Raw genomic sequence first — 72089 nt, 5'->3', positions numbered from 1 at the left:
GTATATAATAAAAATCCCACTTGTTTACACTACTTAATCATTTTTTGCCCTGTTTTTTTAATATAGAATATTAACTTTACTTTCATGCTAGCATTTTTCTAAAAGTTAAATTAATGCAATAGTGTTGCCACAATTGTTTAAATAAAATATACAAAGCCTTTCCAAAATTACTTACAGAACTTACAATTATGACAGCATCAGTATTCTGTCTTACAAATAAATTAGCCTGTGACTTTAAAAATCACGTTTGTCGCAATTACAAAGTTAACATAGGATAGAATTTGCACTAAAATTCAGTCCCATGTGATAAAATCATTCTGAAGACATAAGTTTGCAACCGGGGGTATTAACAACATAGACGTCCACTTGACAACTCACTTGTGACAGAGGTGTTAGTGAGACTAAAGAAAAATCTCACTGAGCACCACTCTTATCCTACTGATAGAAAACGAAGAGAATAAGCCTCTCTAATGCATGGGCCCCTGGATGGTTATCCAGTGCAAAGTGGACAGCCCTGAAACAAACAGCAAAAACGAACTGAGCAGGTTTATCCATACATAAGTATGTATAGCCATGTCTCTCTCTCTCTCTCTCTCTCTCTCTCTCTCTCTCTCTCTCTCTCTCTCTCTCTCTCTCTCTCTGTTTCTCTGTCTCTCTCTCTCTCTCTCTCTCTGTCTTTCTCTCTGTCTCTCTGTCTCTGTCTATCTCTATCTGTCTGTCTGTCTGTCTCTCTCTCTCTCTCTCTCTCTCTGTGTGTGTGTGTGTGTGTTTGTGTGTGTGTGTGTGTGACCAATAATCAAGGCAAAAGAGATGAACAGTTTGAGGCAGGGACATGGGAAGAGTTGGAGGGCATTAAAAGAAACCGGAAGGAGGAAAGGGTAGGGAAAAAGGATGCCGTTACATTTTAATCAAGGTATAAAAAATAAAAGAAAGTCCAGCCTACAAAATCATAATTATTTTCTATAAGTCGTCAGTCAACTGGTGTTCTATTCACTTATCAAACACTGCTGGATTCATTGAGGAAATTTAAAATATTTAAAGCAAAACCAGTTTGTTAGCCAGCTTGAGATACAAACATATAGATACCAATAGCAACAGTCAGGGGCCTGAAAACATTTCCCAGTGCCACTTCCTCGGTGACTGGGGAAGCCATTAGATGGAGACTGAGGTTGGACCACTCTTGCCTGAGGAAGTCCTTTTGCTAGTTGAGTAGCTCAGTTCTGGTGATCTTTTCTATATGACTCATCCTACATCAGTACCAAAACTAATAGTCACAAGGTCCCATCAACATAACTTATAAACATTTTGGAGGGGAGGTAGAATTCCAGAGCTCTGTGTACCCTCAAAGCACAATTTTGTCTTTAATTTTAAAAGAGTTTGTTTTTCTCCAACAATCTAAAGGTCTCTGAGGAACCACTTAGACCTTTGAGAATTACTCCTTTTTACTATCTGGGAAAATATGCAGTTTTATCCTCTGACTAGTAATTCTCCTTCTCTGCCAGGGCTATGGAATGCCTTTAAGTGCCAGTGAGCAGTTCTGTGTCCTCATTATCACAGTCAACTCACTTAGGGAAGTTACCTCCTCCACTTGATGCCAGGAATTGCGGTGAAATTCTTTTGCAATATTATGCTTTTCTGTTTATGCAGTTGTGTCATCCCAAAATATTAGATACCTTCAAATGCCTCATTAAATGCTTCCACCTGGTGAATGAGAGGTGTAAAAAAAAAAAAAAAAATCAGCTAGTCTCTAACTTAAAACATTAGGTTGCTTTCCGTAACATTTTGGATGCATTTTTAGAGAGTGTGAAGATATGGCTTTGTTTTTGTATGATTCCGTTTGGAAAGTTACAAACTTTACTTGACCTTCTATGTACATAAATATGTTTACATTCCCAAGTCGAGCATTATATAAGATAAAAACATAAAACTGACATGAACAGCCAAGTCCTGATTTGAAAGTATGTATTTTATTACTAATGGCATATTTTTCCAACTTGGTAATAACAAAAATAATGAAATTCAACCTGACCAACCCATTAAAAAAGTAAAGTTGATTGCCTGGGTATACAGGGAATGCAGGTTAACAGCTTCCAAAGTGAGAAGATGGCAGAGACAGTTTGCTGCCTGAATAGTCACCCAAACTTTTCTGTAATGTTGGAGCATCATCTCAGCCTTCTAGCCCAGTATATCTGACAGACATATTTGTGAGGCAGGAACTGTTGAGGACTTGCTTACCCTGTCTTGGCAGAGTTTGGCCATCAACTCTGCCTCCATCAAGTCTTGCCCATTTTTAGGCAGAACTATGTCTGTGGTAGAATCAGGTAATTGATTTTATTCCTTCTCAAGACTTGGATGGGGTTGAAGACCAGATAACTTAGTTTTACAATTAAGCTTAGTTGTTTAGGGATCAAGATGTTTTTAGGACTAGATAGAAGTTTTATGTTGATAATGAGATATGATAGATAATGATTTACATTTAGAATTTTAGATGCACCAAGGCAAGAAAAATGTTTTCTTCAAGGCTACCAAATACAACTAGCTTAAACACTATGCATGTAACATTTATATATTTACTGATCGTTTTGTGGCTCTTCTTGCTGTAGGTAGTTTATTGTATATATGTGTAATGATATAAAGGTATATGTAAAAAATTAAAAAGAAATAAAAAAGAAATGCTTATGTGATGAGCTACTTTAAAATATTTGGCCACTGAATATTATGAGAAAGGACCTAAATCTGCCATTTATATTAAATCCACAATGAAAGTGCTATTAATGGATATACAAAATAGTATGAGAATTTAGAAGGTTGATGGACACAGTATGCTCACATCATGTATAAAGTAGTGTGTGTGATCACAACATGTGTAATCATAAGATGAGTTAACAGCCGTTTCCTTGGAAACAAGAATGACTGAAATAATTCATTACTCTGTATTAACCTGAGGCAATAGAGCTAATAAATCATCTCCTGCTTACACTTTTCTTATCTTCAGGGCCTTTCATTGTCTCTCATGAGTTGTCAACCTTTACTATGGATTCTTGCAATTCATGGTTAATAATTTGCTTCTCAGTGGTAGATCTGACATCTCTTTATTCTCTACCTACTTGTTGATTTTTATCATGTTCCTACGAATTTCTTTTTCCTTTCTTGATATTGTACATATTTTGGTTTTGGAGTGTGTGTGTGTGTGTGTGTGTGTGTGTGTGTGTGTGCGCGCGCGCGCGCGCGCGCGCTACTATGGTCTGGGCTAATGCTCTCACATTGAACTCAACTCCCACATTCTTTTAAAATTATGCTAATTAATTAATTAGCCTTCTGACAGATTTCCCTGTTTCCCACCTTAGTCTTTAAGTCATTTCCTCTCCTGGATTCCAAGTAGCTATGATTATAGGTCAGCACTATCCGACCTAGATTTTATAACAAATTTGAAACTATTTTTTCATAGAAACGTTTTAAATGATTGACTCTCAGATTTTCTCTATCTTCATGGGTAAGTTTGACAGTGCAAATAAGAGGAAACTTAAAGGGTAAAAGCTCAGAAGAAAAGAAAAACCACTACTGATTTCACCAGAAAGTTTTAAGTAGGCATCAGAAGACGAAAATTGCAATCTAGGTTCTGTTCTGACTTTAATATTTCTCAGACTCCCTGCCGGTCCACTTCGTGTTAATCAACACTCTTCCAGATCTTTGCCACCGTGGACAGAGTCTCTCCACCACACTGTCTGTGTTATGGTGGGAAGTGTCTCAAAGCACAAACCAAAGTCAACCTTCGGTATTGGGTTATTTTGTCGTGGTGATGAGAAACATCATTAGTATAGAATGTTGATCTTAATGAAGCTATTGCTCTTGAGTGAAGATATCTTTAAAGGTAATTGACTTCCTAACTGGATAGAGGAAATTTGAAGACAGCATTACTTCCAGGCTGTGGCATGATCGTCGCTCACTGTGTTTATTTACAGTGAGAGGGTGCAAGAAACAAAATATAAGGATATGAAAGCTGAGGGTGATTTATTGAGAGGAAGAGCATTAGCTCATTGAGTTTGCAGACTAGACAGCTACTGACAAAAACAACTGTGGTTGTTAAAGAAATGAGCACCTAAAGAGACTCTGAGTATCTCAGAAAATGAGAATGGTGTTTTTGAGGGAAGCCCCTCCTATTTATGGTGCTAGGGTTTAAAAATATAGGCATATTTGAAAATCTTTCTTTTGAAAAAGAGAATGCCTGAGAAGAGGGAGATATAGGGGACTGTGAGACCAGGGTAGCTTGGAACCAGGAAGAGCTGGTCCAGGGTAATAGTGGGGTTGAATTGTATCTAACCCCCCAAATCTGTAGGGGTGGGAACCCCTCTCTCCCCTGCCCCCAAGCCATCATATCCTGTGCTCTCCTCTGGTATGGAGAACCAAGGATGTTGGAAATAGAAGGAATCTTGATCATCTACTCAGGGAAGATATAAACACTGAGTGGAGCCATCCAGGAGAATATCCACATACGCTAAAAATGGAAGGAGTGAAGGACCAAGATATTTCACTCACCGGTTTGGAGCTCAGATGAAACCACCAAATGCCAGGAATGGTGGATATGAAACAACAGAGATTGGTATTTGCCCTAGTGGGTCCCAGTCTTACTTTTCTCTGGTCTTTCTGCTTTGCTTCCATTCTTTCCTTTAGACTGGGAATTCTCACTCTTTGTTGTTATATATTAGAAATATATTACTTGCTTTAATTAATAAATCTTTTTTTTCTTGAGCCTGAACTTGTTTGTTCATGTTCTTTTTTAAAATTTTTTTATTAATTTATTCTTGTTACATCTCAATGGTTATCCCATCCCTTGTATCCTCCCATTCTTTCCTCCCTCCCATTTTCCCATTATTCCCCTCCCCTATGACTGTTCCTGAGGGAGATTACCTCCCCCTGTATATGCTCATAGGGTATCAAGTCTCTTCTTGGTAACCTGCTATCCTTCCTCTGAGTGCCACCAGGTCTCACCCTCCAGGGGACATGGTCAAATGTGAGGCACCAGAGTACGTGAGAAAGTCATATTTTATGAGGGTTCAGAGATAAGAATTTGCCCTGAATCTTACAAGAATCTACGGGCTTTAGACGAGTATTAAGGCTGGTAAGACTGGAATGAGCCTTCAAGTTGGACTGAATGCATTTTTCATTTAAAGATGGACATGTTCTTTGGCAAGAGGCAATGAAAGTATACTTCTGTCTCAGCCTAAAATGTTGCATAACTGAACATGTGGTCCTCATTATGACTAGTCCTCACTATCATAGATGTAGAGTGAGAGTATCTAATGTGCATACCTTTGTACACAGCTGTGAGAACATTTCTGGAGAGATTTTACTGAGAAGGGAAACATGGTCAGCACTATCCCATAGGCCATGGCTACTGATGAAATAAAGAGGAGAAAGCCTGCAGAACACAAACGTCTTCATCTCCCCCTTTTATGTCTGTTTATGCAATGTGGTGAGTTATCTCATACTCAGGCAAGCACAGCTACAACTACACTCACCATCAGTTCTTCCTTGCCATTCAAAATAGGGGTCAAAGTTAATCTTTATTTATTTTATAACCTTCCTTGAGTTTAAAATGTTTCCCAGTTATTTTGTCAAAGTAATGAAACAAGTAACTAACCTATAAAAGGAATACCAGAAGTGGGGGCCATTCCTGTGACTGTTTGGCCATTTAGGTTATATGCCTTTGCAACTATTGTGTAGGGAAAATTTCAGTATATAGACAAGTGAAGTCCATAATACTGTAAGTCAATATTACTGGGGCATTCTTGTGGGTATGTAGATGACGGGTATCGTTATAGACAACCAAGCAGTAAAGACTATACTCATGAGGTTTCTGAGGTGAATAAGGACTTGACTGGGAACTGAGATGGAGTTCACTCATATTATGTTCTGACAAAAATATTGCTTCCATTAGTACCATCAGAACACGAATGAGGCTGAATTCAAAGGCAGTGGTGGTGCACGTCTTTAATGCCAGCACTTGGGAGGCAGAGGCAGGAGTATCTCTGTGAGTTCAAGGCCAGCTTGGGTACAAAGCAAGTCCAGGACAGCCAAGGCTACACAGAGAAACCCTGTCTTAAAAAACAAACAAACAAAAAAAGGCAGTAAACTAAAAAATTTCAAGATAGTGTATTTTCTGAGATATGGTTGTCCTTAGATCTACACTGAGTGGATAGATGTTGTGATGTTTGGTACGGAAAGAACCGTGCATACTTTTAAAGTTACAGAAAAGGCAAGTGCTATAAAGGCAGCTGTAATTGTTAAAGAGTTTAGTACCATTAAAGAAAAACCTCATTCCCTGCACTAGGATAATAGGAAAAGTGCCCTGAGGGCAAGAACCTAGATCTCGAAGTCTCCAACTTCTGAAAATACAAATTCAGTTGAAAAGAGAATTCTAGAACTGAGAATGCCTGTGAAAGAACTCCCTGTAGTATATAATAACACACTTCACAGGGTTTTGTAGGCATAAAAAATTCAAGATATAGAGGGTCATGCAGGCTTGTACCAAGGTTTGAGAAAGCCACTGAGTTGAGGTAATATGTGGCCCAATTCTATGCAATGAGGCATTGGGAAGGTCTACTATGATGTTTTGAAGATGAAGCCTAAGTTGTGTTATGCCCAAATTTTGAGAGACCCCCCCAAACAGACCACCCAAGAGCCAAGTCCAGATGCAATGTCAAGGAAGTCTTTATGGCAGGTTCAAACCTGGGACACCCCCCGCCCCTTTCACTGGCACAGAAGATGCAGGGAAGTGGCCTCGAGTCTCAATTGAGAGGGCTTTTTTTTTTTTTTTTTTTTTTTTTTAGGTTTTAGACAAAGAAATGGGTTTTACAATATATGATTGGAAGACATTTGGGCAGAAAAAGCTGCAAGCAGGGAGTTACAAGCTGTGCCATTTTGTGGCTGGGTAATATGTGTAGGGACAAGTTGGCCTATAGAAAATATTGGTTGTAGCAATCATGAGGGCTTTAGGAACTTTGGCCCGGCTTCTCCTAATTGGTTGTTGCTATGCACCAGACCACCTGCTGGTCAGCTTGACCAGCAGAGAGTATATTTGGACTTTCCCAAGGTGAGCTGATTGTGTTGCTAGGGAATATTTTTCTGTTTAGACTAGTTTGTGGTTTCTTTTTTTTTTTTTTTTTTTTTTTTTTTTTTTTTTTTTTTTCTGGAATCTGGGTTCAGCCGTTGGCTAGGTTTAACACAAAATGGAGCTTTTTTTTCAAAATGGAGTTTGTCTGGTCCTTTCAGTTGGAGGAGAGACTTTAGAATACTGGAGATGCAAGACATCTTGGATAGTCCTTAAGGAAAGCTGTAGGCCATGAGTGGAATTTGCTCAAAATAGAAGCCACATGCTTTCACGGTATCAGGTAAAGCAGTGTGGAAATCCTGAAGCCCATTGGCACCTGGGTAATAGCATCAGAAGCCCAAAGTGCAGGCAAGGAGCTGTGGGGCTTGGCCTGTTCACCACTGGGTTTTGGTTTTGCCTCAGTCTGATTCTTACTTGATATGTTGGAATGGAAATGCTTGCTTTATTCCATTGTTTATTAGAAGAATATAATTTATACTTCAAATTTATAAACGCTAGCTGTTAAGAGATTTCCTTGATTAGAAGAGAATTTGAAATTTAAGCCTTGGGACTGCATAAGAACTGTTAAGGCAGTGGGGACTCCTACAGAAGAATCACAGACATGTTGCATTTTGCATTTTGTCACTGTTACAAAGCTTTTGAGGACCAGGGATGGAACATTAGGCTTTAAAAGTGATACAAATGAATGCCAGCATAGCAAGAGGTAAGCTTGCAATGATCAGTCATGGTCAGATTTGAAATTACTGAGAAAGCACACCCCCCACCCCGAGTTTCTATTTGATGGGGTTTTCAGGGAGAATTAACCGAGGACACCTACCCTGAATGTTTGTGGTGTCGGCCCCATAAGCTGTAGTCCTTTCATGAGTGGAAAGAGAAAGAAAAGACATGATGATGATTACAGTATTTTCTCTCTCTCTATTTCATGACTGCAGGCACAACGTGACTGGGTCCCTCACACTCCCACAGCCATGTCTTCCCAGTCATGGTGGTCTGTATTCCCTTGGGATCAATTGGATGAGAAATGCCCCATAGATTCAGGCATTTGAACACTTGGTTCCTAGGCTATGACACTATTTGGGAGGTTTAGGAGATGTGGTCCTGTTGGAGGAAGTATGGCAGTGGCAGTGGAGGTCGTAAAGATGTACAGCATTTTGAGTTCATTCTCTTGTTCCTGTATGTGGTTCAAGATGTGAACCCTCAGCTTGTGCTCCTGCTGCCACACAATCCCCCGTTAACCCACTGCAGCTGCAACTCTTCTCTAAGATGCCTTGCTCATGTTGTTTTGTCACAGCCATAAAAAAAAAAAAAAAAAAAAAAAAAAAAAAAAAGAGGAACTAATACACTGTCCCCCGCCACCCCCAACCCTTGATCTAAAATAAAATCTTCTTTATTTACATTTCCATTGCTAAGTGTTTGGTCACAGCAAAACCAAAAATAACTAAAGCAGTCTCCATCTGGTGTCACTGTTTAAGGAGGCTGTGATCTCCTTTGCACGTGGGACTTAGTTAGAAGTGGGTTTTTGGAGGTAGATTTCGAACACTGTGCCTTTTCCAACTTTATTCTCTGTGGTTTAATTATATCATGTAAACATGCAGCTGTCCCACACTCTTGCTGCCAGCACCAGAGCCTCTCTGCCATGTCTTTTCCACCATGATGGCATCGAATTATGTTTAAAACTGTGAGCCGAAATGAACCTTTCTTTATTAAGCTGCTTCTGTGTGGCATTTCCATCATAGTGATGCTAAAATCATTAGTGCAGTCTTCTTTCATGACTGTGCTAAAATGCATTCTTATTTTAGTTAGTTCTTATTTCCTCCTGATGTCCAGAATCAGTATGTTCCAATTAGGAAAGAGAAATTCACGGTTGGTATTTTTTTCCTTTGAAAATTAAAAACATATAAATGGATTAAATAGAGACTGGAGGAGTCAAGATGCTAGCACAGAGTAGGGAGACCACCTTGAATTTGGGAGCAATTGAAGCATCAAGAATTCCTAAAAACAGAAGGCAAAAGTAATTTTGTTGCTGGAATCTAAAGACTACACCCAATCAGGCAGAAGTTGAAACCCTGGAAGTCTTCTCTGTTAGAGGCTCCATTCATCACAGATTTGGATATTATAGAAGAAACAGAAGAAATCTATAGAAGAAATCTAGAGAATAGAGAGACATAAACAACTGTCTGGCCACTAGTTCCTGCCCTCCATTTTTCTCTTCAAATTCATCCTTTGGCCAAAACTAGATGTAATACAGCACTCATACGTGTCTGGGAAAGGCAGACTACAGGCATAGGTCACAGCTTCTTCAGACCACGACTTAAATTACATATGAAGAAGAAATACATATTGCAGAACGAGGGCCAGTGCACTTGACTTCTATTTTTTTTTTTTGTTTGCATTTTCTTTGGCAAAGAAGTTCCACTAGAAAGACTTCAACAGAGAGTGACTTATTATGATAGGTTTACACTATGTAAAGACACCGCCTCGTTTTATTGTCTCTTAATAAAATGGGTTAGAAACGTTTGCTGTGAGAAATTTCATTTTCTTCTAGAATCCTTGAGGTTGTAGGGATGAGCATGATTCTGGGTATATAAAAATACATCCAATTTTTTATATTAATTATGAGTAACCCCTTAAAATATGTTTTTATCTGCTAATCATGAACTTGGTGAATAATACCACTGTTTGGTTTGTTCAAATTTTCCATTACTTGTTTTGCTAATTGTGGCAACAGAATCTTTTCTTATGTGTGATATCTGGCTCCATATTTTAAAATTCCTTTCTGACTCCAAGATTTCTCAATAATCTTTGAGTCATATTCTAGATTACAAGGTTAATCTGCTAATTTTTCTCTATCTTGAAAGTTGTCAAGCTTATACAAAGCATAGAGAAGAATGTGACCACTATGTATGCTGTATGGCTCTGTTCGTCAAGACAAAGAGTGACTTCCAGCTTACAATGTCACAGAATATACAACACTAGTCCAAAAGGGGAGAATGGGAACCTAGTGGGGAAGATACTGGAGCAAAGCAAGATCAAAATCCAATTAAGGCAAGTATCAAACCCTGTAGCTTCTTGCCCAGTGTGTGGGGATTTTGTTTTAAGGAATATAGAAGATGCTGATCCTCAACTTTTCTCTCCTCACTCCTGAGCTGGTGTGACTCCCTTATGCAGCTCCCCTTACTCAATTCCTCACAGCTTTGTCACCCCCTCCCCATGCCAAGCTTGGAATTTCTATTGGAAATAAGGTTTAGCATTGCTAGCTTCACGAAATGACCACTCAAGGACTATGCTTTCACAGCAGTTCCAAAGTGTATCGCTGCTACATATTGCCTGGACCCTGTGTCTCAAAGCATTACAGAAATAGCCTCTTGCCGAATTACTCTTATATTCCTTCTTCCCTTCTAAAACATTCTGAGCTAGACCCCTCCCCCTAGGCCATATCATTCTCAGCCCTATTATCCTCCAGGCTTGTACCAGAACAGCCTGTTAAGCTTTTCTCAGAGCAGCCAGATGCTTTTTAGTCCAAAGTTCCAAAATAATCCACATATTTCCCAAAACAAACATATTCTTGTTCTTAAACAGTAATTCCCCACTCTTTGGAACCCCCTTCTAGAAGGCAAGTGTGTTCATCACTTTACCAAATACACTTGTATCACTGTCAATATCTTTCTGTTGCTGTGATAAAACATTAAGATCAAAAGTAATTTATGGGAGTTTATGAGTTTATAAAGTGTGGGAAAGAAAAGAGTTTATTTTGTCTTACAGTTAGAGGCTAGTCACGGTGGTAACTAATTAGCTAGTTGTTGATTTGTTCAAGTTATGCTAAGTTTTTAATTGCCATTAAATGTATACACTACATCTTTCTTCTTAATTTGGTGTCACAGATCACATTCTACCTAACATTATAGTACTTTTATAATTGCATTTTAGGTCATTTCTGCATGAGATAGAGTAAGACTCTATGCAGTCTGTGTTGAAGTAAATATCATTGTAGTAGCACAGAAAGAGTGAAGATAAAAGTTGTTTTTTAATCATGTCAAAATCATATAATATTGACAGAGTGGTCACAAAACAAGTTGACACATGATTCCATTTTCTTGAATGGAACATTGATTCTCCAGCAGCCAGAAGGGAGGAGAGACTGCACATGTTTTGCGGTGTTTCTCTAGCTCACATGTAAGGCTTGTGAACAATCCAGCTCTCCTAGTGCATTAAGACAGGCAAAGAGATGAGCCAGATTTCCTCAGCTGCTTCAGCTATTTAAATGAGTCATTGGAAAATGGTGTCTGCTTGATTCTCTGCAGTGTGGTTCCACATGTAAAGTTGCATTGCACGGCTGGAACGCTCCCATGGAAAGGTTTCTCTTCTCAGTTGAAGCTCCACGAAAGGACATTTGGAAAGACCATGTATCACTGACTTGGTCACACTAAGGCAGAGGCTAATATGCCACAGACAGACAATCTTTCAAATTCTAAGAGGTAAGGCACGTTAGGAATCCATGAGAGAGGCTGAGAAATAAAAGCATTAAGTTTAAACCACTTGAAATATCTTCGTAGTGTTTGTTTTCTTAAATGTCAACATTATTTCATTATTTGAAGCATAAGGGTTTAACATTTTTGTTTTCTAAAATAATTATAATCTATTTTTATTGGTAAGTCCCCTACGGCACTCCAGCCAGCTCAAATAAAACATGTTATTTTAAGATAAACTTTGGTACCTACCAACCTAATTATAGTGACTCAGGGATGGTTGTCATTCTGTTTCTTCTACTAAGTTTGAGCTAGTTTCATCAGTGCACTATCTATTTACCATTTATCTATCTATTCATCTGTTCACCTACCTGTTATCTATCTATCTATCTATCTATCTATCTATCTATCTATCTATCTATCTCTATTATCTATGTATCATCTATCTATGTATCCATGTTTCACCTATATATCTTCTATCTATTTTCATTAATATCTATCTATCTATCTATCTATCTATCTATCTATCTATCTATCATCTATCTACCTATGTATCCTCTCTCTCATCTTCCTACCTATCATCTATCTATCTATCTATCATCATCATCTATCTATCATATATTTATCTACTCTCTATCACTTACCTATCTATTCTCTAGCCATCATTTGTCTATCTTCAGTCTATCATCAATCCTCTATCACATAGAAACATAGGAAAATATTAAGCATACCGCTGAGAAGGCTAGATGAGTTTGAGTGTGAGACCTACAGTAGGCTTCCAGTATCTCTGTGATTGCTACTCCTAAGTCAGCTAGGCAGCTCTGTAGGCAAAGAGTCTGCCTGGAAAGGCTTACCATGAAGCAGAGAGGAGGACTTGGAAGTGCAAGCTACCCAGCAGAGCACCAAACAAGAGAGAGGCAAATCACCTGCCCACATAGGAAGCCATCTCTAGTGCTTTACATCTGAGGATATGGCATGTAATAAACCTTAAGGGGGAAAAAATGGGCCCTTTCTATTGTCACCACCCAGCTCAAAATGGACAAAAGTTAGTTTATTATGCAGCCAAATATAAGTGATCATGGCCCAGGAATGCAGATTTAGGTAAAATCAAATCCCACATTCCAATGTGGAAGTAGTTTTATTTTAAAAGTCAAAAAACAAAACAAAACAAAACAAAAAAAAAAAAAAAAACAACAAAAAAATTAAATAAATAAATAAAAATAAAAAGGCATAAGTTAAGAGATTTAAAAAATCCTTTTGTGGATGCATTGGGTAGGTACTTACAGCAAAGTGAAGAATCTCAGCTATAAGCTTCAGATGCTACCTGATTGATGACTCTTAATCTTTTGGTTTGTGGAAAATTGGGGTCTTCTTAACACATTCCAAAAGGTTTTATGTACAATCAGGGTGTTAGATCAGACACAGATGGGTGAAGAATGGCTGCTAGGCTCTGGACCTGCTGCATTCCAAACTTTCCATCGTTGTTGAGCTTTCAATCAGTCAGCCAGCCTTTGTGGACACAGCTTCTTCCAGGAATTCTCACTCACACTATATTAGTTTTCTCATTGCTGTGATCAAATTCCTGACAGGAATACATTGGTGGAAGAGACATTTGTTTTGGCTCCTGGTTTATAAAGTTCAGCCCATGGTCACCAGACTTCATAATTCTAGGTTTCTTGTCAAGCAGAACATCACGTTTGTGAGAAGGAGGGGCAAAAGAAGGGCACCCTGGTGCCAGTCAGAAACAGTGATCCCTGGTAAATTCCTCCTACATCTAATTAGGTCCCCCTTTCTCCCTTTCCCTCCTTCCAGTTATGGGATCCTATTGTGACTCAATAAAGCATAAATCCATCCAAGTTCAGAGCCTTCCTGATCTTACTGTAAAGCCAGGACAGGCACTGCCAGAGTCACACTTTCCTAAGCTTTGTGGCGTTTCACAGGGTAACTTAGTTGACAATACAAATTTACCAACTAACACACTTTCTTTGCTCTGAGGTTTTCCTGAATGGTTAGCGTACAGACAAAAGTACATACCTCAGCTCACTCCTTGCTCCAAATGTGGAAGTCTAACTGGGTTTCACTATTGGAGTATTAAAGAGGTGTAGGCCAGTCATAGACCATGTGGTAACTTGTTCACCATGCCTTTCTTTCTTTCTTTCTTTTTTTTTTTTTTAAACCTTTTGGATTTGACATCTCCAAGACCTTTACCAAGTGGTGGAGCCCTTCCAAATGGGCTCCTCAACACACTGTTAAAAAAAACTGACTTCCAGCCAGGGTGGTTTGCATTGGGCTGAGAGGTACAAAAGAAACTTCCATTGTGCTTAAGATAAACCCTTAACATAAGAAGGCTTATTAGTTAAAGGTGGCTAGCCTTCCCTTAACCTTGACTATTTACTCACCTTTTTTTTTTTTTTTTTTTTTTTTTTTTTAGCATAGAAGGAGACAGGTGGGTACACAGGACTGAGACTTCTTTCTAAAGTGTGTAAGAGGCTGGAAGTCCTGAATAAAGAAACGGAAGCAGAGATTATGAGAGAGGAAAAATACAGCTTCTCTAGAGGAACTAAGTCGCCTTAACAACTAAAGTTCCATTAGCTGGAAGACAGGTAGCCAAGCCGGCATGCTGCCATAAATCTAAATCATCACAGTAGTTGTCTTTCAGACAGCCTTTAAGAGAATTCTGGACCCCCTGTGACGGTGTAGCTGTTTCTTAGGATAAAGCAATGGAAGAATTGGGAAGTGAGACTCCCCAGGCATTGATGACACTGTCTGGCTTCTGAGCTATTAGCACTTGTTTTTGAGAGGAGGTAGAATTTATATCACATGCACCTCTATAAAGGTTTTGACATAGGAAGCATGAATTCGGAAGAAGGTTGATGGTATCAGATGTTAATAGTGCCTTTAAGCTTTTAGCTTGTCCAATTTTAAGCATGATAGGATGTTTAGAATAATACTATATTGCCGGGGATATGAAAATGTAAATGTTTCAGATATATCAGCAGATGTGTTGACAGATTCAGAAGGACTTGGCTCCTGTGTTGTGAATGTATCAAAACACATGAAACAGAAACCGAGGTTGTTTTGTTTTCTTTAGTGCATTTTGGTCATATAAACTTCATTTACTAGTTAGCACTTACAGAAAATCCCTCCTATGCCAGGCCTTTTTTTTTTTTTTTTTTTTTTTTTTAAATCACAGGGGATTCTGAATAAAGAAAATCATATAATTAAATGAATAAATCGATAAGACACCACCTCAAAAGAGGTCACATCCAGGGCAGAAATGGGTTTAGGGTATTATACCAGAAGTTATTAGTAATTATTAGTAATTAGTGCACACAAATAAGACAGAGCTTTCTGTTTGATTTATAGACTTTCTTGATTTATGTCAAATAGGCAAGTGTGTTGTTTAAAATGCGAACAGTTGGGGATTGCAGAGATGTAAGGCAGTGCACTTTTCATGCCAGAGCTGTCTTTGGTGGCTGTCTAATATAGAGGGGAAATTAAAGCTGCAGCATTTCCTTTCTCTTCTTTCTTTCTTTTTGTTTAGTTCTTTCATTTTTTTCCCCTTTTTCTTCTTTAATGGGCTCTGAATTTCTTGCTGGAAGAAGCACTTATCTAGCAATAGGAAATGATTTCTTTATCCTACAGTTCTTTGAAATGCAAATACGGGAAGTGGAGGTTTCTGTGCTAGAAAGTCCAGGGATGACTCATTCGTTTTCTCTAGAATCACTTCACTACCTAAAGAATTCCCAGCAGGCATCTGGCACCCATCACCAACAGCAAGCAGTGACAATTTTAGGCTCCATCTGTCTCTTGCTAGCTGTGTGACCTTGGGAAAGTTACTGAAATTCTCTGAAATTACTTTCTGAATGGGAAAAATGATGCTTGGTGCATTGGATTATTATATGGGTTAAATTAAATTTTATGAATAAATTTCCTGGTTCAGCATTCCCTTGCGCAAGGGCACTGCTTTCTATTATTTTTATTATTACCTTTTACATTCTGAAAACAAGCTAATGATGAGTGAAATTCTCTTCATTACTGGTTTTTCATATTGTCAGTTAACGTTCGTGTCATTAATTTAAAAATCAGAGCTGAATTAATAATAACAACAAATTTTCATGAAGTGACAAATCAATTAACTGGTTGGCTTCAAATGAATTGTGTGGTGTCTCCCAGAACCTCCACCTCCAGAAGACAAGGCCCACTTCTTTGCATGTGAATATGACTGGAATTTTAAATCATAGTTTCCATATTAAAATGACCATTTTCCTTGGTGTTATTTGCTGTGTATTCAAGTTGAATGGTGGTGAAGAGTTGACATTCTAGTCCTTCAATTTCATTCAGTTGTCCCACAGCATAGGTATCTCTTCATATAGATATTCTCAAAAGATTAATTTATATCTATAAGAGCTTGAAAATAAAGTCATAAGGGACAGTGAGATAGCTTAGCAGGTGATAGCATTTGTTGCTTTTACCAAGACTGGTAAAAGCTGAGCTCCATCTCCAGGACCCACATGGTGGAGAAAACCTATTTCTGCAATTGTCCTTTGACATCCATAAGCATGCAACCACACACACACACACACACACACACACACACACACACACACACACACAATCAAATACATAAATGAATATTTTTATTTGATATTTTTTAAAAGTATAAAAGACTCATTAAAAATAAAACCAGATAAACCATGTCAAAAGTGATCATATGGTCTATAGCTATACTAAGCTTATTGCCTTTGGAGATATTCTGATTTAAGATATCTTTATTAATTAGATTAATCAAATTAAATATTTATTAATTGGAATATGAAAATATTCTGATGAAAATATTATACCATGGCCCATGTCAATAAAATACAATTAGCTACAGTATTGCTTTTTGCTTTTGGTTTTTGGTTTTGTTTTTCATTTTCATTTTCCTTCCTCCATGTGTCACGTGAGGCTGTTTCTTTTTCTCTTTTTCTTTCTGGAGATTCTCAGAACGTTTTACAGAGTGTACAAGCTCCAGCATTGCAGCACATGGAGGCTAGAAACTTTCTCACACTTCTGATATCTTACAGTTCTTTGTTTTTTATTTAGGTGATTATTTTTATTAACCTGTATATTGTACACAATTCGATGTAATACTTCCATATATGCCCAGATGTGACAAATGTTCCTAACTACAGAAGCTAAACTGTATTGATTATTCACTATAGTTGAGGTGTTTTGCCACCTTCATTATAGAGGTTTTCCTTTTCTGCCTTCTTGCATGCTTGCCGGTCTCATTCCACTACAGCCAGAATCCCAGGCATCTGAGGATGTCCTTAGCAGAGTTCATACTCAAAGTTTAGTTGCTAAGAAACAGGAGAAAAGGGGCATATACTCATGCTCAAGTTTTGTTTAGTTATTTTACTTCTTGCTAAAATAATGGCAAGAGTAATTTAAGCAAGAAGTGGTTTATTTAGCTTACAGTGTCACAGGAGCACAGTCCACATTGGAGGCACAGATATGGCACCAGACATAGAAGGCATGGTAATAGAATCAGAGGCTGGCCGGAGTGTGAATAGGAAGCATCACTACGTTACAAAGCCTCAGGACCCAGCTCTAAAAGACTCACTTATTTCAGGGAGGCTCCAAATCCTGAAGGTTCCTCAATCTGCCAAAAACAGTGCCAACACCGAAGACTGAGTGTTCAAAGAGAAGAGCATGTGGGAGATATTTTTATGTTCAAACTGCAACTGACAATAAAATAAAACACCTACCTTATACCTCTTTGCGAATTAGATAGTTTGGAGAGAATGTAGTTTATTATACAAAATTCAACATCCTCGCTGTAGAGCCCGCTAATAACCAGACTCGATAGTGGCTCAGCCAATTTGCAAACTCTGAGTGAATGTCTGCTTACTACCTTATGGACATTAAAAGCTCCTATTAACCTGTCCTGGGGGTTTGCCCCTTTAACAAGGTGTTCTTCATCCTTTATCTCTGTCCTTTCTCATGTTATGCATGGCCTTATTCCATCTCTCCTTTCTTTGGAAAGCCCGCCTTAAATCCATCCATCAAACATCTCTCTCCCTCTTCTGAACATCAGCGCAAATACTAACCACCTTCTATTTAGTCATAGTCTGAGATAGAGTTTTTGGATTCTCCAAGCTGTAACATTTTCTATGGTCATGAGTGCAGAAGTCCTCATGAGTGTACACTGTGCTTTATGCACCAAGTGGCTACAGAGAAAGGCCTTTGTATAGTGAAGACTCAGGTGACATAAATTAAAAAAGATTGGAGGATAAGTAAATATATGTTACTGGGACAAGAAATGAGCTTTTTTGTGCTTGGTTTATTAAAAATATTTAGCATGATAAACTTTAAAATTTGGTTTGCTGTGTGTGTGTGTGTGTGCGCGCACTAAGGTCTTCCCCTTTTTTCTTTTTCTTTTCTTCTTTTTTTTTTTTTTCTGTGTAGCCTTGGCTGTTCAGGACTCACTTTGTAGACTAGGCTGGCCTCGAATTCATAGCGATCTGCCTGCCTCTGCCTCCCAAGTTCTGGGATTAAAGGCGTGTGCCACCACCACCTGGCCTGGTCCTCTCCTTTTTAAAAACCACTGTATAAGATATTTATGTAGTTTAGTGCCTAGCTCATGCTCACTGTGAACCTAACTCATTTAGTTATTTATTTTTGTTTTGGTTCACTTCCAATTTATGTCTCAATTTCTTACTCTATGTCTGTAAACAACAGTAAATACATCCCTGTAAGACATCCATGAAATTTAATTTATAGACTTAGAGTCCTTTGGGGTATTTGTGTGAGTATGTGTAAAATCTGAATTATCACTGTAGACTGAGACCTGCAATTGCAGGTGTTGTTTTCAGTGTACTTCTTGAAGTAGGAAATATTTTCATCACTTTATGCAAAGCCATTCAACCACATTTTTTTTTTTTTTTTTTTTTTTTGTCCTTAGAAGCAGGCTGGTCCACTTGTATCATGATAACCAACTTTCTCATTTTCTGGTTAATTTTTAAAATTAACTGTGGCAGAAACGCTAATTACCAGCATTGGTAAACTGTGAGCAGCTAGAGCTGCTGCTAGTTGCACAAGCAATGAAGTGGGAAATTCGTAGTGCCTTGAACTTCTAACAGCCTGTGTATGGGAATAACCTCTAGGGCTTTGCTTAAGTCCCAGGATTCTTATAAGAAATTGCATGTGAACTTGCTCTTAAGAAGTCTCCAGGCAACTTAGCAGGCTTAGTGAGGTAAAATCTTTTATGTATCAAATTCAGGCCTGTCAATTAGCAGCCGTATGGCTGATGGAGCTGCATGACTGGCAGGGGTATGAGGAAGTGTTAATGTTGAGTCCTGACTACTGTCTTCTTCCAAGCATTAACCCAAGGTGGAGGAATTCTGGGTAATGAGCTCGAGGTTTTTCTTCCTTTCTTAGTATCTTACTGAAAATGAAGAAAGCTCAGGCAACTAGTCCAGAGGATATGTCCCCTTATACCACAAGTCATTCCACAAGAGCCAGAGACAATCACATGACATCTTGTTACAGGAAATATGGAGCCACACATCTTGGTGGGCCCTGGAGAAGGTCATCTGGAATGTATATACTAGGAACTTCATCTTCCCAGTTTCTGGGAATTCAGTGATGTGACACTAAGGCCCTGTTTTAAAACTGGGTCTGCCCAACTCTAAAGCATGAACAACTACTGAGAGTGCTATTGAGTTTCTTATCCCAGAGATGGGAGCAGAAAGATCCCTGAGTCAAATCATCATGGCCAAATTAAGTAAGGAAGCAACTAATCAAAGCAAGCTTTTTTAAAAATTCATTTACATGGGCAAGCCTTCCCAAAGGGTGGGATTTGAGAAGTTCGCATTGGATGTAAAGAAGACAAGGCTTTTATAGCTCAGGGGTACGGTATTTTCAAGTGGGAGATATGGTGGGCAAAATTGGCAAGGTTACAGGAGCAGAACATATCCATAACAAGTTAGTCTTCCTGAAACAAAAACATGACATAACCAGCTGGTAATAGGAAGTCATATAACCCTTTGAAACAATGATAGGGTTGCAGGATGCTTACAAACAACCTTTTGAAACAAAGACATAATCACCATTCCTGAAACAAGCAGTCCAGAATCATTTGTAGTTAAGGTTACAGGTAGGGCCTAGCCAATCCTTGAGAAACAGGTTTCATCACAAAAAGGAACAAACCCAGTTTGTCTTTACTATAAAAGGGCTTTTAAGACTAAGAGGGAGGCAGGCCGGTTTTTCAAACTGTACTATGATCTTTTCATGTGTGCACACATGTAATCTTCAAAACAAAACAGTGAGGAGGAGACTGTCTTTTGGGGCCCAGTGGTAACCTGGGTTCCACTTCAAGTAGGCCGGTCCAGGTGTTGTTTGCTTCCAGACAGGAACAGGGGGACCTAAACCTCAAGATGCCATTTCTCTCTCAGGAGCAGCTTAGCATGCTCCCGGGTGGGGGTGGGGAGGTGGAAATGAGTTTTCCATTGGGTGGTACAGTTAGCTCTTTTATTTTATTTTATCATTATTTATTTATTTATTTATTTATTTATTTTTATTTATTTTTTTTGTTTGTTTGTGTACTTGGTCCCTTTCTTTTTTTTTTTTTTTTTATTATTAATTTATTCTTGTTACATCTCAATGGTTATCCCATCCCTTGTGTCCTCCCATTTTTCCCTCCCTCCCATTTTCCCATTATTCCCCTCCCCTATGACTGTTCCTGAGGGGGATTACCTCCCCTGTATATGCTCATAGGGTATCAAATCTCTTCTCGGTAACCTGCTGTCCTTCCTCTGAGTGCCACCAGGTCTCCCCCTCCAGGGGACATGGTCAAATGTGAGGCACCAGAGTACGTGAGAAAGTCATATCCCACTCTCCACTCAACTGTGGAGACTGTTGTGACCATTGGCTAGATCTGGGTAGGGGTTTAAAGTTTACCGCCTGTATTGTCCTTGGCTGGTTCTTTTAAAATGAGATCGCTGGTATCAATGGGCCAGTGGAGGCTTGTGAGTTCCAAATGCCCTTGATGATCCCCAAAGTGTTACAGCCCTCTCTTATGCTTACATGCTAAGCATGGGAGAGGAAGTGAGCAGAAGACGAAAACAGACCCGAATTCAGGTCTGGTGAGAGACAGGCAAGGCAGATGCTTTGCTGGCATTCAGTACCAATCTCTCGGTGATGGAGTGGGCTCCTGCGGCCGCCAAGGCAGCTCCACTATCGCTGCCTAACTGGCAGTCAAGCCCCAGGTGTCCAGCAGCAATTCTTCCCCAGAATAAGTGAAATCTCAAACGGCTGTGAAGTGGGAGAACAAGCAAGCCTTTACTTTCATGAATCAGGAACATTATAAACCTTGGGCAGTGAGATGGGTTTTGCTGAACGGGTAGGGAAGACTCTCCGGGTACAGCTAAAGGTCACTGGTTGAAAGCCAAGTCACCGAAACATCTTATGAGCATAGGGTGGATATCTCCAAGAATCCCCAGGTGATTGCTGAATAGGTTTCTTATCAGGAAAGGGTCCCGCCTGTAACCTTCCCTGAGAGCTCTGTGATGCTCCTTAGAGGATCTAGGGTTCTTCAGAGCAGAGGAAGAGGGGGCCCCACTGAGAAAGCGAGTCCATCTTCATTTACAGAGCTCTGAGGCTATTTGGAAATACTAGACTTCAACCTCAATAACAGGGCTCCACGGAGACTATTGACCTATCATTACATAGTCATTGAAATGGGCAATGAGCTCACACAGAATAAGCTACCCCTGGATCTGTGAGCTTGAGTCATACTTCAGAGGGTTACCTGGTGTCCCAAAATGGTGCTGGGTATAGATCGCTAATCGACTAACTTTACAGCACAACTATTAATTAATTACCAAAAATGAACCATTGAAAGACAAATTGTGTTCATGATATATCGATGGCCAGATCTTTCTGTAGTAATGCAACATTTGATTTTTCAAGGAAATTCTGTTTCTCTTTTTCTGAGACAGGGTTTCTCTGTGTCGCCTTGGTTGTCCTAGACTTGCTTTGTAGACCAGGCTGGCCTGCCTCTGCCTCCAGGAATGCTGGGATTACAGGCGTGCACCACTGTGCCTGACTTGTAGACTTTCTAATGCATTCTGTAGACAATAGTTAAAGTGAATGCAGTGTGTTGTTTCATGGGTCCTGCTATTTGGTAAGTACTACTGAGAGGAAACACTGCTTTAGAGGAAGGAGAGGAGCTAATTAACCACTGAAATGTATTTCAAACACAGCTCGCTTGCAATGAAAAGGGGTCCCGTGCTGTTTCTAGATGTGGACAGAAGTGGGAAACCAGAGGGAAAAAATGGTAGGTCTGTGTGTGTGTGTGTGTGTGTGTGTGTGTGTGTGTGTGTGTGTGTGTGTGTGTGTTATTTTTGTGTTTGTATTGAGTCCTGTCTGAGCTGCCTACTGACATGAACAGGGCTTAGAACAGAATATTAGACCAGGTATATGTAAGATGAGGGGCAAGTAGGCATCAGAAACACAAACAACAGGAGACAAGGGTTCAGCAGAAATCACTTAGGATCCTTCAAAAAAAAAAAAAGCCAGTAACAGAAAAAAAAAAATAGTAAATCAGCTTTAACCTCTGTTTCCAGATTACAAGGCTTTCATCCACCTTCACTCTCTCCCCTTCTCTATCAGCTTAGACTCTGATGATGTCAGTGTAGCCAGTAGCAAATGAAGTTGGAGAGGAATAGAGGGCACAACTGTCTGGTTCCTCATAGGCTTCTACTTCAACTATAACCCATATGACTGAGGGGAGATAATTTAATTTCAAGACAACTTTGGGCACTATTACAATGGCGGGGTGAGGGGGAGCAGGAGAAGGGGGAAAAGGTGTCCCTTTGGCACTGTGGGTGTGGGTCAGTAACACAATATGTCCAACTGGTGTGGCTCTAACTCCAAGCATAAACAATCCCAATAACTACATGGTTTGAGACACAGCAAAAACATCTGCCCTAAAGAAGCAAGACCAATCCTATGCTAACAGGAGTTTTCAGTGTGGTCCAGGACAGATTGCTCCACAAAAACTATCTAAATAGATGGCCGAAAAGCACTTCCTTGGTGATCATCAGACCACAGGATATATTTTTTTTCACTATGCTTCCTTTTTTCCCTGCCCTTCAAGATTTACCAAAACTTACAGAAGCATAAATATTATACATATAACGGGGTGCTTGTGGTACTGCCGTACGCATGCATGTTGTCCAATGTTTACATCAAGTCAAACGTATCCCAAGATCTATCATTTATTTATGGTGAAAACTTTCTAGATCTTTCCTTGCACCATTTTGAAATGTGCAGTGAATACTTGTCCTCCCCACTGAAGTAACCTACAGAGCTTTCGGCCCCCAGATCCTACAGTGCTCACTGATAATGTTGTTTCATTCTTCACTATCTAATACTTTCCATTGATGCCTTACTAAAACACTTCAGTATTTCCCCCTGGAAATCCTTGGTAATGGTACACATTTTCAAGCCTCACGTGGGAGTAATCCTGAAATATTAGGAGAGCCTGAGACAAAGTAAAACACTTAACCTTATAGACTGGAAACAAATGAAAGGGCCATGTTATGGATGGCCAGGTCATCTTCTTTGAAATCTACTGCATGACTGGATCATTTCTTGCTAGGGCTTAAAACTTGTGAATCTAGGAAATAAATGTGCCTATGAGTGTGTGTGTTTTATCTCCAGTATTTTGTCATAGTGGGAGAACACTGATTACCACAAACTCTATAACTAGTTCCATCCAAAAATTGAGTATTGTGGGAGACCATTTGAACCACTCACTAAAGAAGCAGTTCATTGCTAAAAAAGAATATTTGTTTATTTTTGTCACTTGCCAGTAGACTTCACTCTAAGTTGGACACAGCAAGAAAAGGATACACTGTAACCATTGTGTTCATATAAAATCTATAAGTCACATCTTCTTGCTGTAGGTGAGTTGAACACTAACAGAAACAATAAAGGGATTTTAATATGTGCAAAGATACCCAGCAAGCAAAGAGTGTGATGTTCTGTACTTTTTTTTTTTTTTTTGCCTAATTTTGCATCCTACAATGAGAGGAGTCTCAATCTTGATTCTATACTGTGCTTTTTCTCAGTGTCTGTGTAGTTCTCCTGTTCTTGACTCAATCATGTTTCCTCCAACTCTAACTCCTTACTATTGTGCCCACATCGACTCTTTCAAATTGTTGACATGAATACCTTTATTGAGGATTAGGAAACCACAGAGAGAAATCTCACTATACTGTCACCAGTAAGTCTTGTATGTGAGCCTTGACTCTCTCAATCTTCTGAAAGGTTTTGACAACTTGATTTGCTGGGATTCTTGATGCTTAATAAAGAAAAGGCTGTTGTTTGGAGCCTAGCTATTGTTTGCTTGGTTACCACACTTGACCAAACCTGCACTATTGTGAGTCATGTAACTACTTGGATGTAGAATGGATGACTGCTGTCCGAGTATCTGTGAAGTGAAAAACAATGCAATGTCAGCCAATATCAAACAAGCCTCTGTTCTAACAGGAGCAAACCTTCTCCTCCACTTCTCAGCTTTGGCCCATTCTATATTTCTATTTATGCATCTTTTACATTTTTGTTAAATGTTTCTGTCTTATGTAGCCAAAGGTAAACAGAGTTTGATTTTTTTTGCAATGCTTCTGTTTGCACCAAAGACCTGGCTGACATTCAGGACTGGCGTTCTCTCAGCCAGCCTGACCACACCGCTCTCCCCCTCACAGAAACTTTATTACAGAAGGTCAAAAACTAACAGAACTCAGGGAGAAATGCCCCCAGAAACCAGAAGAGAAAATTGGATTATTAGTGCTTTCTTTCAACCTTGACAGTGCTACTTTAGATGAAGGATTGAAAATTCTTGGCTAAAATCTCTTTTCTGATTCATTTTGATCAAACCAGAACATTTTTTTCAAATGGAGAGATGTTTGTATATCACATAGAGACAGAAAAACGGTTCTTTAAACTGTAAACTCAAATAGAGGAGGACGATAACAAGGGTATTTATTTGCAGTTTTCGGAGATCAAGAAAATATTCAAGGCTGTGATTCTTTTTCTTGCTCTTGGTGTCACTTCAAAATAAACTCCAGTGCTCTTTGTGATGGTGATGAGACCCGGTGTGAAAGGTCTGCCCTGTCAGAGAACAGGAGGAGCCAATGTGCTGCATAACCCGAGCCTCTGCCACCGTTAATTAGGACAGATTGGCTAATTTGAGTCAGAGTTATGACAAGTCCTTTTAATTTAAGTTACTTGGTAGGAACACTGTATCATATTGATGATGTCAAGGGCTTATGTTTCAGCCATAGAAATTGGCTAAGATCTTTAAGTTGCCAAATAATATAGTCTCAAAATGATCATATTCCTCTGACAGATAGCAGTGTAGGGTTTTGAAGTGCTGAGAATGAATGAGAAGTAACTTAAAGAAGATGCTCAGCTGGGTACCTATACATCTTACTGTCATTTTCTCTAGTTAGCAGACAATTTGATTGGCACTGCTAAAGGGCAAATTGCCTTCAATTACGATTTTATAATTAACTCCTGGGTGTGTTTGCAGACTTTTAATAGTGTCAGTGTATGACAAAGGTGATCTCTGAGAGGGTGAGAGCCAAGTTCTGCCACCCACAGGACCCAGCCTAGACTATTACCCTTTGGCTTTCCCATTTATTTTTCAGCACTCAATTCCCTTGTTGATCTTTACTGAGACATACTAGCAATATATTGGGGGGAAAAGAGATGAGAACTGGCCAGCAGATACTAATTCACCCCTTCCACTTACTATCTGGGGTGTCCTGGCTGTTAACATCTCCAGCCTGGATTGTGTTGCTTTCTTCCTCCAAGCACTGTTTCTCTGTATGGAGGCTCTTAGAATGAATTCCTTAATTTTCCATCATCAGGACCACAGGCGTGAAGAGGGCTGGGTAATTATTTGAAGCCTCTACAGTGTGATACACTACCTAGCATCTCTATTAACTGGAGATTGCAATCGGAAAAGTTGATGATACCACTCTTATATACATATTTGTCATTAGCTGTGAATATAGACTTGGGCGGCGAGAGCAGTTTAATGGATTCAGAGCTATTTATTAAATTGGATTTGTGAATTATATTTTTAAAGGATTTTCAGAACCGAAAATGGCTTGCAATCATGTTAATGGGGAGAGGAAAATTGAAGACATTCGGGTGAAGAGCTTAACACAAGGAAGGGTTTGATGCTTCTAATGTTCAGGGTGCATTTGAAATTAAGATTTCTGTATATGGTGTTTTTAGGTTTTACTTCTAATTATCTTAACTTTTAAAAGTTTCTGGAAAACACTGCCGTACATTTTGAGTTTCACTTGTTATTTCTGTAATTAGATAACAAAAATGCATACATACCAATGATAATTTGCATCAGAGAGCCATGTTAAGTAGTTGGAAGACCTTACATTCGTTTTTCGCTGCCTTTAAACCCTGACGCAGGATGCTGCCTAACTGTAATGTCCAATTACTTCAAGGTATCAAGAGCAACTCTGTGCCCGTCATTTAAATTACTGTCTCGGTTTATTCTCTTGTTTCTGTGATAAAAGACCATGACAAAGGAACTTAAGGAGGGCAAGTTTTGGGTTCAGAGCGTATCATAGTGGAGAGGGGAAAGCAACAGGAGCCGGCCATCTCAGATTCACAGGAAGTAGGGCGCAGTGGAGACTCAAGCTTAGGTCACTTCCTCTTTTACACAGTCTCAGAACTCTGACTTAGAGAATGGCTCCTACTCAGTGGAGGGGTTTTTCCATCTCAGTCCACTCAAGATATTCCTCCATAGACATGGCAGAATGTTTGTCTCCTAGATGACTTTGGACAGCATCAAGTTGACAATTGAAATGAATAGTCCCAGTGTCTATGTAGCTAATATGGCTGTCTTTTCATAAATAACAGCAATGGCACCATCATAGAAACTATCAAATAAACACCACATAGTGAATGAGCACATCGTTCTATGAATCTTGGCGATATGTATATGCATGTATGATTCATATGTATATTCAAGCTTCTGTTTGTTTGTATATATTTAATTACGAAGTAGGTGTGTTTGTAGGATGTTGGCACCAAATAAATAATGCATTCTGTCGATTTATTTCAGTAAACCCACAATATGAAGAAATAGTTTGTTAACTTTTTTTTCTTAAAGTTTAAGTAATAATGACTTGATTAGCAATATTACCAAGACAAGATTGGGAAAAAGAGCACTGGAAAGCTCATATTGGGGAAGATATGATGGCGTGTGCTAAGGGTGAATGCTTTTGAAAGCAATTTGCATCCTGCCCAGAGGGATGCATTTGTATTTCTTTGTTTTCTCTGAGATAGGGATTCTCTGTGTAGCCTTGGTTGTCCTGGACTTGCCTTGAACCCACAGAGATCCACCTGCCTCTGCCTCTGCCTCCTGAGTGCTGGGATTAAAAGCATGTACATTTGTGTTCTTTAGTAGTGAGAAGCTTAAACAGCCAGAAAGAGCAATGTTTATTTCTTGTTAGAGGAGAGAGAGAGAGAGAGAGAGAGAGAGAGAGAGAGAGAGAGAGAGAGAGAGAGAGAGAAAAGAAGAAGAAGAAGAAGAAGAAGAAGAAGAAGAAGAAGAAGAAGAAGAAGAAGAAGAAGAGGCTGTGCTGGCAGCACAGATAATTGGGAAGATGCAATTGGGAGAGTAACAATCTTGGAAAAGAAATCCTAAGGCACAGGATGATGGCAAAGGAAGAAACACCACTGAGAACCTTCAAGTCTTATTGTAAGCACTGGTGACTTGAAGGTAAAGCAAAGACAAGAAATGGCAAGTACATTTGTCTTTTTCTTGCTCTCTTCTCCTATCGCTAATGGCACACCTCCTTAACAAAAGCATAATTTTGGTACTTATAATTTGAAGGGTCAAAGGATAAAACTATTATAATTTTTTATTCTCCTAATATTTTAGCCAGCATTTCAAAATTGATAGCAAACGGTGTTGCCAGTTTTTTAAAAAATGAGAGTTGTCCTACTATGGAAATTGATGACAAATTTGTATATAATGTCTCTGGCTTTATTGTACTCACTTAGAAAACTTCATTAAAATACTGAACAGAAATGACAACACAGGACAAATATGTTTTGTATTAAATTTATGTGGAATCCTCCTAACAATTATTATTCATGTTTTATGAACTTCTTTTTGAAAATATGCCCTTTGTTAAAGTAAAACAATTCCCTTGCTATTATTAATTTTTACTTGAAAAGTACATCGATTTTGCATTGATTATTTCCATCCCTCGTGATAGATATTTATAATTTTCCAGATTGTTGACACAGATAAATTATTGATAATATTTAAAAAATGTTCAATGAGTTTGAACTCCTCTGATAATTCTCTTTCTCAAAACTAAATATAATGTCTGACAGGGGTTTAATTGTTTTGCTTAAATAGATTTCCAGTGGTCACAGTTTCATTTATTTTGAAAATACTGTTTGCTCAGATACGGTTATTGCTTTCTCTCTACAAAGTCTAGGTCCCATTTCTAGATCTTTCCTTCTCTTTTGTTGCTCTTATGTTGGATGATATTTTTGCTCGCTCTTCAACTGTCAACATTCTTTATTGTTTATTTTATGAAACCCTGCCAGTCTATCTTACACATAAAATTCAAAACAATGTCAAGATACAAAAAAAGATATTATTGAAAAGTCTGACTGCAACTTTATTATATTAGAGAGTAAATTTTAATTTTAAAAAGTTTCTTCAGCATTGAGGAGTAGGCTCTGTGTCCATTTGTTATGCCATGCCTTACTCCATAGATTCCTATCTTTGTGCTGCCTTGTGTTTGTCATTTAGCCTTATTGGATCTGTCCCCACATTTTGTGCAGCTACTGTTCAGACAGTAACATTTCTTGTATAGTTTTATAACAAGCACTCTAGGGAGGTAATTTTTAGAACACCTCCAGGGAAACAGGGCCACATGTTTTAGGGTACAACCCGGTACAGATGTCAGCCTCTTTTGAGAAACACTAATGTGGCATCTGTTAAATCATTATGAGACCTCAGGGCAACCTGTCATTTATCCCGCCATAAAGACTCACTGAGAGCTTATCATCCTGTACCAGGGGCCTCTCTTGGGACTGGTATATCCATGGTGATTGAGACAGACAGCAAGAAGAAAACATATCCCTTGGCTTTATTTATTCTGTACTTCTGTAAAGAAGACAGGTAATAGATGAGATAAGAAAATTCAAATGGCCTTCATGTACTGCTAAAAGCTCAGGAGGACATAATGCTGGGGACAAGAGTGCTGGGGAAGGCTAATGCTTGTGCTGATGTGCTCTGTCAAGAAAAGCACTAAGAAAGAGCCATGCGAGGTGATAGGCAGAGAGCAGGCCATGAAGGAATTTTTTTTTTTTTTTTTTTTTTTTTTTTTTTTTTTTTTTTTTTGTCCAAATGTGATGAAGTTTCACACTGGTTTCTTTCATGGAGTACTGATATGATGTGCTGTTGGTTTAATTGCATTCTTTTGACTCTGGGTTGAGAAGTAATTAAGGGTAGTAGTATCCTGACTACTCAACCAAGATGATGGTGACAGTAATAGATGCTGTACCTTCTGGAGTTATTTGACAATAAAGTGGAATGAATATAAAGTTTAAACTAAAAGGAAGTTTTGAGCACAGCACAAATGTTTTTCATATCAATAGAGATGCCATAATCTTAGGTGGCAAATACAGTGGAGGAAGCAGTTTTGCTCAAGAACTCAGTTTGGGGTATATTACATGAGGATGCCTTTGTAGACTTAGTAGAGATATGGGGTCTGTTACTCCTGACAGGGGATGTTAGAGAGGGGAGTTATAATTAGATGCAGATTTCTCAAAATACAAAGCTTCACAGAATTAGATGTCACCTAGAAGTGAGTGTCTAGGTAAAAAAATAAAAATAAAAAAATAAAGGGTGAAGGACCAAGGCTTGGAGCATTGTGGGATCAGAAAGAGCAGGATACTTCAGCAGGAAGATGAGATATAGGGATCAAAAGGGTGGGATACAAAATCTGGCTAATAATGCATCACAGAGGAGAGAGGAGACTGTATTGCCTGTGTAGAAGAAGCAGTCTCTCAAGACATAATGGAGAGTAGGTGAAGATCTGAGACATTATCGCCAAGTTGAGAGCTGAGAGATGGGTAGGTAGGCTGGCCCCAGGATGAGGAGAACCTCTCCTCCATGGTACTGACATTTCCCCCAGATAGATACACAAGAAGAATTTCAGTCCATGTCCAAGAACATCAATGGCAGAATTGATGATGCCAGTAACGGCAGTGACAAATTAGAAGAGAGCATCATGTACCTCATGGGTGGCATAAGGTGTGGTGGGAGAACTGGAAGCAAAAACAAAGTTCCTGTCACACATACAGAGACATTTAAGGATGCTACGGCAGCTTCACATTGAAATTTAAGACATATTCTATTCTTGCAAACCAAGAGAAGATCAAATGTGTAGAAAAAACTTCAATCTACCTACTATGTGTAGACAAGTTTTAATTATAAAGTGTGGATACTTAACTTGTAGAGTGATTGCCTTCTATTTCTTCAAGGTGGTCCCATTGCATTTTGGAACTTTTCCCAATGTGCTATGAGTTATTAAACATTGCATACTTAGTTTTGGTTTGTATCTCAGCAGAAAGTGCTTGTTTGATACAAGTGTAACCCTCGGATGAATCCCTGTCAATGAAAAGAGTTGATGGTTCTTGCTCATTTCCAATGAAAGAAAAAAAGAGTAAGTCAACTAAGATGAAAAATGAAGACTGACAGTTGTGCTCAGCAGTATGAACTCTCTATGACTTTGATGAGAAGAGAGTTGGTAGACTGTAAGGACTTACTGGACTCCATATTCAAGAATTTGTTGAAAAAAATTAGAGGATGAAGATACGAATCATTCATGTAGAGCTTTGGTTCAAAAATAGTATATAAATGAGACAAGGGGGAAAATGAGAATAGAAGAGATTTTTAGAGCTAGGAGAAGTTGCAACATGTCGAATACTTAGCAAAAGAAGGCAACAAATATAACCTTTGAATAAGTGAGTAGGAAGGAGCTCTGACTTACAGGTAAAGAAACTGGCCTTGGCTGGAGCAAGGACACAGACCGTAAGGAAGGACACAGGTAGGTGGGTAAATATAACCAGAAATTGTGCAGCTTTTTTTCCTGGTTGCTTTAGTTTTTCATTGTAAAAGGAACCAAGGTCACTAATTTCCAACACAGCTGAGAAAGTTGTGTCAGTGGCTTGAAGGTACAGGAAAATTAATGAGATTCACATAGAAGCAAGAAGCCATGATCTGTGGGTGATTTATGAAAGATCACTAATTGTTCACCCTTAAAATTAATCTCTCCTTCCTGTATTATGAGTCCATAATTTGTAGCTCAGTCCACAATCTTCTAGACTATCCAAAACCTTTTTCCAGCTAGCCATGACTTTTTGCCTAAGTTCAAAGTTCATAAGAATTAGAGAAAAATATTGTTTGTAATTTCTAAAATGTTTTTCCTGAGATATTCTCTCTCTACTTCTCCTTCCTCTCTTACCCACCCCCCTCTCCTTCTTTCCTGTTTCTGAGATTACAGATGCTATGGCTGCCTAACTGGGCTATGAGCTCATAGGTCCATCTTCCTTTGAAATAAGAGTTATGGACAAGTTCAAGTGTTCATCTAATGTTCATGGAAGTGAGATGGAAGTGAGCATGAGGCAGGGAAGAAGAATGCAAACACAGAGTGGTCTGGATACGATTCATCTACAGCTGTACAAGAATGCCCAGCTGAATCTATAATCATGGGAAATCGGTAACAAGTAAGGTTTAGAAACCTTTGCTCTGCAGCTTCTTCCTAGGCACTTTGCCCCACCGGCTGTATTTCTCATCTAGCGGTGCATGCATTCCCCTCTGGAGAGACCCAGGAGAAGCTGTCGCCTCAGTGTGTCAGGCTGAGGGAGACACTGAAGCTGCTAGCTCAAGGCTTCAGTAGGCGTGGTGGAGAGCTTTATCTGGAGAGGAGGTTGCAGCAAGGAATGATGGGAAATGTTAGGACTACTACTGAGGAGTCACCAGGGTTCTGAAGGTGCAGGGAGTTTGTGATTTGCTGTAAAGTTTTAAGTACATACTAACTTTTCTTCTCTGACTGTCTGGGGAGATCCGTGCAGGATTGCGCCTCTCTACTCATGTTTCCTAAGATATTATTTCTAAGGGAAAAGTAAAAATGGTGTTATTTTTTACCCATGGCTTAAGATGTTCTGGTATCTTTTAAGTAGAATTCCTCTTGGCTTTGTGTTTGTATCAGTGCATTGTAAATGCATACTTTGGAACATATCCACACATAGAGCAGATGCAGTACTAGGACCAAGTCCTAAATATAGGGTTTTCTTATTGCCCTGGCAGTTAAAATGGCACATATCAAACAGTACTGCAATTGCTAGATATCAGGCATATCCGCTACCCGACCCCCAGGGACCTAGGAGCAGCAGTTTAAGATACCACCTGCTGCTGCCGACCAGGTGTGCCGTGATGAGCATCATAAAGTCTCCTTTAGGAGAAAGCTTCATCAATGACAAGCTAACCACGGGGCAAAAACGCCACAACTTGCTCTATGGACAATATGCTGTCCAAATTGGCCAAGACTTGAGTATAGAGTTGACTGTCAAGCTCTGCCATGACAGGGTGAGCAAGCCTCTCATATTTCCTGCTCCACAACTATTTCTTCCAGATATGTTGGTACAGAAGGCTGAAGATGATGTTTCAATGTTACAGAGAGGGAATGGGTGACTGATAAAGCAGTAAACTGTCTCTATCATCTGTTAGTTTTGGAAGCCGCTTGCTTGCACTTTCTACTTAAGTAAAAATGTTATTCCTTCTCAAGTCTGTAAAGGAGAAAAAGACTGGAAAGTTATAGTTTCACAGTTAGGCTTAAGGTCTAGAAAGATGTTTTTTAAGTTGATAATACAAGGTATGACAGAGAATGATTTGTGTACAAAATTTTAGACTCACCAAGATAGGATAGATAGTATTTTCTGCAATGTTGCCAAATACAAAGAAGATAACATTTTGAATGTAATTTGTACATATGGTTTTCTTGATTGTTTCATAACTAATCTTACTGAATGTAGTTTATTATAAATAAATAAAGTCCATGTGGAAAAAGGCACAAACCACCCCAGATCTCTATATTTATCATTTCTATCTCTATTTCTCTCTCTATATCTATCTCTATATCTTTGTGTGTGTGTGTGTGTATATATATATATTTCTATCTATCTCTTTCACCTCTCTATCTCTATCAATATCTATTTCGCTCTATATCATCTCTATCTCTATGTCTACCATCTTTCATTCCCACTCTGTATTGTGTTTTCTGTCTTGTTTTTTCTCTCTGTCTGCTGGTCTCTCTGTCTGTCTGTCTCTATCTCTCTCTCTCTCGTGTCTCCACTTTGAGGTGGCCTTTTGCTCTCCCTCCTTCCTCAATAAACTTCTTCCCCTACATATGTTCTATGGTGTTATTTCTTAGGGGCATACCTTGGCATGGCCCACTAAGGTACCCACCACCTCATCCTAACAAAAATAATGTCTGAGAAGCTGGAGTACTGGCTGTTGATGATACAGACCTTAGCCAGTCTTTGAATGGGGGCAATTGCTCTTAACAGCATCTGTTTTATAATTGTAAGCTGTGCCATTTGAAAAGCATGCCTCTCTCTACCTTTGTTTTCTAACCTGTTCTAAAGATTGTGGGTCAACAGCTAGCCCAGTTTATTCTAATATGGCAAAAGTAGAAGTAGGGATTATTGCTTCTTTCTGTAAACAAACAAAAGTCAAAATCATCAACAACAAACTGTGGCAACTCGGTAAAGAAAGGTCTAGAAGGAATGGCAGATGTCACCTGTCTATGAGCGAGAAGAAAGAGGAGTAGACCTTGAAAAGGACTTTGAAGAAAAGACACACATGAATCAGATAAGGCAGTAGGGCGGATAACAGTGCGACAGAACTATTTATAATGGTTTCTGTGGGGGGAGGACAAATCAATCAACATGACCAATGTGCCCTGGATAGGAAAGGCTGCCATCTCCATATCAGCACAGGCTCCCTTGGGAGATCTTGGGCTCTTGGCAAGTATTTCTCCTGACCTTCCTGTATTTATGGTATTTAAAGAATAGTCATTATGTTTAGTTGGGAGCAAGCCTGATTACAAATCATAAGAAAAATTTAAAAGGTTAAGCAAAATTCTTCAGTTTCTTCTCACCATCAAGTGCAGCAGTAGGGCCTTGGCAACATCATATGACATCAGGTCTAGAAGGTGAGTGACTAGGCTTCTTAGGTCTTATAGCTTGCCACATGCGATATCAATCCCAAGTCTCATCAGTCATGAGACCACATGGTTATTCATGCTCTAGCCATAAAAATAACTCCAGATAATAGGAGAGGGAAAGCATTCTAAGTAACTGTGTATTTCACATGGGTGTGTGGTCCATTTTCCAGAACTTAGTTTCCTTCCTACACTTCAATGAAGGGTCACTGCAGATATGTAATTTATATTTGATGTTTTCATGTGCTCATCTGAAATGTAGTAATACTATTGCAAAAGAAATCACAGCTTTGTGGGGACAAGTGACACCCTCTGCCATAGTCATCTTAACAATGGCTATTTGGGTTTCAAACATTTTTTCATAATTGTAAACAATGTATATGCATTTTCATTTTAAAATTCTAACATTAAAATATATTTTCAGGTGAGTATTTGCATGTTATTTTTGTGAGTCTAAGATTTCTGAGTTTCCCACTCAGTAATAATCTGCTATTGCAATAAAGTTCAAGTTATGTTTTCAGCACACATAAAGTTTTATTCACCAACGAGAATGCTGAATCTACTTCTGAATTGCTGTCTTCTGAGAAGCTTTTTTTTTTTCTAACATATGGCATGCAAAATAGAAGAACTAAGACAAAATTCCTGCATTAACAGTTCTGTTTGGTTCAGCAAGTATGGCACTGTTCAAAGTTCAGTATGACCAGATCTCTGCCATCAATGATATTCCCCAAATACTAGAAGAGGGAGCCACAAACAAATCCACAAAAAATCCTGGGTACTGGAGGCTATGAACATGAAGGGAGAGGAGAGGCATAAATGCTTTAGTTGTACACACTCTTCAAATGCTTTGATAAGGTTACATTAGGGAAGCAATTTCTTATATCATGAAAACATTGTTCTCCTGAAGAAAGATATAGTTTTTGCTTCCTGTTTAGGTAACTATACAATTTGGAATTGAGGCCATTTCTCTCTTTCACCTACTCCCATCCTGTCTACCTTTCCACAGCTGTCTATGCCTGAGTATGTTTTGAAAAATGATTTTTCTCTCAGGTCTGAAACTTCAAATCATAAAGATGAGGTTACCCTGATTGGCTCCTCCCCTTGCCAGTAGGGATATATGACACCATGTTGGGTTGCAAGAATGAGCCCGTACTCCTAACTACTAAGGCGGGTATGGGATAGGTGCTCCAATGAAGCCTTGGAAAGGCGCGTTAAGGAACCTGCCTTACACAGTGTGCGAGGACAGTTATTTTCCTGCCATAGGAAGAGGTTCAGAAGGGCTAACTCAGAATTCGTTGGGTGGTCACCCTCTGAAGAAATGCTGCTAACAGAAACACGAACCAGGAAAATGGCCAGATAGACTGCAGAAAGAACAGGGCGTGGCTGAAGTTCTGGATCTGGCCATACTCCATGCCTGTTGTTCTCTGCAACGTTTACTCATTTGACTTTACATTGTTTTGAGAGGCTTAAGCCAGACTGAATGGACTTTGGCATTTGCATACAAGAGTCCAGACAAGAGGCAGAGGTGAGGACAGCAGAGGGAGTGGAGTGGCCGCACCTGATAGTCTTCAAGCCTCTGTATGTTCTTCCTTCTCTCACCAGAAGACTGTCCTCAGCAGGGTTCCTTGAGAATAGCACATTCTGCACAACAAATGATTCCAAGAGAAACAGCTTGTTGAAGAGCATTGCTAATTATATCAATCTCTTGCATCTACATTTTGTTAAAATATCTGAGAAACCTTTCAGTAAGGAACCTGATGGTGTTTAAAACCAGTGGCAACCAGTTTTAAAATAGCAGCTAAGAGTGCTCGTTATTCAGGTAGAGGACCCAAGTTCGAGTCTCAGCGCTCACACAGTAGCTCACAACTAACCTTAATTCTAGTTCTAGGGCATGCAATGCCCTCTTCTGAACTCTGTGGACTTGAAGGCTATTCATGGCACACAGACATACATATGAGCAAAAGGCCCATGCACATTAAATGAATAAATTAAAAAAACTAATTAAGTGAATACAAATGGTTTCCAATTTTGTTTGTTCATGTACATAATTTTCTAAAAAAAAATATGCTTTGATAAATTTTTCTCTGTAGTTTCACCTGGATCTGGATGAAGAGTGTAGGTCCCAGGTCAGTGATAGTGTTAAGTATTTTATGGCCTTTGAGTTTGTTTCCTTGGCTCAACAAATGAAGGAGAAATCTTTCATAATGATAGAGATGGTTTCTCTCTTCACGAGCCATCTTAATACACATTGCTGAACTTTGAAAAGAATGTCATAGCCACTCAGATTTGTGACATATTAAAGATGACTATTATTCTAGTTAATGAACAGGGTGCTATATAAAGTCAAATGGAAAGGTGAAATTCATCGCAAGATTCTCCAGATTGCCATTCTTCTTTCTGGAAAAAAAAAGACATAAATATTTTAAAATGATTTCAGGTTATTGTCACTGTATTTTACAATCAGCCTGATATAAAGCAGGTAGACAGTTATACTGACATTAAGAGTATGTATTTTAATTGAAAGAAATTCCAGATATTTTTAAACACACACACACACACACACACACACACACTTATGTATACACCCTATATATAAATACTCATGTCACAGAAAGCTAAAATGTAGTAATTATAATCAAACATTAAAAAACTATACCATGCTAGTTCTTTTATTAGTGCCCTATATAAGAGGTCCTAATATGGTTCAAAATGAGATTCTTGAGAAAAATAACTTAAATACTATAAATAATATTGCATTTACATTTGAAACTTTAAGAAATTATTCATCAAAATCTTATTTTAATCAAAAGCATAGTGAATTATGACCTAGCCGACTCACACTAATTTGGGCCATCTGCAGGTCCACACCCAGGACTTAGAGAGGGATGCCAAAGACCTTACTGTCTCAGAAACCTGCACATTAAGCTGTCCTTTGCTCAGAGAGAAGAGAATCATATTGAAAACATGTTTGCAAGAGCACCTGTTGGAACCTACCAGTGGCAACTTGCCTCTCTAAAAGACTGCAATGAAACTCATAGAGGATTTAGCTTTGAAATGAGAGTCTTCTGGTAAAGGCAGGGTTAGTGGTAATTGCTGGAAATTGAGATTGAAATGTTAGGAGGACTATTCATTTTATGTACATTTACACTACTTGACTTCTGGGGCAAGTCAATCTTCTTAGAAAATTGTCAATATATTTTGCAGTGAACTCAGTGTGTGTGACTTCAGATCAGTGCTCAGCTTACTGCCCTGATTTAAAAAAAAAAAAAAATCATGACTCCAACAGCTTTTAAATCATGCAATTTTTTGGATGGACCCTAAAGAAGTATCATGACATACTGTGCATTCTACACAAATAGTTCTTGTATTTTGTATTATCATTGCCTCATAGGTTATTAAACTCAGGGCCTTAAACATTCTAGGCAAAGGCTGCACCACCAAGCTTTATCACCAGCTCTTACAGAGGCAATTTTATCTATAAAGTAAGCTTTAGCTCTAGGTTAACATATATTTCAGGATTTGAATCTTGGAGTTCCATTTTCCCCCAATAGAATTAATTTTGCCTAAGTAGTCTAACCCTATTACAGGTCTTGACGTAACAGAAAGACAAATATTCATATACCTATGATGAAAAATGCTCATATGGCCTAAGTTCCGGGCACATATTAGCCATACCTCACTGAAAGCCAGAACTTTGGAGTTCAATATAGGGGGCTAGTATTGTGCCTGCCTCCCTGGACCCTCTTCAGCAAGATGAAGGGGCTCCTCTTCCTCTATCCCTCACAGCTCAAGAGTTTCAGGGGCAGAAGTAGAGAAAATGAGAGGTGGGACTCAATCACGGGCATTTGAGAGAAATGGATATTAGTGCTGTGGAAACAGGACACAGAGCCTGGGAGAATGCCTAAGTAGGCTTGACCTTTCTTCATCTTTATTTATTTATTTATTTTTTTTTGATTGTTTTTACTGCTGTTTCGTGAGTCTTGTGTGCAAACCCAACTTCTAGAGTATTGCAAACAGCAGCCACACTCTCAGTTCACCAAGAAGCAAAACATATTCCTCAGGCTATTTCTTCCCTTCTGTCCACCATATGCTAAGATGGAGGGCAAATAGGAGAGTATTAGGGAGAAGCAGAGAGGTGAGCAAGGAGAGGGGAGAGCTAGGAGCATGGAGGAGGGCAATCCTCAGCGAGTAGTCATGCCCTCCATTATCCTTTCCTTCTGACAATGTAAGCTATCAGCCTGGAATTCACGAAGAACTTAACCCAAAGCTAGGAAAAGAGGAGTGAAACAGCGAGAAGCAGAGCTCCAGGTGGTGCTGGAAAGGAGACACAAGGGAGAGACCAGCTACCACTGCTGAGCTGGTGTTCTAGGAAGCCATCCTAGCATCTGCCAGGCCGTGTCCTCCTCTGTCTGAGAGTAGTACCTTCAGTCTGGCCACGATGAAAGGGGAAGGAGTAAAGAAGGAATAATGAATGACACTATTTTTGTGATAGTTATCATTAATATTTATTGAATACTATTTACTAAAAATTTTTTAAAAGTAGCTTGTGTGTTTGGCTCAGTGTATATATGTGTATTATGTGTAGGAAAATGATGCCAGAAGTCAGAGGAGGGGTCAGATACCCTGAAGCTGCGGCTACAGATGGCTATAAGTTGCCAAGTGGGTGCTGGAAACCAAACCACAGGGGCTTCTTAACGGCTGAGTCATCTCTCTGGTTTACTGATTATGTACTTGATGTGTATTTATTTCACTTATAATATCTAAATAAAATAGGTATTTGTGCTATTATTTCATTCAGTATGTGAGGAACCTGAGGCACTAGGAAGTTGCACAACGTGTTCAGGGTTACACAGGTGTTTTATCAGGGACAACATTATTATACTTGATATGTGTAAAGGGCAAGAGGTTTTTATTGCATGACTGTGATGGGAGTAGCTTTGTTGGCATTCTAAGGCATGAGCTCTACCGTTCTATTCTAGGAATGCTATTTTTTTCATGCAAATAAGATTATACCAGGGCAAAGAATACACAATTCTAAATTGAGACTGAACTTTTCATAGAAAAATTTAAGGCCAAAACCATCATAAAAATTTGCATTGTCCAGGAAATTTCTAAGCAGAGTGGATAAATGAACCCGAGAAAATAGACTTTTAGGCGAATGCTGTATTAGGGTTTAGCAGTAAAGTGTCTCCCTCAGGCCCATGCGTTTGAACACTTTGGCTTTAGCTGGTGGTACTATGTGGGGAGTTTAGGATGTAGAGCCTCGCTGGAGGAAGTGACCTGCTGGGGTACAGGAGAGAGAGGGGTTTAGAAATGCCAAGCTTAGTCCCCACTTCCAGTCCTTGAGCTACTTCCTGAGCTATTCTAACATAAGTCAGCTCCCATCACGTTATAGCCATCAAAAACTCTGGCTGCCACATCTCCCCAGCCATGATAGCAAATGTAGCCGGTAAGACCGTGAGCCTAAACAAATTCTTTCCCCCCTTATGTTACTTCTTCTTGATAATTTATCACACTGATGAGAAGAATGAGCCATCTGTATTCTGACAGGCCTTCCTGCTTCTTGCACAGCCATACCCTCAGTGGTATTGCTGAGACATGCGTTGCTTGAGTCATGTAAAAAAAAGTTGGGAATTTCCAAGATGAGATGAGCCAATGAGTTCTCTCTATTTCATGTTATTTGAGCTTTGGTGAAAGTGGATTCTCTGGATTTTTTTTTTTCTCTGTGTATACCTTCTCCATCTGAGACAGTCTCCAATGGGAAAGACACACAACAGTTTCCCAATGTGAAATTTCCTAAATTTCTGCTATTGGCTTCTGTCTTTCTGCTTTGCCTTAAAGATTAGGGTCATGGGAACTAGCCATTGCCAAATTTGTCTACTAATTACCTTAATGATTTGTTACTTAATAGTATTATTAGTTATATATTTGGAACCAACATAAGAAAAGTTGCTGATAATATTCGCTGTTGTGTGTTTTTGTCCAAGGTTCATTGTGTTCAAAATAATGAAGAAAGATAGTGAAAATGGTCTCGAATGTTAATTCCACACGACAATGGAAATCTGAGATGAGGCTAATGTAACACTGAGAAAACTGTAAATTGCTGGGAATACAACTGAGTGGTAGCAGTTGCTTCGCATGCTCACATCCCTACAAAATTAGATGCAGGAGAGTGGTGAGAGAGAAATGTCTAATAAATAGGAGAACCTTCATATCAAACCTAGATTGGTGTTTGGAGAAACTTATGGACACTTCCTAAATTTTAAGGATTTATTTTCAGAACCACTGCGTGAGTTGCTTACCTCTGGCTTTCCCTATACCTTGCCAGAGTCTTCCATTTATTCAGTGTGCACTGTCTGATCAACTGTTAAGAGACAGGTATAGTATTCTCATTTAGAATCTGCAGTCATAGTGTGAGCAATTGATGGGAGAACAGTCTCTAGATAGAAAAGAATCTGAGATATCATGTACGGGACGCATTCGAGAGTCCTTTGGAAGTCACTCTACAGAGCAGGAAAGGAAAAGAATCAGGTTCTGGTGGATATGGAAACTGGGTGTCATGCAGCCTCAGCAAAACAACTCAGAGCCATTCCAAAATGCAATGGTCCCTGGGTAATGGATGGGACCAATTCTTCAGCTGGAAAGATGGCCAAGTGTTTAAGTATCACGGGTTTTCAGGAGTAAGGAGAGATGTGGAAAACATCCACCTGACTGGACAGTGTGGCAAGTGGAGCTCAAAACTGGCAGAGTTTCTGGAAGGCCCATCAATGAACATAAATTTATGTTAGAATATAAAGGACTAATAGAAAATATAATAAACAGGCTCATAGGAAGAAGAAAGAAACAGCAATATGATTCTGTCAGTAGACGAGAGAACACTGCCCAGTGGAGCAAATGTGGAGGTGGGGACAAGGGAAAGGAAGGCTAAAAAGCTATAAGAGACATCTCTGCTGTTTGCTGCTTTAAACAGAACCATTGTACTTCTTCCAGGCACATTCTCAGTGATGGCATACCTCCTCCTGAGGATTGGTCTTCGGATTCAGAGAAGAACAAACATAGAGTAGCCTTGCACCAGTTTTGCTTTCTCTGCTACCAGTGTACCTAGCTTTGACTCGTGACTTGGGTTGATGGCCAAGCAAGTCTCTCCAGGGTTTTGACTCTTGGGGGAATGGGGTGGGTAAATAAGAGTTTGTAAGACACACCCTTTGGGAAAGCTTTTTAAGGGAGAGGCGTTTCTGAAAGTTAGAGCTTGATGTGTGATCTGTATGAGGCACAGATAAGTGTGATGTTACCACACTGCTCCATATTTGTGATTGGCAAAGCCTTCTGGAGACTGGCAGCCTTTAGCAGCTCTATTTTTATTAGCGCTTATAGCTCCTGACAAATCTATGCTGCCAACTCTCTGCAAGTGATACTGAAAATCTGTTGGTTAAATTTTCTGAAAGTTAGAAAGACTGGAGAATGTTTTAATATGAAATGCTGAGAAGCCCTTATGTAATCTGAAGAAAATACATACCATTTATATATATGTATACCATGACATTAACTTCCAAAAAATAAAGTCTTCCACGAGTCCATTTTTGCAGGCTGAAAAAGGAATTGTGAATTTGTAAGCTACTGGTGGAAGCAAGCCCTGAAGCAATGGTATCATGAGAACATCCTCAACATTTGTTAAGTTCAGTTGGAATCAGAATTAGAATGTTTATATGTTAAGAATGTACAAAAAAAAAGTTGTAAGTGCAAATTCATGTTCTCATGGCACTCTAGTTAACAAGTTCTGATGTGATAAACCCAGAAAGAAAGACAGAAAAAAAAAAAAAAAAAAAAAAAAAAAAGGAAGAAGGTGGAAAGATGTTAAATGTCTTCGCCTCACACTGAGCAAATGTAACTGTTTTCCCTAGATTAGCACCAGAGTTCCCTTAGAGGCACAAAAAAGACGGCATTCTGCCTTGGATTTTTAGCACATTTAATAGCCAGGGGAAAATGACAAAATACTTTGAAGAAGCTGAAAAGATAGAACTCCACTTGTGGTACTTAGCTTAGTTTGGAACCGGCAAAGGCATTGTCTCAAGACACACTCTTAATTTATTTTTGAAGGAGGCAAAGATAATGGTCTTCTTCCAAATGGCCAAAAAAAAAAAAAAAAAAAAAAAAAAAAAAGGGCAGCAGGTTGATCTTTATATACAATGTGGAAACATTTGCAATGTACATTCCTCATGTTAGTGTTTCTTTGTGCTTTTGTTGTGATTTCACACACAATTGTTTTACATCGGTTTAAATATAAGTGGGCTAGCCTGGATTCAATTCAACTGATTAAAACTGAAAATGCTCAAAGCTGTAGATAAAAATGCAACTTATATTTGTATCACTAAAAAGACCTCTCTTTTCAAAATGACCTTCCTTCTGCGACTCAGCCATTGATAATCAGCTCCTCCCAGAAGCCCAAACCATGACATGCAGGTTTCCTCCAGCCATCAGAAGCTATCCTATTTCTTACAAAAACACAAATTTCCTTGCTCAGTTGAGTGTGAGCCTCTTCACCAACACAGCAGTAGATGACACAGTTCAGTTCTCTGAGAAAGGCTTATTAAGAACCATCGGTGACCTGCTGCCCCTGAGAGCCAGCTGACACACTTTTTCCAACTCCCCAATCCCTGGCCACTTGCAGGCCATTGCTTGTCTCTTCCAACGCTGAATCCTCACAAAACCTGTGCCTGGCACTGCTGTATGCGAAACGGACCACACAAAACACTGCCCTCTGAGCTCTTTTCTCTCATTTGCATTGTCTGGCTCCATGGCGGCCTCTCATGCACAGAGCCCGCACTTTCTATCACTGAGTTTGAGAATTTAATTGAATATGAAATTAGAGCAGCTGGCGGCCACCATCTCCTTCTTGTCCTTCCCTATTCAATTTCCAACTCCTCGTTGAGTGTTTTGGAAACCCACTGTTCTCGTCGTTTACGTGTTGTAGCCAGTTCTGCATTCACTCTGCTCGTTGTACCCCGTCATCTGCCAGCACCATCAACATCTGCTGGGAACCCTTCATCTTCTGCATTTAGGGCCTCCAGACCCCCCATCTCTCTCCCTCTCCCGTTTCTTGCCACTGTTGTCTTGTTCCAGCGGCAGGCTCCCCATCTTTCTGGCCCAGTCAATCTTTTCATTTTATCCGTGGATCTCGTTTTATCCTGTTTTTGTCAGAGACGCTGATGATATCTCGTTTCCCTGCAACTGTAGATTTCTAAATCTATTTTCTCTCCTGCACGTTCTCTATCAGATTTATCAGATTTCTTCTTTTTCAAAAAATGTAACAACCCTTCTATCTTATTTTCTTCTTTATGTACTTGATTTATATCTTCCTTTTTTTTTCCTACAGGAAATTATAGTAAAACATTTTGTACTCGCTGGTTTTATTTCTTACGCCCCAGATTTACCACGTAAGCCATCAATAGAATTCTTTTGATAAATACACTGTGTAGTTTTCACAGCTTTGGCCCACTGGCCCTGTTTTACATAGTTCACCAATGAGTGTTATTTTCCAGTGCAACATTCCTGCCTAGATTTCTCTGTGGTGTTACAGCTGTTTCTTTCCAGCCTCTTTTTTAGGAGACAATAATATTACTGGATTCCTTAATGCCAAGCTTCATTCTCATTTCATTTTCTCTTAACATGTTTAATAATTCCTGTGGCATCAAAGAGGAAGTAGACGTTGACACTTCCCACATTTACGTGGTTGAAATCTCCCCTGGGATCTAGCCCGTATGTTCATAAACTTACTCATTGCTTCTTTTTGCACACACATTATTGCTTATATATCAGTTATCCAAAATTGAACTTAGCCATCCACTATGGAAAATCTGCTTTTCTTGGCACATTTGTAAAGAGCAGCATTATCATCTCTGAGGTACATGCTATCATACTAGGAAATTAAGGTCATGGGGGGTCAGGAGGTCAAAGAGAATTTATGGAATTGTAGACTGATAAGACGCGCTTTATTTCACTCTGGAGGCAGGCTACCATAAGGACCACTGTACAGGGAGATGGCAGCAGGTACCCAGATACATGTCAACACAAACAAGCTAAACACAAGCAAGCATAGATGCACAGGTCACAGATCTACATGGAGGTTGGCACACATAAGAGCCAAAAAAAGTCCCTAATATAAAGGCCATATTTAGGTAGAACCATATAAAGGTAGCACTTTGCCAAAGACAGCTATAGGACAGATTATTTCACTGTTTACTTTGGGTACCCTGAATACCCAGTACCAGCAATTTTGTGTTGACCCTTAGCCCCCAGATACCAGGTGTCAGCCCATGTTTTAGGGGACTCACACCAGTTGTTCACACCAGCATCTTGCTGTATAGACATAAACTGACCCTGCCAGCCTTCTGTCTCCAACCATTAACCCACACAACCATGTCAGACTCTAGTAAGAAGGTGCAAGACACAACATCTTGACTCTCATTTTCACATGGGTCAGTCACCAAGGTTCATGGCTCCTACTTCTTATGTCTCTCAAACATATCTCTTAGTTCAGTTGAATAAGAAACTTTTGACCAGACTATAACCATGGATATTCATATATTTAGTCATTTTCAATACTGTAGTAAGAATATATTTTTAAGCCAGACTATCTGATTGTACTATTACCATGCTTCACACTCTTGAATATGCACTTCTAAGACTTCTCTGATAGTCTTCAATCTCCTCAATTAGTTCCCGGGCTTTCTTGTTGTTCATTTGTTACCCAGCTCCCATTTCCCACAACTCACAATACTGTTCTATTATTTTCCTTACCTAATGGTGTTTGGTTGCTCTAAGGTGTAGCTCTTGGTCTGTTATCATTTTCTCTGCTATTCCGTCTTTCCTGTGCTGGTTAATTTTTTTTGTTAACTTGATATAAGCTAGAGTCTGGGAAGAAGGGACTTCAACTGACAAAGTCTGTGGAACACTTGCTTGATTAATCATTGATGTGAGAGAGCCCAGCTCAATGTAGACGGAGCCATACTTGGGCAGGTAGCACTGAGAGGCATAAGAAAATGAGGTGAATACGAGCTTTGGAGCAAGCCAGTTAACAGCACGCCTCCACAGTGTGCACTTCAGGTCCTACCTCCAGGTTCCTGCCCTGCTTGAGTGCCTACCTAGGCCTACCTCAGTAGTAGACTGAAATTAGTTTCATGATATTTTATCACAGCAATAGCAAGCAAACTAGGAAATTGTATAACTTCTTCATCTCACTAGCTTAGCTTATATTTCATGATTCAACTAATATAATTTTCTCTGGAAAGGCTTTCTTCATCCATATCTACTTTCATCTCGTGTGCCTTTTATGAATTCTTTGCCTTTATTTTAGAGATGACTGAAATAATTTCTTTTCCACATATATCATGCCATCTAGCTAACCCTCCATATGTCTCTCATGCATGGATCCAACCAAGTTCACACCAAGATTATTTGGAACAAATTACATTGCTAAGAACTTGGATAGATGATGTCATGTCATCATTACCTAAGCAGTATAGAACTGCTTACAAGCATGCATGCTGCTATAATCCATCTAGATAAGTGCTAAAAACATATCAGAAGGCATACATAAGTTATTTGCTAATATCATGCTATTTTACTATGGGAGCTTGAGGGTTTGAATATTCTTACCATAGACAGGGGTCTTGATGTAAATCCTCCATGGATACTGAGTACTAACCAGGTCATAATTTCACACCACCGCTTAACTTCTCTCCATTATGAACTCCAGTGGGTTTCGTCTCACTTACTCACCGTTACATCTCTAGACATGTGGCCTAGATGATAAGCTTTTGTGCCACAAATATCACCAAAATGCTATTGTATTTGAGGATATACAACACACACACACACACACACACACACACACACATCCTGAGTCCATGATTGCTCCAGAACCTCCTGCACACCCTAAGGTGATACAGGGATTGTGGTTTTTTTTGGAAACAGCTGATTTATAAGCGCTGTGTGACTTTTCTCAGTGAGCTATAAACAATCATCCATGATTTCAGCTTATAATAGCTTATATTATATTTAGCTTATAATAAACCAATGAGTTTATTGTGACTAATTACATGAATTACTACTAGACCATGAATGACTCAAAGACATCTGCATTACTGGAAATCCTACCTCAGGACAGGTGAGGACTTACAGAAGTTATACCCACATACTTTGCTGATTGGACTCTCCTCTCTCCAGAAATTGTTACTGCTTATATGATCATGAGGAAGATCTTTGTAAATCTTCTAAGTTTTAGGAACTTCCTGAACTTTGAGGCATTCATTTATTTCTGTTCTCTTAAGGAACATCCCTCCTCCTTTGTGGGAGAATGTTTTACTTCGAACCTTACAGTTATACCGACCTTTACATACCATGCACACATTTGTTGTGACCGGAGATGTTACATGCAGATCACTATAATTATGACAGACAAGTAATGAGTGGTTGCTGATGGCTGAGGCTTTGTTTTAATTACTCTGGTGAAGAGAAAGCAGAAGAGATGCTATCATCATTTAGTGTATGAAGTTTCTTAGACTTCAGAAGATTGGGACACACATTTTTCCTTCAGGATATAAAATATTTATCTAGGAATAAGCTTCCACAGCCCTGAATTTATGCATGCCAAGCCAAGAGATGTCAGAGTTTCCCCACAGCATTTTAATACACACTCTCAGCTGAGAGTAACTTCTGCTAGTTGGAATGTCAGCTGCCTGCTTTGGTAATAACAGACACCATATGAAGCAAGGACCCTTGTTTTATAGAAGATGATCCATTCTACAAAATATATTACAAACTGTGGATAACATTTAATGTATTAAGCCATAGTAAAATTGCTAGTAAAATATGCTTATAACTATTTCACAAAGTATTAACTTTTAATCTGATCAGGTTGTTTCATTCTCTTATTGATCTGGAGAAATTTTTTTAAAATTTCTATCTATAATATTCATAACTCAAAGAGGTGGGACTTAACTTTGTAACAGTGTATCTCAGGTTTCTTGAAATGAATACAAGGGAAAAATATAATAAAAGTACAGAAAATTCACCCTAAGGAGTATTCACTTGCTTTCATAATTATTTTTCACCAAATAAATGTAAGAAAACAGAAATTATTCAGAAATATTGCACAAACTACTAAGATACATAGAGAAAGCAAAGAACTTTTCCATAATTATATATATTATGCTAACCTCTACACATGAAACCTTTACAAAATTCCTAAAAAATTATTCCAAACTTTATTTTCCTAAAATTTTATATCATAAAATGTAGTCATTAAACAAATGCAATGGTTGAAATCCCTTTTTATGAAAAAAAAATATATATATATAATCAAAATTTATGCATTTTATTTGTTTACTTAATTGGTATATACACACAAATACTTTCTACAAGCATGGGTGTGGAGATCAGGAGACAACAAAGAGGAATCATATTTTTCTTTTCACCACATGGACTCTTAGGATCGAACACAGGTTGTCAGGCTTGGAAGAAAGCACCTTTACCTACTGAGCCATCTTGGAAATAAATAATAAAATGGATTAATCTGATAATATTATGCATATAGACACATATACATTTGATGAAAAATGCCTTTGTAAAATAATTTCCCAAATATTATTTTCAGCATTTAAAAACATCAGCACTAGGGAAAATGCTACAATGTTTTTTCAGTTTTAGTAGAAGTCATTCAAATTTCAAAAGCTCTGATCTGTACTCATGATCTACTGAGGGAGGGAGACTTGTAAGTATCAGTCTTGTGTGATCCTCTATTCCCTGGGCCATAAAGTAGCTTAGTGACAGAGCAACTCATGCTAGTGAATATGGATGTTCACAACCAAGAAATGCAGTTATCACAATGAAATTAGGCTCCCCATCGAGATAACTGTGTAACACAGATGCGGAAAACCTACAATGCTATTTATATCAGAAGCAGCTGCCAATCTCCAGATGTTCTCCATCTTCCCCTGAGCAGGCAGAACCAGCTACAAATCAGTGGCCGTTTATTAGTAAACATATTAAGAATGATTTTCTCTTGAATGTCTATTAATTGGGTAGTGCAGAAGTACATTTTGTACAGCTTAACTCACTATGGAAAAATGTATTTGTGTGAAAAATGTGTGCAAAATTTATTGAGGAATGTACAAATGCCTTGACTGCTGTATCAAATCATAAATAGGGCTGATTTAGTATAGAATTCTGTCATAGTTTGGGTTTTATTGTTGTAAAGAGACATCAAGACCAAGTAATTCTTTAACATTTAATTAGGGCTAGCCTACAGTTTCAGTCCATTATCACCCCAGCAGGAAACATGGCAGAGCACAGGCACACATGGTGCTGGTGGAGCCGGGAACACTACCTCTTAGGCAGCAGGCAGCAGAAGGAGACAGTGCCCCACTGGGTGTGTCTTAAGCATAGGAAACCTTAAGTCCCGCCTCCACAGTGACACACTTCCTCCAACATGGCCACATCTCCTAATAGTGCCACTCCTCATTGGCCAAGCGTTCAAACACACAAGTCTGTGGTGGCCATACCTGTTCAAAGCACCACAGATCCTGATAGACAAGATAAAGTTCATGTAAATATAAAACATTGCAGGACCATTTATTTTTATTTTACTTGCATTCCAACTACTGTTTTCGTCATCTTGTCCTTTGAATACAACTAATTGCAAACTCATATCACAACAAACATTGACAGAGGAACAGCAAGTATTAGTGACATAGTATTTTAAGACAGCATTTGCTTAAATTGCAATTTGAGTGATTCTAAAAATAGGTCGTGGTGGAACTGAATACATGTATCAGTTCTTGAGCTATTCTAATTCAGTTTTTAATCTGGTAATCATTCTTTGTACTGTTACGGGTAGTGCCAGTGTTTATGTTAACTGATGACACTGGTTGGCATACCTGGGAAGGTAGAAGATGTAGCCAGTTGTGTCTCTAGGTTTTCGTTAGTTTCCAACAAGGGATTTCATAATCAACATATCTGCATATGTATTGCTCATGATACAGAGGTGTTTTTTTTTTTTTTTTTTTTTTTTTTTTTTTTTTTTTTTGGGACCCCATGCCAAGTTCTGCCATGTCAGAAATCCTGTGCTTAGGCTGTATGGTGTGACCTTCGAGTTGCTGACCTTTACCTCACCAAGAGATCTTGTGTTCTAGGCTATCCTTGGACTATTTACCTTTGAAAGAAGTAGAGAAGTCTCAACTTGGAACCACCTGGAGGATCTAGGAAGTTCTTACAAGGAACTACTCAGAGAACTAGGAAGTTCTACAGGGAGCGATTTAGGCTACTGTATTCTTGCCCGGGGGCTAGGGTGAGTGAGATAAGAATAGATCCTATTGACCTTGCCCTATATATATATATATTCCTGCTAGTCGACAATAAAATTAATCTTGATCAGAAATTTCCAGACTTGATTCATTATTTCTCTCATCTCTGTATCCTACTTTCAATCCCTACTCCCTCTTTCAGGTGAACCCTGATTAGATTTTTCCTGCGGGCTGGGACCCGACAGTTTTTGATGGCAATATTTATTGTGGGACCCCTCTCTCATCCACTTCCCTACAAATTTCTCCAAGAATTTATGAGTGAAATTTGACTTTCATAAAATTATTCCATTATTGGCTTTGGTCAGTATATCCATAAGCACCCACCAATGGTTGTGCTCTGTTCTTTTCTTTCCCCAATAGTCCAATGTAATGTCAAAGGACAGATGTGAGTAAGACTATAACATAAGATATGGAACTGATTATGTGAATACTGTGAGAACTAGTTTTATAGACAGGAAGGCCACATAGTGCAGATTTGGCAATCATCTGGTAAGAGATGGGAATTCTCACTGTGTCTGAAGCGAAATATTTACTATCTGCTCCAGGAGTTCTAAGGTGATGAAATGACCAGGCCACTTGAGGATGTGGCAGCTTTGTATGCTGGAAGTCTGAAATACACCTAGAAATATACACCCCTTGTGTGCCCACAAGTCAATCTTGGAGACCATATTCATCATCTATCTGATCTGTGGACATCTTTTTCTTTATCCACCCTGACCAGGTCAAAGTTACTGAAGGTATCAAGCTCTAAAAAGAAAGGTAAGAAACACCCTGGGAAGGACATTGAAAGTCTCTCTTTCAATTCATAGCAAATCGAGAATGTGAAGGAATGTATATAGTAGTTCACCAACTGAAGTTCAAGGCACTACGTAGTTTCACCAATACAACTCTTCATAAAGTCTCAGTCTCATTCTCACCTGTCTGATCCTGTCTGTATGCGTATGTGAATATATGTGCGTGTCTATCTGCATGTGTGTTTATAATGTGTATAAATGTGTGTGTGTGTGTGTGTGTGTGTGTTGGATGAAGGTAGTCGAAAAAAAGAGCTGAGATATGACCAAGGCGCTGTAGGGCTTCACATTTTAACTCACAGGGGTTGGGAGCTGGAGTTGGGAGCTCCACACATTTATAGTGAAGAAAAATGATTCAATCTTTGTTTATATCTTCAAATAAACAGAAGCATGCATATTTAAAACCTGTCTACAAATACATATATTTTATACATACATAATAATTTTACTCATGAGTGTCTATAAAGGAACATTTTCCTCAAGTGTCTACTTGCTGAATATTCTCTTAGTCTGATTTCTGGTTAATATTTATAGTTCACAAGGAATTGCAGAATACATTGTTAATATGTACAACTGCATCTTCCTGTTTCCAGAAACTGAAAAGCACTATGCAGAGAACTGATGTCACCCAGACTGTAGAAATGTTTTCGCTTCTGAGTGATAATAGCACCGGACACCAGAACAAATGAACCAAGAAACACAACCAGAAGCTGGGTTGCTTTTTGCTGCGTAAGTTGCCTTGAGCTTTTCTTTAGTGAATTCAATTCAGTGGTTTGAACACTTGCAATCGAAGGGAGTATTTTTTCCTTTCCCAATGATTAGCTGATCTGTGTTTTTATGTTTTCAAAGGTAAGGCAATTCTTATTCTAGGCATTAAAGCCATGGTCCTGGAAGGACAAGAGGTAACCAAGAAAAAGCTTCACAAAATTTCACAGAAAACACTTAAGCTGGGTTAATACAATTTACATTAAAAGCCACAAGTATTCAAGTATTTCTAATCTCATACTAAAACTGTGCACAAGTGAAGTACTTTAGAAAGTGTATTATATAAAGGCATTTAAGAAAAGCAAATTCAGTAAGGCAAATTGTAATTTCTCTTTTAACTTTGAAGTGGTACGTGCCTTTCCCAGATTGGGCCAAGTCATACCTGTAGACTCACTGTGCTTGTGAATGGGAGGAAAGCAGTGCTTCCGTGTGAGCTGTTGCGGGACATCTGTGACATGGCAGATGTCTTGCATTTGGGCAGAGCTGGGTAAACTCCTGTATTCTTTATGAAGCAGCCTTCCTGAAAAAGAGCCTTTTCTTTTTGTAGTTGCTTCAGCAGGGCCTAAGCTCACACTTCCCCCTTAAACTGATACACAATTTATATTTAACTTAGGAATTTTCCCTTCTTTTCATGATTGCAATGGAGTTTATGGGCTAACTCTTCTCTCCTGTGGCTTTGCTGACTGACATCAGTCACAGTGTGAGGGCCTTGTGCTTTGGTTAAAGGCCAGTTCCAGAAGACAGGGATGAGTTGAGATTCTAAACCCATCTCTAGGACCCGGAACATCTGTTCTTCTCTTTCATTCCTGAAACCACACTGGATCTGAAGACTGTTTCTAGGGATACAGCCGTTGTTGTTAGAATTATTTCAACTACAAACAGACTTCTCAATTCTTCTGTCTTTGTGCAAGCGCCCAAGTTTTAAGCCGTATCTTGGACTTTTCTCTCTCCTTTCTTTGATCTTCTGCCAGGAAACTTTAAAAAGCAAAATGAATCTGTGGAGTTTGCTAGTTTTTATTATTCTAAGGGAACCATCAGAAACTTTATCCCAGTGACGGTCTCTGATCCGGCACTGACCCATTTTGAAAGGCTTGTGGGAATGGAGGCAAAAATGTATCTCTGATGTCATGTCTGCATTTCTACTGGTAAACATTTTAAAGTTAGAAAAGCCAGGAGGTGGGACAAGAAGTATTGTGTAAATTGGAAACAACTTTAAAAGGCAAGTGTTGGGAATTTTAGCTTGTACTAGCTTTGAACTTTTTAATTAATAATGCAATGATTGTGTCAAATTGTAAAGGTTCTGTAAAGCAGATGAAATGCATTTTTCTATAAAGAATGTTCTTTATACATAGAAAATATATTTTATACGAAGAACTTCCTTTATCTCTTTATGGGGCTGTGTTGGAAATTTTTTTTTTTTTTGTAAAGATGTCAGGAGTTTGAAGGTGGTAAACAGAAAAAGGTAGAATGAGGGAAAATAGCATTACGGATTTTTTAAAAGTCAAAAGGAAGCATGCTATTAGCTATATGCCTATGAACATATAATACACATAAAAGGCTCAAAAGTTTAGAAAACACCACAGAATAAAAGGGTGACTGTATGAGCCAGAGAGTAGGAAAAGAGGCTTCAAATGCTGTCTTCTTGGAATGACATAACCATTGTAAGCATAAAGCGGATGATGTTGCCACCACTGAGCAACACAGGGTGTGTCATCAGTCAATCATGGATCAGGGATGAGATCACTGTAGGGCTGTTGGCTGTTGGTGGAAAAGATAGTCATTGCCTTCAGTTGAGCTCACAGGGGTGATCCCATCAGAGGCCAAGGGACAATTCCCAACAAAGCCCTGTTTACCTCAGTGGCTCATAAAACAAGACATTTCCATGAGAAAGGGACTGGTTGGAAAGAAGGAAGTAGACATGGGTGGGAGGAGAATGAAAGAAGAGTAGGCAGAACATATTATTTATGTGAAACTATCAAAAAACATTTAATATAAATAATTTTAGAAATTAGTGCTTTTTGTCTTCTTTGAATTTCTACTGAAAGTCTGAGCTCTGAGTTAGACAAAGACAGAATGTGAGATTTACCCAGGCAGGATGGTGACCTTTAACCCTCTGTGACTCACCCAGCCAACCAGAAGAAACATATGCATCTTTTGCCCCCAGTAAGACTCCAAGATCCCTCCCTGCCCACTGCTTCCTACACCTTGCCTGGTGTATCAGACCACTTCTTGTCCTTCACTTCTTAGAGACACTATTCAAAGAAAACGAAAACAGAATAAAGAGAAAAAGAGCTTTGAAAATTGTAAAATGTTATTTTTTTATTTTTATTTTTTATTAATTTATTCTTGTTATATCTCAATGGTTATCCCATCCCTTGTATCCTCCCATTCTTTCCTCCCTCCCATTTTCCTCTTACTCTCTTCCCCTATGACTGTGCCTGAGGGGGACTTCCTCCCCCTTTATATGCTCATAAGGTATCAAGTCTCTTCTTGGTAGCCTGCTATCCTTCCTCTGAGTGCCACCAGGCCTCCCCCTCCAGGGGACATGGTCAAATATGAGGCACCAGAGTATGTGTGAAAGTCAGACCCCACTCTCCACTCAACTGTGGAGAATGTCCTGTCCATTGGCTAGATCTGGGTAGGGGTTTGAAGTTTACGGCCTGTATTGTCCTTGGCTGGTGCCATAGTTTCAGCGGGACCCCTGGGCCCAAATCTGCCTATCATAATGTTCTTCTTGTAGGTTTCTAGGACCCTCTGGATCCTTCTACTTTGCTATTCTCCCATGCTTCTCTCATCTAGAGTCCCAATAGGATGTCCTCCCCTCTGCTAAAAATTATCATAATGAGTGAGTTAACCCAGAAGCAGAAAGAGTCAAATGATATATACTCATTTATATCTGCATACTAGCCCAAGGGGCATGTCCCATGAAAATCTTCACTTACCAGGAAATGTTATTTTTTTAAAGAAGGAAACAATGAGAGAGAAAGAGAGAGTGAGAGTGGGGGGGGGAGAGAGAGAGAGAGAGAGAGAGAGAGAGAGAGAGAGAGAGAGAGAGAGAGAGAAAAGAAGAAGAAGAAGAAGAGAAGAAATAGAAGAGAAGAAGAGAAGAAGAAGAAGAAGAAGAAAAGAAGAAGAAGAGAAGAAGAAGAAGAAGAAGAAGAAGAAGAAGAAGAAGAAGAAGAAGAAGAAGAAGAAGAAGAAGAAGAAGAAGAGAGACTTGACTTGCTTGGACTCTTGGACATTCTCCAATGCACACTCTAAACCAGTGTTGTTTTTAAATGCCAACAGGAGTTCTGTGAACAAGAACCATCCCTCAGCAAAGGCAAACATGGCCCCAAACCAAGCTACAAAATTACTGCCACCTTTGGAGAAGAGCTGCTGCAATACTCATTAATTTGCAAAGGTCTGGTGGCCACTGTTTAATGCCTTTTGCACCTGTCTGCATATTACAGCTTGCTGCTAATCTTTAGACATTTTGTTTCATTCGTTAATTTTTTTATAGAGCCACAAAGATCTGATAGCTTCCTGTTCTATGATCCAAATCATGATCTCATAAATTAAGCAGGTTAAGTTAATGATGTTGGTGATAGGCAGGCAAAGTATTTGTTTCCCCTTGCCACTCAATGTTGTATGTGCCTGTCAGACCTGGTTTTTGTTGTTGTTGATAGAGGTGGTGGCATTTTTGTTGTTGTTAATTTTTTCTATAGGAATTTTTAAAGCTATTGGAGAAAATCATGTTTAAAGCTCAAACTGATGGTGTTTATGCAAACTTAGGGCAAGTGTGGGTGACAGCAGTTAGTTTGTATGACAGATTTGCTCAAGTCCAAGTTTTCACTTGGAGGGTTAGTCTTCCACTTGGTATTGTACGTTTTGAAGTTATTTTAAGGCAGGAAGGAAACTTGTTTCCTCTCTCCCGAAATTTGAGCCTATCCTTTGCGCTCTCTTGATGCTGTCTTGCAGGAACAGAGATGAATGCTGGAGACGACACACATTCTTTCATGCTGAATAACATAAGCAAGGCTTCCAGTGACCAATGGAACAAGATGGACACTTCCATTAACAATTAATTTTTATGAAGAACTCATATGAAATTTTATATTTGAACATGAAATAATATTGTCTTTCTTTACGATTACAATTCTCCTAATTCCTCCCTTTTTGGAATACGGAAAACTGACAGGATGCATGTGCTGAACGAATCAAAGTGAGTCCTTGAAGTGTGATCTTATTTACCCAAACTCAAAACACCCTTGTTTTAACCTATTTATCACCTCTCTCTCTCTCTCTCTCTCCCTATCTGTGTGTGTGTGTGTGTGTGTGTGTGTGTGTGTGTGTGTCCATGTGCACCTGCATACTGCACACGTGAACACAAGTATCTGCGAACCTGTGTGCTTCCTAAGGTCAGAGATATGCCTTAAGCTGCTGCTCAGGTACCACCAGCATTGTTAACTGTTTTGTTTTGTTTGGGGACAGAGTCTAACTATGTAGTGCTGGCTGACCCAGAACTTGGTATGTAGACCTGGCTACTAGAATCAAAGGCATGTGTCTTCATATAGCTTATTTGTTTGTGTGTTAAAACTTTTAGGAGTTCACCTTGTTTTGGAGACAAGATTTCTTGCTGGCATAGTTTTTCAATAAGCAAGTCTGTCTGCATGGGAGGCCTCTGGGATCTACCTGTCTTTTCAGTACTGGCATCGCTAAGACATATATCACACTTAACTTGTCTATTTGGTTTTGGAGGTTCTGAGTAACTCAGATCCTTATGTTTTCAAGCCAAACATTTTATTGACAACAATCCCCTAGTCTGTTGTGCATCATCTTCATAGGGACAATGCACATTTATTCTGTTATTTGAGAATGTCTATATCTACTGTACAATAAGAGAAAATATGGGCTGGTGAAACTCATATTAAGTATTAGCAAGTAGAGTGAATATTAGACATAAGCAACAGAGGTAAAGAGACAAATAATAGTTGTAGCACAGGAATTATATGTGAGGAACCCCAACAAAATATTCATGGTGCACAGAAGATAGAGGAAGCACTGCTACTCAAAGTATATCACACACATGTGTGTGCACATGCGCGCGCGCGCACACACACACACACACACAAAGTATGTGTGCTGTCTTAATTGGTGGCATTATGCTATAAGGTGGTGGACTTCAGCTGGTGTCACCCACTCTTGTCCCTGAATGTTGATTATGTGAGTCTTTGTGTCTTCCCCTAGTTTCAACTTAGTGTGCTGTTAGTTGTATACTGAGGTGGTGGGATTGCTGACCTATTAGAGAAAGGGGCAGAGTGCAGGAACCCTGTGCATCAGGACTGGAGTTGGATTCTAACTTGTTTCATCTCTTTCCTTCTGATCCTTATTCAGTTTCTAAGAGTGCCCTCATAAACTGTGATTGGAGCGTTTTTATTTGGTTATTTCTGGTTTATCCCTAGAACAGCGTGCTTGCTTTCTGCTACTGTTAGTAAAATGATCACAAACAGTAGCTTATAACAACATCAATTAGTAATTTTATAAATGTCAGAAACCCTACATATGTTTCTCTGAGTTAAAGTCAAAAGTGCTAACAAGGCTACAGTTCTTTCTATAGGACTTAGAGGAGATTCTGATCTTCATCTCTCTGGCTTGTAAAGTCTGCTCCCATCAATGGTCTAGGCTCCTCCCATTGTTCATGCATGTCATTACTGGTGGACCAAGTTTTCTCACAACATTCTTTCTCTTTGGTTCTGGTCTTTCTTGTGACTTCATTGTGCCCACCTGAATGAGAAAATATAATCTCTTAAGGACACCGATTAATGTTTAGAACCGTATAGTGTTTCTGAGTTAATTATTTCTTGCCAAGTAACATAGGAGATAAACATGGAATTGAAAATGAACATTTGTGGAAGGGTCATGGTTTTGTTGTCAATAACTTCTGGCATGGAACACAGAAGCTCTGACTATATTGAGGGAAGTTTTCACATTGTTCCCGACCATCACCTTCTTGCTCAATTTTTAACTCAGTTTTGATTTGCTAATGATTGTTCTGTGAGGACAAGGAAAGCTCCTTTGAAACCTTTCTTCACTTTCACACAACCAGAATCTTACACCTTTCTCTTTCTCTTTTCCTTCACGCCAAAGAAAGTCCCTAAGCTAAGGTGCAGCTTTGAGTCACATTCTCAAATCGCAGCTACTAGTTCAAGACTGGAATTGGCCATCCAGTCTGGTTGGCTGAACGTAAATAGGTGTTTCTTTCTCCACAGAATACAGATATTTAAGGCTAACTCTAGCAAATCCCGAGCAAAGTCAAGTATAATACTCTATTCAATCTTTTTGCTTATCAAATCAATAGCTCTGCAAAACTCCAGGAATTTTGCCATGGTGATCAGGGTAATCAGATTATTGGGCAGGGATTATAAAAGCTTATATGTCTATGGAAGACATCAATTAACCTTTGCTTTTTAAAATTTGCTTCATGTTAGAGAAATTGTTTGAAAATGTATCATGTTTTCTTTAAATTCTTTTTCTCTTCTCTCGCTCTTTCACACACATAATATATATATATATAATTACACAAAATATGTATTTTATGACTGTATCAAACTATTACTACATATATGTTATTATATACAACATACATAATTTATATGTATATATAAATATATATATATAAATGTAAAACTACTATTACATATGTATGAAACTACTACCAGGCACTTAAGTGGGTTAAAGAGGAGCTCAATGCTTGGGCTATTGCTCTCCTCATGTTACAAGATTCCTGACTAAACCCATAGAGCAGCTGTTTAAGGAGTTCCCACTGGTTTTTGACTATTTACACAGAAAGTACTTTGACTCTTTATAAAGTCAAGCCAGATTCAAACAAATACTTGAAGTTTGAGGCACTTAAAATTTTAAAATAGAGTAAGTAAGCATATAATTAGGCTTAAGTTTCCCTCATGGCCCAAGGCAAGGCTCATTCCAAGATATTCCAAAGTTCTGCAAGTAATTACAACTTGCTTGTCTGCTCACTGTGGCAGTGGCTGCTTTGGCTGTACCTCCAATGCAAGTATATCAATAAAACGCCAAGGAAGCAGACTTCTCAAAAAAAAAAAAAAAAAAAAAAAAAAAAAAAAAAAACCAAACCAAAACAAACAAACAAAAAAACATTGGAAAATATCAAAACTGAGATTTTTTTTTAAAGCATTTGCAGATAAATGAGTGGTCTCACAGATTTAACTTATCATGAATGTTGGAACTGTGTACAGTTAGGAAGTACAAGAATTGAGCCCTAACAGAAAGGGGAGGCTATTCAGATGCTTCCCAAGCCAATTCTAGTGTCTTCTTTGGGACTTCCTATGACAAGGAGTTAAATAAAATAAAATACAGATTAGCATGTGTGTGCTAGGCATAGCAACCCTACATTACATTACCTGTTTATCTCATAGGCATCGTGGGATTGGTACCTATGTTGTGTGAAAGACTTTTCCTGGGGAGATGCAGAGCATGCACATATGTCCACTGACCCCATACAGAGATCCCACAGCTGACCAAAGTACAGATATATTCACAAAGTTCTACTTGGGGGAGCAATTGAGTTCTGAGTTTTGGGAGGAGCTACTTATAGGAGCAGAGACGACTCAAAGAAAGCAGGCAGCACAGCTGGTCTTTGTTTCTTACAAACTGTTGGTTTTGTGTCTGCCTCTTCCAGGTAGCTGAGCATGTCCCTGTCTTTGCAGCCTGTTCCGGGACTGACTGTCAACAGTCTTTAGAGTTTATTCTCGGGGAATCCTAGAGAAACTGGTGTCTTATTGTTTACTTCCTGTCTTAATGAGCTTCCCTACAGGATAGAATGCTTCAGTCTCAGAAGAAACTACTGCACATCCTGGAGCGCAGAGCAAGTGTTCAAAATAGCTCTGGGTGGACGTACAAAGTTCTGCTTTCTTCTAGGATATCCTGCCATCACCCATTTTAATGTCTATGACAATCGGTCCATATGTAGGTTTGTGACCATCACTTGACCGTTGTCCTTTGCATGTGCATCTGGACAGAAGTGTAGTCACAAAACTCCTTGGCTAGTCCTTGTGGGCCATGGCAAGGAATGTGGCCTGGAGGCTTTGTTGCACCTTGATCCTTATAGGAGATTTAGAGAGAGAACCAGGAGAGCAAATTCAATAGGCACATGAACATTTGTGTGTTCCCTTCAGGCTTAAAGATCCACTCAGACCCTCCCATTTGCTAGGTAAGTACTGTACTGTTGAGCTAATCCACCAACACTATTGAATTTGGCATTTTGCTGCTATTTGTTTATAGATAACCCAATACTGGATATTCTTACTGGCTTACAGTAAGTTCATTTGGAAATTTTTAATTCTGCTTTAAAATAAATGTTCTCTGTTAATCACTTATTTCATATATGCTTAAAAAATTAAGAACTGCCTTATGATAATGACCTTCTCCCTCATCATCACTCAACTCTGTTTCACATTGTTCTTTACCATTTGGAATGTTTCCACTATAACATACAGAGACTGTCTGTGGCCGGCTTGTTAGGTCATCAGTCTCACCAATGAGACCAATCCTAAACCTCACAACCCCACGAGGACCAGATCCCCCCACGTCTCTCATGTATTTAGCACTTATTTGATCTCTTTGTCTTTATTTGTTACTAACAATTATACCTTTTATTTTTTTATGGGTTTTTATTCAGGCCTGATTTTAATAATTTTATTTCGTCTTTACAGAAACAAACACCCCCCCCAGCAAAAAAACCAAAAGGACACTATTTTAATGCAAACTAGTACAGCCACTTTGGAAATCTATCTGGTGCTATCTCAGAAAAATGGGAATAGGGCTTCCTCAAGACCCAGCTATCCCACTCCTTGGAATATACCCAGAAGATGCTCCAGCACACAACAAGAAAATTTGCTCAACCATGTTCATAGCAGCCTTATTCATAATAGCCAGAACATGGAAACAGCCTAAGTGTCCCTCAGTAGAAGAGTGGATAAAGAAACTGTGGTACATATACACTATGGAATACTACTCAGCTATTAAAAACAAGGAATTCCCGAAATTTGTGGATAAATGGATTGAGCTAGAAATGATCATAATGAGTGAGTTAACCCAGAAGCAGAAAGAATCAAATGGTATATACTCACTTATATCTGCATACTAGCCCAAGGGGCATGTCCCACGAAAGCCTTCACTTACCAGGAAACTGGGACAGAGGGGAAGGCATCCTATTGGGACTCTAAATGAGAGACGCATGGGAGAACAGCAAAATAAAAGGATCCAGAGGGTCCTAGAAATCTACAAGTAGAACAATATGATAGGCAGATTTGGGCCCAGGGGTCCCGCTCAAACTAAGGCACCAGCCAAGGACAATACAGGAGGTAAACTTTAAACCCCTTCCCAGATCTAGCCAATGGTCAGAATATTCTCCACAGTTGAGTGGAGAGTGTGATACGACTTTCTCACATACTCTGGTGCCTCACATTTGACCATGTCCCCTGGAGGGGGAGACCTGGTGGCACTCAGAGGAAGGACAGTAAGTAGCCAAGAAGAGACTTGATACGAGAATATATAGGGGGACGTAATCCCCCTCAGGAACAGTCATAGGGGAGGGGAATAATGGGAAAATGGGGGGGGGGGAGGAATGGGAGGATACAAGGGATGGGATAAACATTGAGATGTAACAAGAATAAAAATTAAAAAAAAAAAAAAAAGTAAAAAAAAAAAAAAAAAAAAAAAAAAAAAAAAAGATGTAGAAATTACACACATGTAACATACTTTCTTCTCTTTGTATATTAATAACAGACACGATTCCTCTGTGATTATGCTAGCGTGTCAGAGAACATTAGTATTTGTTATTGCTGAGTTTAAAAAGGATTTTTTTTTGTCTTTCTTTAAGACAGGGTCTGCTGTAGCATAGGCTAGCCTCAACGCTGTGTAGCTGAAGCTGGCGCTCTGGATCTCGCTGCCTCCATCTCTCAGGAGCAATCATTGTAGCTGTGTGTCACTGCACTTGCTTCACCAGCTTGTTGTGCTTAACTGTACTCTTATGGTTAGTGTTTCGTTTATTTACATATTTTTAAGCCTAAAGTTGCTATCTTGTAATGTCAATAAACGGTACGCAAAGTGTGTGTGTGTATGTGTGTGTGTGTATGTGTGTGTGTGTGTGTATGTGTGTGTGTATGTGTGTGTGTGTATGTGTGTGTGTGTATGTGTGTGTGTATGTGTGTGTGTATGTGTGTGTGTATGTGTGTGTGTATGTGTGTGTGTGTGTATGTGTGTGTATGTGTGTGTATGTGTGTGTGTGTGTGTATTCACAGACCGTAGCGCGCAGTGTAAGGAAGTAAACCAATTGTAGCTACAGAAAAACGTGTTGCTTAGCACTGAGCTCAGGAAGATACGTCAGAGGTGGCCTTGTGAAAAGGTGGAATCTCGTCTGGAAGGTAGAGTTAGCCACGCAAAGAGAAGGCAAAAGAGAACATTTCAATTTTAAATCTAAACAGCTGCACACATAAATATTTAAATCTGTGTGGTCTGATACCTGCCATGCGTAAACAAGGTGCAGAGTGTGTTTACATCTAGTGTTCCCTCTTTAGCTTTCACTAACCCAAACATCACTTGACACACATCTAGGTTGAGGGCAGGCCGACTCTTGGCGTCAGATGAGATTTAATAAATTGCCATTTCGATCAGAAGGCTACTTTCAAACCTGAGATTTGCCTGTTAACTATTTCTCCAGTCGGTAAATCATGTGAAAACATTAAATTGAAATGTTGCCAAGGAGACAAGGCTGCACTCTCTTTTAAGAAGTGTGTTTGTAGCAGGGAAAATTACCCAACCTCTGGCTGGGTGTTGGTGGGACCAGGCATGTGGGTGGAAGGAGAGCAGGGTGGGAGATGTGGGAGGGGAAAACAATTGTCTTGTAGGACAGAGAATGAGAGTAGCATTTGGTGAGAGAATCAGAAGGGAAAACATAACAGAAATCTAGTACCAAGATAGACTCACCTGTGCATCCACCCCAGCAAAATTCACAAGAGAAGTGAGTGGGTTACTAAGAATGTTTGGCTAATTGGTTATTTTTCAATTTACTTCAGATCTTTCATTGCAGACATATAGCGCTGGGTCATATTTTATTCATATTCAATTGAACCACCAAGTTAACATGTACTTACGTGAGTAAAAATTTTAATACGCGAGGCTTCCTAATGTTAAAATTCTGTAGGGCTGATGATAGTAACTTTAATCATTATTCCAATTACACTATTTTTAATTTTTTCAAAGAAAATTGTGTGTTGTGTACAACAGTAAATGCAATTGCTCCTGTTTTGGGATATGGACTTCTGCCTGTGTCTGATCAGAGGGAGGTGGCAACTGTGACAGGGATGACCCCATGACCACTGGTCTCGCAGTCTCAGGCTGTTTCCTTGGCAACTGGGAGAAATTGAACTTTATAGTTTTTGAGGAAGTTTGCAAAGGAATTTCAATCTGGAAGCTACCAAAAAAAAAAAAAAAAAAAAAAATTCTATCACAAGGGAACATGAATCTCTACCTATCTGCTAAGGGCTGGTGAGGAGCTGATGCACACTTCAGGTGTCAGGGGAGAAGTGGGGGACACAGTTGTTTTCTGAGGGTAAAAAAAGCAGATACAAGGATCAGAAACTTGCTATGGAGAGAAGACTGTAACTTAATATAAAACAGTACAAAGTTCTTCTCTCTCTCTCTCTCTTTTTATTTTTTTATTTTTTATTTTTACTAAATATTAGTCTCCTGTACTCATGGCAGAAGAACAGTCAATAATAGCCAGATTACTTGATTACTTTCATAGAACAGGGACATAGGAATTAAATAAGTGCAGTGTGCTTTATGAATGTACTGTAGGCTGCTAAAAATCATACAGAAGGAAAATGCAAATACTACTGCAGCCAGGTTATAAGCAGAGGGTGTCCTGAGCTCTTTTAAGTGCACACTGTCTTCTGAGATATTCACAAGTCTGTCACCAACATCCACTGACAACATGGCACTGGTGTAGCAATAGGCTGGTGGATCAATGGAATCAAATAGAAGACTCAGAAATAAATCCATATATCTATGGACACTTGATTTTTGACAAAAAAAAAAAAAGCCAACTGTATACAATAGAAAAAGGATAGCATCTTCAACAAATGTTGCTGGTCTAACTGGATGTCTACTTGTAGAAAGATGGAAGTTGATCCATATTTATCACCATACACAAACTAAAATCCAAATTGAGTAAAGACCACAACATAAAACCAGAGACACTAAATTTGATAGAAGAAAAAGTGGGGAAGATCCTTGAACTCATTGGCGCAGGAGACAACTTCCTGAACAGAACACCAACATCCCAGGCTCTAAGATAAACAGTTAATAAATGGGACCCTATGAGGCTGAGAAGCTTCTGTAAGCAGAAGACACTGTCAACAGAATAAAGTGACAGGCTACAGAGCAGGAAAAGATCTTCACCAACTCTATACCTGGCAAAGGGCTAATATCCAAAATATATAAAGAGCTCAAGAAACTAAACATCACCAAACCAAATAACCCAATTAAGACGTGGGGTTCAGAGGTAAAGAGAGAATTCTCAACAAAGGAATATTAAATGGCTGAGAAACACTTAAAGAAATGATCAATGGGAGGATCCAAGATGGCGGCGAGCAGTGTGGACCGCGTTTGGAGGCTCCAGTGAACAATTCAGGGAATTGCACAGATTTCTGAGCCAGGAAAACCGAGGTCCGAACATCACGGCAGCAGGAGTGCTCCACGGTTCAGAGGGACCAGGGTGCGGAGGACCTGCGTGCCCCTGCACACGGGAGGAGTGTGGTTTTTCTCTGATCGGAGCGGCAGCGCCAGAGGCAGCAGCACCAGCGGCACCAGCAGCGGCGGCTGAGGTTTGCAGCTCATAGCCTTCCGGTGGAGGCGATTGGTGTGGTGGCTGGTGGGAATTGCTGCGGGAGAGGGGACTCGGGGCAGGATTTGGGTCGCGTGGAGCCTTTGGACCCAGACTGGACTTGGCGGACAGTTCGGCCCCAGAGTCCCGGGTATTGGCCCGGCCCAACAAACAATTCTGCCTGAGGCACTAACTCAGCGTGGCCATAGCTCCCCTGCTGTGGCGCAGGCTTAGTTGAGCACGCTGCTCCACACTAGGCACTACCTCAGCTCAGCGGCAGCTCCCCTGCGGTGACACAGTCCGGGCGGAGCACTTGTCCCACCACTGGCGCTAACTCAGAGCAGCCGCAGTTCTCCTGCTGTGGCGCAGGCTTGGTGACGTGCTCGGTTCCATCCTAGGCACCACCTCAGCTCAGCGGCAGCTCCCCGGCAGGGACACAGTCCGGGCGGAGCACTTGGTTTCACCACTGGCGCTAACTCAGAGCAGCCACAGTTCTCCTGCTGTGGCGCAGGCTTGGTGACGTGCTCGGTTCCATCCTAGGCACCACCTCAGCTCAGCGGCAGCTCCCCTGCGGTGACACAGTCCGGGCGGAGCACTTGTCCCACCACTGGCGCTAACTCAGAGCAGCCACAGTTCTCCTGCTGTGGCGCAGGCTTGGTGACGTGCTCGGTTCCATCCTAGGCACCACCTCAGCTCAGCGGCAGCTCCCCTGCGGTGACACAGTCCGGGCGGAGCACTTGTTCCACCACTGCTGCTAACTCAGAGCAGCCGCAGTTCTCCTGCTGTGGCGCAGCTTGGCGACGTGCTCGGTTCCATCCTAGGCACCACCTCAGCTCAGCGGCAGCTCCCCTGCGGGGACACAGTCCGGGCGGAGCACTTGTCCCACCACTGGCGCTAATTCAGAGCAGCCGCAGTTCTCCTGCTGTGGCGCAGGCTGGACAGAGCTCTCGGTTCCACCAGCTCTAAGACTCTGGTTGGACACAGTGTACAGTTTGAATCTAGAATTCCTGGCTGAGATTGGTGGTCAGTTCGGGCCCTGAGTCAATAACTGACCACAGCACGCACTTTGGGCCAAAAGGCCCTAGTGGAGCTTGGTGCGTAGTCCCAGCCCAAAAATTCTGGCTGGACCCTGTGTGCATTTTGGGCCCAAAATCCCTAGCTGAGCTTGGCAGACGGTTCAGGCCCTGAGAATCTAGCTGAGTTCTGCCCGTGGTTCGGTCCCAGTGCTCCTGGCTGGACTTGGCAGGGAACACAGAAGGCTGTGGATACCTTGGCCTGACCCAACGCTCATTCAGAGACCCAGAACAATTGCAGGATCCACATCAGAGGGGGACTGAGGATCACTGGCTGTGAGAGACCAGAACAACAGGGCTAACCTCCTAACATCCACACCAGTGAAGCTTTGAGCTCGCAGCCTGGGAAATCGTAAAAAACAAGTGAATCTATCGTCAGACACCCTCCATTCAACTCTGGAAGCTACCCAACAAAAACAAAGACTGCAAGATGTCTAAAGGACAACGAAAAGCATACGCAAAAAACCCCAAAACAACATGGCGTCTCCAGTTTCCAGCTATCCCAAAGAAAACCACCCAGAGAACTCAAATACAACGGAAATACAAGAAAATGACCTCAAATCCTTAGTAATGAGGATGATAATGGAGGAAATAAATAAAATCCGTAATCAAATGCAGGAAGACACAGACAAACAGGTGAGAGACATAAAAGAAGCACATAGAGTGGAACTGGAAAAATTGCAGGAAATGCAAACAACCAGATGAAAGAAATAACTAAAACGGTTCAAGCTCTGAAGACCTATAAAGAGGCAATGGAAGAAACTCAGGAATATACAAAAAATCAGATGAAAGAAATCAAAAAATCAGTTCAAGATCTGAAAATGAAATGGATTCAATGAAACACACACAGACAGAAGAAAAACGAGAACGTGAGACCTCAGAGAAGAAAGGCGAGCAACACAGAGGTGAGCTTTTCTAACAGAATCCAAGAGATGGAAGAACGAATCTCAGGGCTAGAAGATACAATCACAGATATTGAATCAACCATTAAAGAAAATGCCAAATCTGGAAAACTCCTGACACAAAACATCCAAGAAATTAAGGACACCATGAAAAGAAGAAATCTGAGGATAATAGGCATTGAAGAAAGAGAAGACATCAGACTCCAGGGCCCAGAAACTATTCTCAACAAAATCATAGAAGAAAATTTCCCCAATCTAAAGAAAGAGATGCCTATAAACATACAAGAGGCCTACAGAACACCAAATAGAATTGACCAGAAAAGAAAAACTGCCCGCCACATAATAATCAAAACACAAAACATGCAGAACAAAGAAAAAATATTAAAAGCTGCAAGGGAAAAGGGCCAAATAACATTTAATGGTAAACCCATCAGAATTACACCTGACTTCTCAGCAGAGCCATAAAAGCCAGAAGGGCCTGGACAGGATCCTGCAAACCCTAAGAGAACACAGATGCCAGGCCAGACTACTTTACCCAGCAAAATTATCAATAACCATTGATGGAGAAAAAAATATTCCATGACAAAAACAAATTCAAACAGTACCTATCCACAAATCCAGCTTTACGGAAGGTACTAGAAGGAAAACTCCATCCCAAAGGGTCAAGCTACAACCAAAACTACCCAGGAAATAGATAACTATCCCATGGCAAAAACACAACTACACAAACGCTCGACTGGAAACAACATCAAAATTAAGACTCTTAACAGTCACTGGTCATTAATATCTCTCAACATCAATGGCCTCAATTCTCCAATAAAAAGACACAGACTAACTGAATGGGTACATAAACAAGACCCAACATTCTTCTGCATCCAAGAAACACATCTCACCCATAATGAAAGGCATTACCTCAGGGTAAAAGGTTGGAAAAAAATATTCCAAGCAAATGGTCACAAGAAGCAAGCAGGTGTAGCCATTTTAGTATCGAACAAAATAGACTTTCAACCAAAATTAATCAAAAGGGATGAGGAAGGACACTTCATACTCATCAAAGGTAAAGTCAACCAAGATGACATCACAATTCTGAACATCTATGCTCCCAATACAAGGGCACCCACATATGTAAAAGATCTCCTAAAAAGCTTAAACCACACATCGATCCCCACACGATAATAGTGGGAGACTTCAACACCCCACTCTCACTAAAAGATAAGTCATTGAAACAGAAACTAAGCCGAGAAATAACATCATTAACCAATGCCATGGGTCAAATGGATCTAACAGATATCTATAGAACCTTCACCCAAACAAGAAAGAACACCTTCTTCTCTGCACCCCATGGAACCTTCTCCAAAATTGATCACATCGTAGGTCACAAAGCAAGCCTCAACAGATACAAGAGGATTGAAATAATACCTTGTATCCTATCAGATCACCATGCTCTTAGGCTGCAATTCAACAACAACAGAAATAAACAAAAAGCCACACGTTTGTGGAAACTAAACAACTCTCTGCTAAATGACACCTGGGTCAGGGAAGAAATAAAGAAAGAAATCAAGGAGTTTCTGAAATTCAATGAAAATGAAGAAACAACATACCCAAATTTGTGGGATACATTGAAAGCAGTGCTAAGAGGAAAATTCATAGCACTAAGTGCCTTTAAAAAGAAATTGGAAACATCGCACATAAGCATCTTAACAACACAACTGGAAGCCCTAGAAAAAAAAGAAGCAGAAACACCCAAGAGGAGTAGACGCCTGGAAATAATCAAACTCAGGGCTGAAATTAACAAATTAGAAACTAAGAAAACAGTCCAAAGAATCAACAAAACCAAAAGCTAGTTCTTTGAGAAAATCAACAAGATAGACAGACCATTAGCCAAACTAACTAAAAGGCAGAGAGACAGTATTGAAATGAACAAAATCAGAAATGAAAAGGGAGACATAACAACAGACACTGAAGAAATTCAAAGAATCATAAGATCCTACTTTGAAGGCATATACGCCACAAAATTTGAAAATCTAAGGGAAATGGACAATTTTCTTGATCAAGTTCACTTGCCAAAGTTGAATGAAGAACAGATAAACAAGTTAAATAGTCCCATTTCCCCTACAGAAATAGAAGCAATCATCGATGGTCTCCCAACCAAAAAAGCCCAGGGCCAGATGGTTTCAGTGCAGAATTCTACCAGACCTTTAAGGGCGAGCTAATACCGATACTCTTCAAGCTACTCCAAAAGATAGAAATGGATGGAAAATTACCAACTTCATTCTATGAGGCCATAGTCTCATTGATACCTAAACCTCACAAAGACTCAACAAAGAAAGAGAATTTCAGACCAATTTCTCTTATGAACATAGATGCAAAAATACTAAATAAAATACTTGCAAAACGAATACAGGAGCACATCAAAGATATCATTCATCATGACCAAGTAGGCTTCATTCCAGGCATGCAGGGATGGTTTAATATACGGAAATCCATCAATGTAATCCACCATATAAACCAAACTGAAAATAAAAAAACCATGATCATCTCCTTGGATGCAGAGAAAGCATTTGATAAATTCAACACCCATTCATGTTTTAAAGTTTTAGAGAGATCGGGGATACAAGGCACTTTCCTCAACATAATAAAGGCTATATACAGCAAGCCAATAGCCAAAATCAAAGTAAATGGTGAGATACTCAAGGAAATTCCTCTAAAATCGGGAACAAGGCAAGGCTGCCCACTCTCTCCATATCTCTTCAATATAGTACTCGAAGTTCTAGCCAGAGCAATAAGACAACAAAAGGAGATCAAGGGTATCCAAATGGGAAAGGAGGAAGTCAAATTATCCCTCTTTGCAGATGAGATGATAGTGTACATAAGTGACCCTCAAAACTCCACCAGAGAAACTCCTAAAGCTGATAAACACCTTCAGCAAATTGGCTTGGATACAAAATTAACTCAAAAAAGGTCTGTAGCCTTCCTATACACAAATGACAAGCTTACAGAGGAAGAAAATAGGAAAACCACACCCTTCACATTAGCCACAAGCAATATAAAATATCTAGGAGTTACCCTAACTAAGCAAGTGAAGGACTTGTATGAAAAAAATTTCAAAACTCTGAAGAAAGAGATTGAAGATGACCTGAGAAGATGGCATGATCTTCCTTGCTCATGGATCGGGAGAATTAACATAGTAAAAGTGGCCATCCTACCAAAAGCAATCTACAGATTCAATGCAATCCCTATCAAAATAACTACACAATTTTTTAAAGACATTGAAAGTTCAATTCTGAACTTCATATGGAAAAACAAAAAACCCAGAATAGCTAAAACAATCTTGTACAATAAAAGATGCTCCGGAGGAATCTCCATACCTGATCTCAAACTGTACTATAAAGCAATAGTACTTAAAACAGCATGGTACTGGCACAGCAACAGGCTGGTTGATCAGTGGAATCGAATCGAAGACCCAGATATGAATCCACACACATATGGTCACTTGATTTTTGACAAGAAGCCAAATCCATTCAATGGAAAAAGGATAGCATCTTCAACAAATGGTGCTGGTCTAACTGGAGGTCTATGTGTAAAAAAATGAAACTGGACCCATATTTGTCACCTTGCACAAAACTCAAATCCAAGTGGATTAAAGACCTCAACATAAAACCAGAGACACTAAGCCACTTAGAAGAAAAAGTGGGAAAGAGCCTGGAACATATTGGCACAGGAGACAACTTCCTGAACAGAACACCAACGGCCCAGGCCTTAATGTCAACCATTAATAAATGGGACCTCATGAGGCTGAGAAGCTTCTGTAAGGCAGGAGACACTGTCAAGAGAACAAAGCGACAGCCTACAGACTGGGAAAAAATCTTCACCAACCCTACATCTGACAGAGGTCTAATATCCAAAATATATAAAGAACTCAAGAAATTAAACACTACCAAACTGAATAACCCAATTGAGAAATGGGGCTTGGAACTAAACAGAGAATTCTCAACAGAGGAGTATCAAATGGCTGAGAAACACTTAAAGAAATGCTCAACCTCCTTAGTCATCAGGGAAATGCAAATCAAAACAACTCTGAGATTCCATCTTACACCCATCAGAATGGCTAAGATCAAAAATTCAAGCGACACCACATGCTGGCGAGGATGTGGGGAGAGAGGAACACTCCTTCATTGCTGGTGGGAATGCAAACTAGTACAGCCACTTTGGAAATCTATCTGGTGCTATCTCAGAAAAATGGGAATAGGGCTTCCTCAAGACCCAGCTATTCCACTCCTTGGAATATACCCAGAAGATGCTCCAGCACACAACAAGAAAATTTGCTCAACCATGTTCATAGCAGCCTTATTCATAATAGCCAGAACATGGAAACAGCCTAAGTGTCCCTCAGTAGCAGAGTGGATAAAGAAACTGTGGTACATATACACTATGGAATACTACTCAGCTATTAAAAACAAGGAATTCCCGAAATTTGTGGATAAATGGATTGAGCTAGAAATGATCATAATGAGTGAGTTAACCCAGAAGCAGAAAGAATCAAATGGTATATACTCACTTATATCTGCATACTAGCCCAAGGGGCATGTCCCACGAAAGCCTTCACTTACCAGGAAACTGGGACAGAGGGGAAGGCATCCTATTGGGACTCTAAATGAGAGACGCATGGGAGAACAGCAAAATAAAAGGATCCAGAGGGTCCTAGAAATCTACAAGTAGAACAATATTATAGGCAGATTTGGGCCCAGGGGTCCCGCTCAAACTAAGGCACCAGCCAAGGACAATACAGGAGGTAAACTTTAAACCCCTTCCCAGATCTAGCCAATGGTCAGAATATACTCCACAGTTGAGTGGAGAGTGTGATACGACTTTCTCACGTACTCTGGTGCCTCACATTTGACCATGTCCCCTGGAGGGGGAGACCTGGTGGCACTCAGAGGAAGGACAGCAAGTAGCCAAGAAGAGACTTGATACCCTATGAGAATATATAGGGGGACGTAATCCCCCTCAGGAACAGTCATAGGGGAGGGGAATAATGGGAAAATGGGGGGGGGAGGAGGAATGGGAGGATACAAGGGATGGGATAAACATTGAGATGTAACAAGAATAAATTAATAAAAAAAAAAAAAAAAAAAAAAAAAAAGAAATGATCAATGTCCTTAGTCATCAGAGAAATGCAAATTAAACCAACTTTGACATTCCATCTTACACCAGTCAGAATGGCTAAGATAAAAAACTCAAATGACAGTACATTTGCTGAGGATATGGAGAAAGGGGAACACTCCTTCATTAAGGGTGGGAATGCAAACTTGTACAACCATTTTGGAAATCAATCTGATGATTTCTCAGAAGATTGGGAGTAGGAGTACCTCAAGATGCAGTTATTCCATTCCTCGGAATAAACCCAAAGATGCTCCATCATACAACAAGGACATTTGCTCAACTATGTTCATAGCAACTTTATTTGTGATAGCCAGAATCTGGAAACAACATAGATGTCCCTCAGTCGAAGAATGAATAATGAAACTGTGGTACATTTACACTATGGAATACTACTCAGCTATTAAAAACAAGAAAATCTTGAAATTAGCAGGCTAATGGATGGAAATAGAAATGATCATCCTGACCCAGAAAGATACACATGGTATATACTGACTAATATTTGGACACTAGCCCAACATGGATGTCTTCTGAGACATTGGGACAGATACTGGGACTTGCTTTTGGGTTTCCAGATAAGAGAGGTATGGAAGAATGGGAAAATAGAAGGATCCAGAGGGTCCTGGAACCCTACAAGAAGACCATCAAGGCTGGCAGATCTGGACCCAAGGGGCCCTACACAAACAACTGCACCACCCAAGGACAATGCATGCAGTAAACCTAAACCCCCATTCAGATATAGCCAATGGACAGTGCATTCTCCACAGTTGTGGGGAGAGTAGGGCCTGACTCTGACATGAACTTTGGTTCCCCCTATTTGACCACTTTCCCTAGGTGGGGAGGCCTGATGGCACTCAGAGGAAAGGGAAGAAGGCTACCCAGATGAGACTTAATAGTCTATGATCATAAGGTAGGGGTGGAGGCCCCCTTCTGTCACAGGCCTAGTGAGGGAAATAGGGTAAAAGAAGGAGGGAGGGAAGGAACGGGAAGATATAAGTGAGGGAACAACAATTGAGATGTAATCTGAACAGATTATTTTAAAAGGAAAAAAATCCACTGAAGTGAAAAACAAAGCAAACATCTGCATCATCCAAAATGAAAGAGCTAAGGCACTCCTCTCTTGCAACTACCTGAAGACCAAGGCTTTGGAGTCTAACCTTGAGTGTCTTACATTCAGGACAGGAGCAAGCCTGCTGTGTAATTGCATGACAATCC

This window comes from Acomys russatus, chromosome 32, assembly GCF_903995435.1.
Source record: "Acomys russatus chromosome 32, mAcoRus1.1, whole genome shotgun sequence".
Classification (NCBI taxonomy): Eukaryota; Metazoa; Chordata; class Mammalia; order Rodentia; family Muridae; genus Acomys; species Acomys russatus.
Note: the sequence above shows the minus strand (reverse complement) of the source record.